Source organism: Stegodyphus dumicola, chromosome 4 (genome assembly GCF_044657685.1).
Source record: "Stegodyphus dumicola isolate Sdum_Otavi_A_Nest chromosome 4, ASM4465768v1".
Classification (NCBI taxonomy): Eukaryota; Metazoa; Arthropoda; class Arachnida; order Araneae; family Eresidae; genus Stegodyphus; species Stegodyphus dumicola.
In genome coordinates, this window is record NC_140771.1 from 44598289 (window position 1) to 44656256 (window position 57968).

General features: G+C 32.5%; 2 protein-coding genes and 1 long non-coding RNA gene across 3 annotated transcripts; 2 read left to right on the forward strand and 1 right to left on the reverse strand.

Annotated features, from left to right (window-relative positions):
- Nucleotides 1-6555: 6555 nt before the first annotated feature.
- On the reverse strand, nucleotides 6556-7622 carry LOC118179852 (uncharacterized). The gene has a single exon (XM_035349012.2). It carries the CDS (start codon nucleotides 7307-7309, stop codon nucleotides 6686-6688), a length of 624 nt encoding a protein of 207 aa, XP_035204903.2. The 5' UTR covers nucleotides 7310-7622; the 3' UTR covers nucleotides 6556-6685.
- Nucleotides 7623-22616: 14994 nt separating this feature from the next.
- Nucleotides 22617-28377, forward strand: LOC146997538 (uncharacterized). The gene is made up of 4 exons (XR_015040642.1): nucleotides 22617-23507; nucleotides 23605-23674; nucleotides 25029-25106; nucleotides 28203-28377. It is a non-coding gene; the product is annotated as an uncharacterized LOC146997538 (long non-coding RNA).
- A 714-nt stretch (nucleotides 28378-29091) lies between these two features.
- Nucleotides 29092-42036, forward strand: LOC146997539 (uncharacterized). Its single transcript, XM_085814341.1, has 4 exons — nucleotides 29092-30305; nucleotides 37609-39469; nucleotides 40758-41051; nucleotides 41962-42036. The coding sequence occupies exons 2-4, from the start codon at nucleotides 37634-37636 to the stop codon at nucleotides 42034-42036; spliced, it is 2205 nt and encodes a 734-aa protein (XP_085670467.1). The 5' UTR covers nucleotides 29092-30305; nucleotides 37609-37633.
- The last annotated feature ends 15932 nt before the right edge of the window (nucleotides 42037-57968 follow it).

Below are 57968 nucleotides of genomic sequence, written 5' to 3' on the forward strand. Positions count from 1 at the left end.
TAACAGTTTATAACATAAACATATGGCTTCACTAAAGGCCCGTCTACCCGAAGCGATTTTCTCGGCCGACTTTCTGGTAGAGCAACAATTTTAAGGATATGCGCATGCGCCAAAAATCGGTCATGTTCTCTGACACAATTTCATATTATACTGATATAAAAACAAACGAATTATTCCTTATCTATAATTCAGGAGTTATTGTTGTCATTGATGTGAATGCTCCGGTAAAATATGACCTTAATTAATTTATAAGGGTCCCTTAATTGATAAGGGTTTGGTAAGTTGAAATAATCCTATAAAAGTAGAATCGTTAGCGTCAAATGCCTTATTTCTATCGCAAACACTCGAGATTTTCGCAAATTTTTAGAAAACATCCATTCCATCCACTTCCAAATTTTGAAAGTGCATTGCGTACACTTCCAAAAACTATCCGTGACCTTCGCCGCCTTCAGTTTAGCTCTAAAACTACAGTCAGAACCACAGTTAAACGGCAGCTACACAGCTCACGGAAAAAATTCCGACGGGTTGATCTCTGTAATGATCCAGACCAAGGAGGTTAGAATATATCTTTGATCGAGACGATGACACCAGACTCGTTTTCTGTCGAGTAGATCGCAAAAAACGACCGCTTCTTTCATATCGCTTTTCATCGACTGATGGCGGCCACCTGACTTTCGTCTTTTTGTTTTACTGATGTTTATCATGTGATACAGAGTACCCCTGAAATATTGACGAAGAACTAGACTGGATTAATGAAACCAAATACCTTGGAGTCACCCTCGACCAAAAACTTACCTTCAGAACCCATTTCCGTCCGTAGTACAAAAATTTAAAATCACCACAGCTACTATGCGACCTCTTGGTAGAAAAAGCAACTTATCTACTACAAACAAATTAATTCTTTATCGCTCCATACTGCGCCCAGCTCTCCTGTATGCAACACCGATCTGGGGACATGCAGCTAAAACCAATATTAAACAATGAGATACATTCCGCAAGAGAAGAAGAGGAAAAAAGTGGTCCCGTGATCTAGTGACAACAATCTCCGCACGTGCGCTGTTTACGATGGAGTCTATAGCAGATGTACCACTAAAATTAATTGATTTTTCTAATTTAGAAATTTACAGCTATTGTGAAAAATTAAAAAGTTCTCTTGGAAGTGATTTCTCTTTTCTTGATGTCAATAAAAAGGGCCTTCTCTTTTTCAAGGAAAAGCATGTGAATAACATTTGTTTTCAAGTAATGTCCGATAGTAGGGTATTTATAGTAAGCTGTGTTCAGGCAGAAATGAAGAAAACAGTTAATTATAAAACGTCTGTGCAAATTTCTGCAGAAAATGAGGTAAGATTCATAAATTTTCTTTTATGCATAATACCTACCAATATTCATGTTTTACTTTCCTAGGAATATTAAGTGTATATCAATAGTTGAAAAATATTCTCGAGACCTTGAATAATGTTTTCCAAACTTTAAAATGCAAACATAATCATGTAAATATTTGTTAATAGTTTATGCATAGTTGTTCTAAATTATTGAAATAGTTGAATTCACGCAAGATCTGCTTATTTGCAAAAACATAAACACCAAGCTAATTTTCTCTTATTAATTGAGTGCCATAGAGAACATATTATACCACTGAATTTTTATTAATTTCGTTACGTTGTGTTTTAATAATGTAGCTGTTAGAATCTAGTTTTAATCAATACGCATAAATGTAGTATTTTTTATCGCTTTCTACTATAAAATAAAGAAATATCTATGATAAAAAAATTATTAATTTCACAGCTAGAATTACAGCGAACTCAGTTGTGCAAATCAATACAATTTTCTTTTTGACATTTTTACTGTAATATAAAAAATAAATGTTAATCTGAAGTTCATGCTATCTATAGATTTAGAATCAGTTATGAACAATTAAATTTCAAGGGGTACAAAATTATGTATTAATTTTGAACTGTGTATCATATTAGTATCACTACCGTGACGTAATTTCAGGGCAACTGTATTTATAATGTTCCAGACATTTTAGTCTAACATTTTTGAAAACCATCTTGTGCTTGTCAGGCTGATAAAATTGTGACTTAAAATTATAATAGTAATTACATTATTATTGTAGAACAACATACATGAGCATTATTTTATGTATTTCCTCTTGCAGTATACAGAATTATTATTGCAAATGATTCATAAGATTTCAAAAAAGTACTGAAAATAATTTTAAAAATTATAATTATTAAAAAAAAACTATTAAGTTAATTAATACTATTTGAAATCAAGTAGAAATATTTCATATTTTACTGATAAAACTATAAATGTTCGATGTGTGTTGTTCTGGTTTTATGATGTACATAGAAATGAGTATCCCAATCTTTCCAACATGTATTTTAACTTTTCGATACTGTTTCTTTATAAATGCTTGGCCATCTAAAGTTGTTGCCTTTACATAGGCAAGTATTATTCTTAAATACCATCTAATATTCTGGTGGCTTTTTGGAATATACAGTTGCATTGTGGTGCTTTGAAATAATTTTGCATAGTAACAAAAATATAAATGTTGTATATTTCCAAAACACAAAATACTTCAACATTTTCATAAATGGTCACTTATTGGCTGCATGAGATGAACACAAGAATGCCTCTATATGTAAACTTAAATATTTAACATATTTAAGTTTACATATATGAATGTGTGTGATTTATAACTTAAAAATTATTGGACTTTGAAACCCACTGAATAAATTGTAACAACCTTGCATAGTTGGTCCCAGAATTTCATTAATGTTCATATTTTTTATTATAGATTCAGACTGCTATTTGTGAGTGCCCTGGTGGATCTAATCCTGCAAGTTGCAAGCATGTTTTTGCATTGCTTTATGCATTGGTTGATTATAGTCAAAAAAAATTATATGAAGCCCCAACTGAACAGCTACAAAAATGGCATCAACCAAGGCCAAAACTCTTATCACCAAAAAAGAGTTCAGATATATTTAAGCCACATACTTCCAATTATTCAACCACGAATTCTGTTAACTTTTCAGCACTTTTTGGAGAAAACTGTAATTTCCCAATATTCTCTGTACTGGAATGTACAGACCATCTATTTCAAGTCGGAACAATTCCCCTACCTGCATTGGTATGTACCAGGATAAATATTGAAATGCCCGACTTCTTAAATATAGAAGAGGTGCTTTACTTTCATCAAAACATAAAATGTAGCCTAGAAGAAGCATGGGAGATAGAGCTTAAAACCACAGAACAGAGTGAGAGCAATTTGTGGAAGAACCACCGTCAGATAAGACTAACAGCTTCTGCCTTTCATAGTATTGCTCACAGGATGGCGGACTTTGATACACTGGCAGCAAATATATACAGAAATCATGAAAAAGACCTCAGCAAATTGCCAGCAGTCTCATTTGGTTCCAGACATGAAAGTGTTATTAGAAATTTTATCAGGAGCCAAAATGAATCTTATATTTTGAGAAAAGTTGGGGTTGTTACCAACCCACGTATTCCATTTTTGTGTGCATCACCTGATGGCTTACTTTTCAACAAAGAAAATGTTCGGCTTGTCGAAATAAAATGCTGTTACAATCCTGAAAATGTTGAGCTGAATCAGCTTGCCAAAAGACCAAATTTTTGTTTATACAATGTAGATGGAATTTGGAAGCTTAAAACAATTCATGCATACTTTTATCAGATTCAAGGGCAATTAGCGATAAGTAATTTAACAGAATGCCAGTTTACTTTTTATTACAAATATCCAAATTATATTCATACACAGATTATACATTTTGATCCTGTATTTTGGAATAATTTGAAACAACAACTTAAAAATTTTTATTTTAATCATTACATTAAATTCTGTTTAAGATGTTAAATTTTATCTTGGCAGTATATCTGAAATCTCATATATACATTGTGAGCAATATACTATTATTGACATGTTCTAGCTGTAAAAAGAATTATATAAATATGTAACTTGCCTTTATGTATAAAAGCAGGCAACAATGAGCTGTTGGTAACAGTGATACCCCCACAGTATAGTGGATAATAGAGAATTTGTTCTCGGGGACCTGCATACCATTTTACGTTAAGGCTGTAATTGCTTTAAATAATCATCGATAATTGATCATTCTTTCATCAAGCCTTTGGTGGACTTAACTCATTTAAGGTATAATTATGTATTGGGATCAGTATGAAATCAATATTTCCTTAGCATGTTTGATGTGACTGAAAACTAGCTAAATTTCTTACAACTTTAGCTCTTTGATTTAAATCATTGGAAAAAGGAATTCGACCATTTCTTAAAATCTGATGTGATACTTAACAAATCTTACTAATAAAATAATTCAGTTAAAATGGATCTATAAGGTGCACAGACTGATATTGTTTTCTATATGAAAGAGTTTAAAATAAATCAAATTACAAGCTGTAACACAATGGCCAATACAGTACAAAGTCCGAAATCTGGACTCGTCGGGACCTTGGCGATTCTGGATTTGGGATTTTTCCGGATATCAGATCATCAATTTAAATCTGGCGAGATGGCATGCAGAAATTATACAATTAAAAATATGAATTCGTAATTTATGAAATAAAGAACAATTATACGAGGGCCATCCAGGAAGTAGATTACGTTTCCGTCTGTGTCCGCTAGGGGCGGGGCTAGCGCGGCCATCTTGGGGTCAGAGCGTTGCGCAGCTCAGTCTGCATCTAGCCGTGCTAGTGAGAGGTTCGTGCTGTGCTCCGTTCAGATACTGTGACGGTTTGAAATGTCTGCGTTAATTGAAAATCCTGCGAGGTGCGCTCAGTAATAAGGTTTCTGACTGCAAAAAACTGTAAACCGATAGAAATCTATCGGCAGCTTCGTGAAGTGTATGGGGACAACATTATCACTGAAGGTAGAGTGCGTCAGTGGGCATAAGATTTCAAAATGGCCGAAACAATGTTCACGACGAAGATCGAAGTGGGAGACCCAGCATAGTGACCGCCGAACTTCTCGAAAAAGTCGATGCTAAAGTCCGTGAAAATCGAAATTTCACAATAACGGAACTTTCTTTGAGTTTTCCACAAATTTCGCGAAGTTTGTTGCACGAAATCATCAGCGAAAAGCTTGGTTACCACAAGTTTTGTGCAAGATGGATTCCAAAAATCTTGACAGAGGACCACAAAAATCAGCGAATGGCTGCAGCGTTGAACTTTTTGGACGCTTACCATAAGGATGGTGACTCTTTACTCGATCGCATCGTTACTGGTGACGAAACATGGGTGAAACATGTGAACTGTGAAATGAAATTGCAATCAATGCAGTGAGGGCACACAAGTTCTCCCCAAAAACCCAAGAAATGCATGCAAACAATGTCGGCAAGGAAGATGATGGCGACTGTTTTTTGGGACAGAAAAGGTGTAATTTTGGTGGACTTCCTGGAAAGAGGCACTACAATAAACTCTCAAAGGTATTGCCAAACTCTCCAAAAACTCAGAAGAGCAATTCAAAACAAGCGCAGAGGAATGTTGAGCTCTAAGATCTTGTTGATTCACGACAACGCCCGGCCCCACACGGCAAATGTCACTCGTAAAGTTCTTGAATCTTTTAAGTGGGAGTTGTTTCCTCATCCGCGGTACAGTCCCGACCTGGCACCGAGCGACTTCCACCTATTCCCAGCAATGAAGAAGTGGCTGGCTATGCAGCGTTTTGATGACGACGCACAGCTGCAAGAAGAGGTAACGAAGTGGTTGAAGGCGCAGGCGGCCGAATTTTTCGACGAAGGAATTTCCAAGCTCGTACATCGCTACGATAAATGCCTTAATTTGTATGGTGACTATGTAGAAAAGTAGTATTTGAGTGTGGCTTTCATCTGTATATAATAAAATTTGTTTCCTATACTTTGTTTATTTTTTTATTCCAAAACGTAATCTACTTTCTGGATAGCCCTCGTAGTTAAACAAAAGGGTATCAAAATTTACAAAAAAAAAAGATTAATATTTATTTGTTTACTCTATTAGGGCTTTATCTAGGGGCGACGCTAGATACCGCCTGGTGCAGTCTGTTCCGTCTTTGATATGATTTAAAACAAGTTCCTCGTCATTATAATTCGCTTCCGATAGCGAAGAAAAGTGACAGAGGTTATTGAAAATGAAAAAATTTCGATTGACAAATTAGTCGGTGTTCTGGACACAGCAATTATAGGACTTGAACAGCGGAACTTTGTAACTGAACAAGAAATTATGTCTGTTTAATAGAATTAAAGAGAAAGTATTATCACATGAAATGAAGCAAAACTTAAATAACTTACATTGAAAGAAATGTTTAATAAAGTACACAAATAAATATTAAGCTTTTTCTTTTTGCAAATTTTAATACCCTTTAGATCATAATTGTTCTTTATTTCATAAATTACGGTTTCATATTTTTAATTTTAGAATTTCTGCATGCCATCTAACGAGATTTAAACTGATGATTTATAATCCGGAAAAATCGATAATCCGGAATCGCCGAAGTCCCGACGAGTCCAGATTAACGACTTTTGACTGTATAACAAAAGAATATGAAACTACTTTTTAAAATTAATCATTTTATATAAGATTTTAAAAAGTACACAGATTTATAAAACAAAAAAAATTTCCATTAACAAATGGTATGAAGTAAAATATATGTACACATATTTGGGAATACATTAACCATCTAACTATTTTTTTTTTCAGAATTTAATGGTAAAACATTTATCAGAGGTTTATTAAAATTCGTTAAAAATGCAACAATAAAAAACACCTCATTTAAATTATGTAGGCTATTATATGGAATAGCTCCCTCAAAATAGCGGAATATTTTTATTCTTCCTATTGCCCGTTCAATATGCACTCTTTTAATGGAAATAGCTTTATTTTCACTTCTTTGTTCAAGAGTGAACTGAATGTTTCCTTTCAAAAAGTGCGGTATTTTTAAATGACACCCTTTCTTAGATAATTCTGAATTAATTGTAAATCCTTTATCAGCTAATACTAAATCTCCTTCCTCGAGCAAATCAAGTAACTGACTTTTTAAAAAGAGAGCTTTATCTGATATTGCACCACACCAGAAATCTGAAATAAAGGTGACTGCTCCAGAAGGAGAGATGCCAACTAGTGCTTTCAGCGTATTGGCATTTTTGTAGTAGCTGAAAGTTAGTTGCTGTTCTGTAGGATTGCATGGCCTCTGTATTTCGAGCTCTGTGCAATCAATGATTACTCGGCAATTTGGATATTGATGTAAGAATTGCAGAGGCATGAACTCTTTAACTTGGGCCTTTTTTGGTATATATTCACACATTTAAGCTTAGTAGAAACAATTCTCGTTACACAATTGAAAATCTTTGAAACTGTAGAAGAAGCTATCTTAAAAATTATTCCTAGGAATTCATTTGTGGTTCCAGTTCGAATTTTCACTAGAAACATGAAAAATTGATCAATAGGTGGCATTCTGTCTTTCTTTAACAAATCTTCCGATAAATTAAAAAAGTTGAATATTGTCATAAACGTCTCATGAGAGAAACCTGTTACGCATTTCATGTTTACTTTTATCCTCTCATTAGCTGAAGAAAACACATTCAATAAAACATTATTTTGTGCAGCATCAAATTGGTCTCTCATTTGACAAAATTCGTTTAAAATTAACAAAAAAGACTCGTCAGTTTGTGATGATACTGTCTTCCTTATGCAAACAGGAATATTTGCTCTGAAAAGAAAAGAAAATATGTACTGTAATAAATAGTTTGACAGTATAAATAAAACAAAAGTTCTAATATTAAAATAAATACTTTTCTTCAATAGTAATGTCCAAAATTTAAAGCATGAATTGCAGCTCCTACACCACAGAATAGTTATGGTTGATTTCCACCATAACTATTCTGTGGTTATGGAATTGGTGAATAGGAATTTTCCTAATCAGCAATTAGTCAAGCAATATGCTTTTTTTTTTTTTTTCATTTTCTTTTTTTAATGTTGTGATAGACAGGCAAACAACATCCATAGTCATATTATTGCTATTTTTTTAATATATTTACAATTTCTAGATATTATACATGAAAATTTCAAGACGGTATATATGTAACTAAGGATGGGTTATATTCAATATTATAAAAAAATATATTGTAGACGACAAGCTCCAAGACCAAAATAAATGCATAAGTGTCCTTTTAATAATTTGAAAAATAAAGATAATAATGAAAAAAAGAAATAATAAAAGCAAACAGTGCTTTTAATAATTTGGGAATAAATATATGTATAAAATACAGGTACTCAACTGGGTATAAAGTATATATGTTATGAATAACAATCCCCTTCCCCCATTTTGGTGACACTACACCATGCTACACGTTGCAAACATCTAATTTATCACTTGCATCTAGCTAAAGTACCAAAATAACTGATAAATTTAAAATATCTGACTACAAGTATAAATAACATTTTATTATGAAAAGACATATCTAAAATATCTATTCTGATTACAGTACAACAACTTAATAAAAAAATGCATTCTCTTAGCTAGAAAGGTATCAATGTAACTGATTTAGGTACTTTTCCATTATGCACTTGCCATGCATTTTGATGTGTATGTGTGAATAACAGAAAAATGAGGTATGTGTGTACACATATACCATTTCGCACACACACATACCAAAATTTGCATGGCAGATATATAAAGGAAAAGTTCTCTCATTTATTTGGCATTCTTTTGTTGAACTATTTAAATACTTTTGTAATATATAGAATTCTTTATTAAAGCGGTTCCCAAGACTGAATCACTAATCAACTGAAACATCTCATTGAAATCTTTCCACATATTTCTCCTACCTCATTACATGTTACATCTTGGTTGATTAGTAATTAAATTTGGGGGACATTTTACTAAATTTTCAATTTTTTTGTGAAACTTTTACATACAAATAAACATAAGGCATACAAAATAGAGGACGAACTAACAATAAAAATTATTTTTAAATCAGCAATACTGAAGCATTTAGAAGCTTAAAATTTCTATGTAGTAAGCTATTTGGAAGGATAAACTTAAGGCTAGCGTCTAATATAATACCTTACAATGTGATGCTAGTAATCAGAATCTGGTGAAGTAAATAATAACAACCCAGAAATCAAATTCAATGAATTTATTAATAAGTATTATCAGCAGTGGTAAAAAATGAAGTAAGAAACACCAAAGAAATAAGCATAGAAAGTGTCATATTATAGAAATAAGTATTAAAATTAGGTGGAAACCTCACTAACTGCTTCATCAGTGAAGTGTCTACCAAAGTTGTTAGAATTGAAGTAAGAAACATGATAAAAGAATAAAACAACAAGTCCTTAACATATAAGCAATAAAAACCCTGTCGAATACAAAATAATATGTATCAGCAATTAAGTTGCGATCAAGGCAATTTTCATTTCGAAAACTATCAGCTGCAAAAAACATTGAAACAGGAAGAAAGTAATTAAATTTCATAGCACACCAATTATGATTTTATCTTTTTCTAAAACCAAAAGTGTAGAAAATTAAAAAAAAAAAAAAAATACAATCTTTAGTTTTCATATACAAATGCTCTATGTATTTCTGATAAAACTAGTAGATAAATACCTCTTTTCTCTTGAACTTTCCTGTGATGGTTCACAAATACATAACTAGTTCGCTTACGAGTGGTTCCTTTAGTCGAAATAAAAATAAATTTCGTTGGCATAGCATCTGCCTTTAATGACCTCCTGTTCGTGAATGGCTGGTATGTGAAACATTCTTCTTCAAAATGTTCAGAGCAAATTCTGGTAGGGGGGGTTGGATTGAAGTTTTCTCTTTTTATTCTTACTATCCACTCTTTACGCAGATTTTCATCCTTAGGAAACAGATGGAAGGAAATCTTATTTTCTTTACATCTGTCTTTCATATTGTTATTTGAACAACCGTATGCACAACATGTAGTAGGCATTGTCAACCCTCAAAAACTGGAAATGTAAACAGGAATTTAGAAATCAAACAAAAGATTAAAACTATAATGGGAAAATGATAAATGAATTATCATATCAAGGAAAGAATTCATAAATAAATATTAACAATCAGAACATGGTAAAGCAGCGAACAAGAGAGTATCATGAAGATAACAATAACATATAAGAGTGGCAAAAATTATACTAACCAAATGAATGAACAGTTAATTAACGTTTGAAATAATACTTAAAACTGAAATGCAAATTTCATAACTAATTAAAAATAAACAAAGTTTCCGATTTTTCAACACAGCTACAACAGCACAAGCTTGTTTGTTTACATTAGCAGTCCTTACATCACGTGACCTCCGACGTCACCGGAATGTATCTCATTACAAATTCTACAAAATAAAATTCTACGAGAAATTATCAATGCTCCTTGGTATATTCCCAACATCTATATTCACAGAGACCTTCGAATCAAACTTATTCAAGAGTATATTAAACGATTAGCGGTCAACTTCTTTTATTCAGTACAAACCCACAGTAATAGCCTTATTAGCACTCCCAGACACTCCCCGCGTCCCAGAGAAAAACATCGTTACCCTTGTGATATCCTTCCCACATAAGAATCACAACCTTAATTGACTCATTCACGCTAAACTGACTCTGCGGTTTTACCACCCGCGGCTACATCTTATAACGACACTGAACTTGACACCCCCCTTTTTTCGCCGCCGCTAGTGCGGACCACACTCTCTTTCATCCGCCTCCAACACTCCTTTCACCCTTCTCTTTCTCCCCCCACCCGATCTTTATCAGAAGCCGAGTAAAAAGATGTTTCTACATCTTGACATTCGAGAATAAAATACGATCTGTGTGTGTGTGATACAGAGTATAAGGAGGAGCTGCTTTCTGAAACTCCAATGACTTTTAGTAGTTCTTAGGTCTTACATATCGACGGTGTCCAGACTAGTGTCTTAATACATGTACCAACTGTGTTCTCGCTTACTACCTGATTTTCTGGTATTATTAATTCTAAAATTAATAGCTGCTGCATATGTTAGCTTAAAATTATTTTAGGTGTTATAATAAAATTTACATATAATAAATTTATGATTTTTAGATATTTATTATTTTCTTAAAACTGGAATGGTAAAGGTCTTTTAGATATTAGACTATAATATAAATTTTTGAGATTGCAATTTAAAAGAAAATATTATTAGTTATTTTCCAGCTTGTTTGCCCTTCTGTACGTTTTCAAAATAAACTAAGGTAAAACGTTAATTTTTTCTCAATTAACTTTAACCGTGACCTCGGGTGTATTCATAGCAATTCTGCGATTTCTATTAATTTGTTTGATATCTGTGTTTGAATCATACAAAATGCTTCCTGTTAAAGCACTTCTTGGAGCTACGAGAAAATTTACAACATCTGCTCTTCGGCGTAGTGGTGACCATGGCCATCATAGAAGTTACATTGGGTCCAATCTGCCCTTCGACATAACCAATAGATACAAATTGACCCTGTACTTCATGTTATTCTTTGGTAGCGGCTTCAGCGTGCCCTTTCTTCTTGTTCGTCACCATCTAACCAAGTAAACTGTATCTTATTTCCTGCAAGCTTCTGTAGTTTAGCTGAAAATATGCAGTTTCATCAGCTGTGTGTATGTAATCTGTCTACAAGTTTGATTAGTAATTTTTGGATTACTATAAAAATTACGAATATTAAAAAATTTTTCCTCCTCTGAAATATTGTCATTTGTCATTTTACTGTTAGTGGCGCTTGGTACAGTATCAATTTTTAAGTTTGTTTTCATTTAGATAAGCTTTAATAAAACTTAATTTAAAAGAATGGTAAATGTTTTGATAGGCTTCTGACAAGTAAATAATTTGTGTGAGTATTTTTTGTTTTTATATTTCGCAATAGTTATCTGGTCATATTATGTATGTTATAAATTGTGTAGATATCGTTTTTCTACAAATTATGCAAGAAAGTTTTTAGTACATAATAGTAAAACAATTTAAAAAATCAGAAGTCCTTATTCAGAATTAAATAGCGAATTGAATACTATGATTTATTAAGATATTACATACGTTACAGAAATGTTGATACTTCTTGTTAACATTCATAAATATCTGTATATCCCTGCATTTTTTTGGGAAAAGTGCAGAATCGTCCACTGCTTGGCACGTTTTTAAGAATTGTACATACTCTGTATCCATGTACACGTCGACCTATTTTCATTTAAAAAAACATCCCAGAATTGCACAAGAATGGCATTGTGCACATGCTTGACTTTATCCATGTACACATTGACCTATTTTCACTTAAAAAGTCAAAGAAAATTGACAAAAATCCAATTCTTCTTACTTTTGTAAAAAGTGCCAAACAAATAAGTGGGCGATTCTGCACTTTAGCCCATTTTTGTATAGCATTCACAAATAGTGCTGAATGACATAATTAATTGTAACTGATTTATATAATTTAAACTTCTTTCGCTTGTATCTAAACTGATTTTCATATGTTTCTCTATGATGATGAATTAATGTAATTTTATAACAAGTATATTTCACATCAGTGAGTTTTCAAAAGAAATAATATAAATTTTTCTAGAAGATTAATTCGTTAATAATCTACTTAAAATTCAATTTCACTAAGATTTATTAAGTTTTATCTACTTACATAGATTAATCTATGATTGTATATGTATGTATGTACGATTATGATATATATCTATGATTGTATGATATGTATGTACGATTATGATATATATCTATGATTGTATGATACATATCTATGATTAATCTATAGAAAAAATATATACAGTCAAAAGTCGTTAATTCGGACACCCATAATCTGGACCTCAAAGCTAAAAACTTTCTGCGCATGCGTTGGGTTGACGCACGCGCTTAAGCGTTTACGTGTGCACGTAAGACCTTTACGGCTGCGAATATGCGCATGCGCAAAATACGTTTACGCATGTGCGTTTAATGTATAACGGACGGTATAAGCTAAGCTAAAATTATCTAATTCAGTTAATGTTGCAGATTGCGTTCTTCCTTAATCTTTGAATTGGATCTGCCTTATTATTTTTTGCAGACTGTTGGAGCAATTTTATAAAAGTAAGCTTGAACTTTTGATTATGTTAAAATAGAATTTACGATATATATTTACTAATATGTAAAGGATCTACAAAGCGAAAGTATGTTACAAAATCCGAAATCTGTTAATCAATTTCCCGCTGCTCTGCAGCGGGGGTGGGGGAACGCCTCGGTGCGCAATGAATTGGAAGTTTATCTGTCAGCACTATCCTTATTTTCAGGGAAGATGTTTGTTTTTTATTTGGCTTATAATTCCTTAGTAAATGTAGTATTTCATCTCGATGTACTCCATCTTTGATATGATTTAAATCAAGTTCCTTGTCATTATAATTCGCTTCCGATAGTGAAGAAAATGACACAGAGGTTATTGAAAACAAAAAAGTTTTGATTGACAAGTTAGTCCGTATTCTCGGCACAGCAATTACAGGACTTCAACAGCGGAACTTTGTAACTCAACAAGAAATTATGTCTGTTTAATAGAATTAAAGAGAAAGTATTATCACATGAAACGAAGCAACTTAAACAACTTACACTGAAAGAAATGTTTAATAAAGTAAACAAATAAATATTAAGCTTTTTCTTTTTGTAAATTTTGATACCCTTTAGATCATAATTGTTCTTTATTTCATAAATTACAGTGTCATATTTTGGCTCTAGTGTAGAATTGGGTGCCCCTTCGATTAGCAACAATTTTTTGTAAAATTTTGGCGATGAAATCTCATTTCTCATTACCATGATAGTTTAACTTTGCTTTAGCCTCCTGATTTTTTAAAAATAAAAATAGATTGATGTGTACATGGTCAAATTTAAAGCAGTGCGCAATGCCTAGTTTGTGCAATTCTGGGATGTTTTTTTAAGTGAAAACAGATTGATGTGTACATGGACATAGAGTTTATGCAATTCTTTGACTTCTTATTTTGGTTTTGTGTAGCGGCCATCTTGAAATTGTGTCTTCCTGGCGCGGATCTTGGCGTCAAAAAAGAATCGCCAAAATACAAGGTGCACCCAATTGTAAACTTTTACCCATATTTTTAATTTTGTAATTTCTGCATGCCATCTTACCATATTTAAACTGATGATCTATAATCCGGAAAAATCGATAACCTGGAATCGCCGAAGTCCCAACGAGTCCGGATTAACGACTTTTGACTGTACATATATTGTGCATATTTGTGAAGAAAGAATTGCTTAATCTTGAACCTTCTAAATCCGGGTCGAAATTCTCATAATATAGCCTTCTGACCGGCGCGATCAGAAACAGTTTTCCCCCCTCTTTGACATTTTCCTAATGAGAAAAGTCGTTAATCCCCCTCCATGAATCCAGTAAAATTTACATGTTTGTCAGACGCTGTCCTATAGTAGATGGGTTGCTAGATTTGCGATTTTTTCGATAATTATTTTGCTTTCATTTAAATGCAGTTATGCATATCCAGTGCACTATTGATTTAGAACAAAATGTATGCAATGTTTATATTTCACTCACTATTTCTAATCAATGTCGGCAATAATTTGTGAATTTGATAACTTTTCACACTTCATTTATAGTCGCGTATTTTCGTATTAGAAATTAGAAAACGGAAACAAAATTTTACAAAATATAATAAATACGAGCTAGCTTTGTAAGTCTGGAGGTTGGAATGCGAATTTTAATAACATATTTTCATTAACAAAATAATGGTAATGACTAATTTAATGAAATAATAATAATAATATTTATTACCATTAGATGATTAGAATGAGATTGAATACAATTAGATTTTATTGAATACAATTAGATTTTGAGATGAACTGCTTTTTTCGATAATTTTGTTATTATAATATAAAAAAGAAAATCTGAGATACATTGGTTGCGTTTCATCATTTAACTTTAACAAATATTACATTGGACTATCAGGAAAAGGAGGTATATCTTTAACGAAAATTTTTCTTTGTAAAATTGGCTTTTGTTTATGTTAGCAGAGGAAAAAAATCTGTGACCTAGACATGCAATCATCAAAAGTATTTTTCAGAACAGTTTTAAATGTTCATGAAGAATTAATTATACGTCAATTTCTTTTCATAGGCAGAAATTTCGTCTAAAACCATCATTATATCCAAAGGTTGAAGCCTATTTCATTTTCAACGAATTTTCTATTTGCACATAATATATTTTCTAATTTATTTTAGAAAGAGTAACATGTTTTCAAAAGAATGAGGACATACTGGATGTTGACACTTACAATGTAATAAATCTGTTTTTCATATTTCTTACAGTGATGAAAACGATAACCCTGGAATATTTTCAAAGCAAAATTAAGAAAACTCTTGAAATGCAATAATTTCATCGTAATATGAAATAATGGAGAAAAGTGCAATACAGTTTATTTATTCGCAAATAATCCCCTCATATGCGTAATTTATGTACTGACGACTCAGAAATAAAGGTTAGTAAATTAAACCGATTATTTCAATACTCTATCAATTTTTTTATGTGCTCTTAAGTAGAGCGGTAAAGGCGACTGAACACTTGTAGCTCGCTCAGGTTTGAATCCTGGCTAAAGGGTTGGATTCATGGTTTTTGTGTAACGTAAATACAAGCCAGCTTCCCTTAGAAAGTCCTCCGCGAAGGCATCCCTCCCCTTATACAGGTAATTGTTGTGTGCTTTGATGTGATTCAGTAAGCGAACAAAATTAATCCAATCAAACCCGGAGAACAAGTTGATTACATGTGGAGTTTTCCACCAGGAACGTAAATGCGAGCAATTTTCTCTTAAAAAGGTTTACACAAAAGCATCCATCCTCTTAAGAATATAACGTTTGCGAGCTTTTCCGTAATCCAATGCTAATTCTCATACATTTAATATTAAGTTGACATACACCTTATTACAGACAAAATAACAACCTTTTTTAAAGATATTTTTTTATTAACTTGTCTGAATTCCCTTTATCTCTTGAGGAGTATAAGAATTTCAGCATATAAAACTGGCCGAAAATTTTATACAATGTAACTGATGTTTTGATTCAATTTAGAAGTAACATGAGCTTTACTGATATTTAAATATTTTTTGGCAGACCTCATCCTAAAAGAGGGTCTAAAGATAAATTGATTTTATTTAATTTACAATTGATGAAAATCATTGAAAGCAATCATTGAATGAATGAAAATCACAAAAACTATTATGCATTCAATTGTCTCTTATTTATCTCCTGATAAATCAGACAAAATTGCTTACATAATAGAAGCACTTTGAAAGAGTTAACAGTTCTTAAGGGTTTCATGCACTCCCAAAAAAAAAAAAAAAAAAGTCAAAATAAAATCTTATTATTCATAAGTATAAAAAGGAAGTAAACGATTAAAGCGGTTTTAGCTATTTTCTAGAAGGGCATTAAATCTAAAATATTAATCTATTTTTATTTTCTATGATTAAAAAACATTAAATCTGGTAAAAGAGTGTGCAAAATCGATGACGTTTTAATCATAGCAAAAGTCAGTACGAAAAAAATTAGCATTAAAATTATGAGACAGTTTGAGAGAGAGATGGCCTCTATTTGATTTTCAAGTATATTGGCACGAGACAAAACCTGCGGTTTTTGCCAAAATGTAGCCAAACTGATAAGAAGAGGGGAATAATGCGTAGCCAGTGGCTATTCTGAGCAGCGACAATGGACCACCCTGAGATCTACAGATAGGCGATTCTCTAAAATAGGGAGGGCATGGTTGGTACTACAGTTGTACCACAGCCGACGTCAAAGGAAGTCATTTTACTGGTACATACACTGTCTTGCATGTGATAAATCATTTTGCTTCTGAAAATAAAATCACAAGTTTAACACGTTAAATTGAAAGTACAAGAATATGTTTTCCTTTGAAATATATGTTTACATAATTTTCTTAATATACTAAATATTTTTTCAAAAAAAAAAGTATTGAATTAAAAAAGTAAAATCTACTGTTTAGGAAGGAAAAGTCATACCACAAAAGAGTATCTTGAATTTTAGGAAAGGCATGCCAAAACCAAGTTTTTGCAAAATTACTTCTTGCATTCCAGTTACACATCGCAGTGGGTGAATATGAATACAGCTCTCTTTCCTAATTTATGACTAATGGATATTGTGCATATTTATGAAGAAATAATTGCTTAATCTTGCAAAAATTGTTAATATAAATGCATTTTAAATTTGATGTACTGTTTGCTTATTAATATTGCAGAATATTACATAGCATATCGAATGATGAAATGCACACACTTAAAATCTAAAATCTACTCAATTTTTGATGTGTGAGATAGAAATCTTTATGAAGTTGTACAGTTGGTTTAGTTAAATTGACTAAAATTACATAGTTTCTATATCATGGTCACAGTTCAGTCTTTCTTGGTGAAAGTATAATGTATGTCAAGATATAATGAGTTAAACAGTTTTATTAATTAATTAGATACTTGCACATAAATGCAACCATCTTGATGCGATTTGTTACTGATGAAATAGTAAAAGTTGCGCATTGAGTACACAATGGCAATTTTCGCAACTTTTTAAAAAGGTTACCAAACTATTGATATTTATCAAAAGTCGGTAAACTTTATCAACATATCAGAAGAAAAACCATGTTTGCAATTTATGCAAATTTAATTATTAAATACTGCTGATACAAATTTTAATTATGGTAAAAGTATAGTTTAGGGTACCCCTTGGCGAAACTTGGCGATTTTTGACAGTACATGGATATGGATTTTGTGCAATTCTTTGACTCGTTATTTTGGCTTGCACAAAAATCGCCTCTACACAAAGCCAAAAATAACAAGACAAACAATTGCACAAACTCTGTATCCACGTACACTTCGACCTATTTTCACTTAAAAAAATATCCCCGAATTGCACAAAAATGGCATTGTGCACTCTTCTAACTTTATCCATGTACAGGTCGACCTATTTTCACTAAAAAAATCTCAGAATTGCACAAACTTGCATTGCGCACTCCTTTTACTTTGTCCATGTATACAATATATTTTCACTTAAAAAGTCAAAGGAGCACCAAATTCTACAATATAGGCAAACAAAAAATACATAATCTCAATAAAATGCATTTTAAACCAAACAATAAAATAACATAAAAAAAGGAAAAACATGTTATACATTTAATCACTACCAAAAACAAATATTCAGTTACCACGATTTTCGAGTTCGCTTTGTATACCCAGAGCCACGTAAAAATCAAAATATCAATCATACTCAAATGACTTTTTTCAAACCAGGTACCTCCTTCTAATCGAATGCTTCACATAGTGACCATCTGAACCTTTCTTCCTACAAATCCATCTAAACAGTTTTTACATTCGACTAGACGCATATCCTTCCTGCATACAGGACACTTATAATGGCTACTAAGGAAACCTTCATTTACACACCAGTCAATTAAAGCTCTTTTCACAGAAACTTCAAATTAATCTTACTACATTCGGCCATTCTACCGTCTAAAGAATCAAACCAACACACACCACAAAAACGCTTACAAAACATCCCATGATTCAAAATTTCCCAGAATCATGCACCTGAATACGTCACAATAGGGTTTCCATAATATTCAACTACTCAGACTACCATAAATGAAACAACAACTTGGCAATAAATCAGGCAACAACTTTGCCATAATACAAGGGGTACCTTAAAGTCTACTCTACCCTTAATTATTAAATACAGATTGATAAATTATACTATACATTAAAAAGTAAAACACATTTTTCACAAAATCTTTCTGCAATTTTTTCACGCTGTTCTTTTTCCTATTTAGACATTGAACTGTGTTCGCTCAAAAATACATCAGAGAATTGCACAAACCCGGCATCTTGTACAACACTGGGATTTCACATCAACTGTCTAACAAACCTATCTCATCATTATTACCTTAGTCTCTTGTGCTGTTAACAAATTCCATAAGCACATATTTTAAAATTGAGTTTTAAGGGAGAAAATATCATAACTTGTCTATAGAAAAATGTTGGAATAGAAGGGAAAAAAAAGGGGGGGGCAGGGCCATACAAAAATGATGAAATTTCTTGACTGAAGGATTGTTATGAGCATGGTTTCCTGAATAATGATTATGTGTGCATAGTTGCCAGAGTTTGCCACAATCCAAGGAAGAATTTGGTGACTTCTACTGAGATAGCTACGAAAATATGCAAGTACCATTAATTATTGCTTCATATTAGTCCTGAAAATGTCTTTTCACTAGTGCAGTTGGATCAGAATTGGTGAATCTGTTTAACACATGATGTTTTTATTCCTGCTAGTGTTTATACATTGTATTACTTCAGGTATAGTTTTTATTTTTATTTTTCAGAAGAAAATGAGAACAATCATGTTTGTAAAGTGGCAGAGGCGGGGCAAGGGGGGCATCTGTCCCCGAGCACAGCATCCAGGTAGCGCCAAATTCATGCTATGAAATTTTTTAATGAAATGTTTTCCATTCTTAGCACACAGAAAGGGGCGCAAATTCTTCAGTTGGCCCTATGCACTGGAATCATAGCTACACTACTGTAAAATGGATAAGTGCTAAATTTAAGCCCAGTTTTCTTGAAATTTTAATTTTATTAAATAAAGTTTCCAGAAAATTAAGGTTCAAAGAAAAATGTTCCTTTGTCGGGGAATAAGACCTTTCGTATATCTCCTTGAATTTACACCGGAGAGCCAAAACATTACGACTACCTACTCATTGCGTGAAATTTGGTCTGTAAAACAGCTGCAGCTTGCCTTGGCATGGATGCCGCAAGTTCTTGAGATGGGTTGTATGAAATGTGTCAATGCAGTAATCGTGCAAAGTCGAGATATTCTGACATGGTGGCGTTTGAGGTCTGAGTTCCTGCTCCATGACATCCCAAATTTGCTCTATCAGGTTAAGATCTAGTCACTTAGATGGCCAGAACATTAATTGAAATTCATCCTTATGCTTCTTGAACCAATCCAACATAATTCGAGTGCCATGCAAGGGTGCAACTGATCCGCACTTATGTTCAGATAGTCCGTGGCTTTCATAGTCTTTTGTATCACAACCAAGAGTCCCAGAGCCACTCATGAAAATGTCTGCCAAAGCATAATATCACCACCACCAACCTGTGTATGATCTGCTGTATACGGAGGAGCAACTGTTCGCCTGTAGGATGGTATATCTTGACATGAACATTGACTTGATGAATGTGAAATCACGATTCATCTGACTAGGCAACTGTCTTCCTATCCATTGTCCAATCTCGATGTTCCTGGGCCCACTGTAGGCGTAGTTGACAATGACACTTGATCAACAGAGGCACATGAGGTGGGACATCTGCTGTGCAGTCTCATATCCAACAGTGTCTGCTGAACTGTGTGTTCTGAAACACTTGCACTTGGACCAGTTTTACATTGGGCTGTCAGCTAAGACACTGTCTGGCACCAATTTTGCTGTATCGAGCAGGACAGTATCTGATGACCTTTTCCTTCGATGGCATGTGGACGTCCAACACGTTGGTGTCTACTGCTAGTTTCACCATCATTTGTCCATTTTGCATAAATACTAACAACGGCAGATCATGAACAACCTACTAGTCATGCAGTTTTGGAGATATTTGTTTCAAGTTTTCGGGCCATAACAATCTGCCCTCGATCAAATTCACTTAGATCAGATCACAAAAAATTTTGCGTTTCAAATTTCAGTGGAATTATCCATTTTTGAATTTTTGCTGAATCCATTTTATTTTTTTGTGTGATGTCTGTATGCGTAGATAAAATAAAGGACTCTATTCTAAAATGAATGTTTTTTGTGACACCTATATGTATTTATGAATGTATGTCACATAACTCAAAAATGATTAGCTGTAGAACGTTGAAATTTTGTGTATGGGACTGCTATAACATCTAGTTGAGCACCTAAGAAAATGAAAGAAATTTATCAAGGTAATAATGCGATGAATAGCTGTTACTGGTTTCTAGTTAGAGAAAGTGACATCCACTACAAAAGAAACAAACTAACTGCAAGTATTAGAAATGTTTCTACATGTTTTAATTATTAGCATCAATACATTAATTCTGCAATTTTTTTTTTATGATACAGGTCAACATTCCCATTTGTGTTTTGGAACATTAAATGAAATTTAAATACTTAAATAAAAATAATTGGCAAATCAGATACCTCTTAAATGAAAGTTTAAATTTATTGATTTATATTATGAGTTGGATGGATTATAAATTAAATTGGAAATAATACTGAGGTCAAAAGGTGAACTTTTGAATAGATATGTTAGTATGCAATGTTGTGTGCTAAAAGCATTGCTTTACATATTTTCAAAGCTACATTTGTGTATTACTGACATAAGTAGATTATAGGTTAACAGATTTCTTATTCCAGAATTCTTCTCTTCCCTGTCATATAAATATTAACCACTTTTTCCAATTTTATTTTCTTTTTCATTTAAGAGGGTCAAAATAACTTATTTTTCGTTCATATGGTAAGGAGAAAAAGTTTAAATTTGTTGACTAATGGATACATTGTAAGTGAAACTGCACTATTGTATTTTAAACTATATCAATTAAATATACCAAATAAACTCTATGACACTGATAGTAAGACCATAAGTTACCAGTGTGAAACGGCATAGCAAATTATTAAACTGTGTGTTGATTACATTTTATTAGTTGAATCTGTTAAGAAAATATTTTAATCTGAAAGGTAAATTTTAGATACTTTACAATGAATGGCAATATTCTGGAAACTAGCCATTAAGTGTAACCGCATGGAAAGTAAATTAAATATTTAAGCATTGCATAACACTTTCAAAATTATAATAGTAAACTGTATGCAAAGCAAACATTCAGAAATTTGAAAAGACTTATAAAGATGCTTCTGATATAAATATATGAATTAATGATATTAAAAATTAATGATATTAATTAATGATTAAAAATGGTCTTAAAGATTTTTACAAGTATATTTTTCATCGCCTCCAACAAAATAATATTTGAAAGAAATTATAAAATTTACTAACTCATCACTAAATGCGTGGCTAACTAACTGGTCAGAGAACATAGAATCTTTTAAGTATTACCAGATAAATTTTTCTAACTTGCTACCATAAGTTAAATGAGAAGGTTCGATATTCAATTTATTGATGGCATTAGTATGAAATAGCAAAATTCCACAGAACCTCACTCATATTATTCTTCTTATAATTTCAGTCACAAACACATTTGCATTCCCAAAAGTCAGAATCCTGCTTGTCTGAAATACACATAATACTCCATTATGCTATATGTTATTAAAAATATTCAAAAGATTAAAGCTAAGAACTTTCAAATAGTTATACAATATATCATCAAAATAATAAAATGCCAGATTTAAATAACAATCATTTTATAAATGGCTGAGTTATGCAAAAGCATATAAGTTTATAGTTAAGAAAATTTAATACCAAACTTGTGTACATCTCATTACTAGAATGATATTACTAATAGTACTTAGAAATGTATGAACAACTGCCCTTCTGGTAAAAGGTAGAGAAATGAGCTGGGTTCAAATCCCAGAGAAGGCATGGATGTGAGGGCTTTTCTAACATTTGAAATACTGCCATGTCAAAAATTGTCTCGAGGGCTTGGTGGAAGGAAAGATGGGCGAAAGGCCATCAGACTCGTTTCCATGGGGATTCTCCTTCAAAACTGGCTCGGAGATAAGCAAATCAAACTATCACCTATAAAAATGCCAATAACAAAGATAACATTCAACCCTTGCCCTTAAAAAACTGTAAATTTGATTTGATAACACTATTAGACCAGTGAGATATTCCACATAAACTTTTATTCTCATTTACAACTTTCTGTGTGAATATTTTTACTTTAAGGTGGTCTACTACAGCAGCATTACAATACTAAAAATTTGTTTACACGCAGAATCGCTAATTAAGAAACTATGTTGCGTGAAATTTGGCAGAAATATAAAGCAATAGGTCAGTTTTCGAATCACAATGTTAGAATCAGGTTTGAAATGAAATTTACTTAAATATTATATTTTTAAAAAATTAGTTTGAAATACGTAATTTTAATGTGTAGTTTGGAAAGCCATCAATAGATGGCGCTACGAGTTAAAATTTAGCTTTGTAATCTTATTTCTGCAAAAATTCACGAAGTAATTGATTTTGATATCAGTTATAAATCATATTTTTTTCTAAATAATATTTAGAAGCGTTTCATATATTCCTTTATACACAGTTTTCACTAAACAGTGTCAGCTGTCAGCGGAATGACGTTTACGGCAACCCTATTGTATTGCTGTTCCGCACTCGTTTTGTTTACATTTATTTGCACTGTGGTCAGTTAGCAAAAAAATATGCGAAAATATCAAGGACGACAGAAAAAATCCAGAATTCAGCGAAAACGTCGAGCTCAAGAAAAAAATATGAAATTAAATTCCCGAGATGTGGAAGATTCCGAACAAGCGGATGTTTTCGAAAGGTGAGAAATAATTTATTCTTTATATCGACTAGCCCGCGTTTATGATTTCGTAGTAAGTTAATTCCGAAGTAAAATATGCGTATTTTTTTTATTGAAGGTCAGAAATTATTGATACAACTGCATCTGTGTCAAAGGAGAATCATTGCCCGGATGATTTTTTTTACAAAGTAAGGTTTTTTTTTCTTTTTTGTATGTGTTTGTGTGTGTGTATGAGGGGATGCTAATAATTGTTCAATTCTTTTATAACAATTTATTCCTCCATTCACACTAAATTGATGGGAAATATTGAAAGGTTAAATTCCAATTCACAAGGAATTGCTGAAATAATTGAATCTTTTCAAAAGTATGAGCATGTTCTTGCGATCTAAATTGAATTCACCATCATTACATGGTATTATTGGAAATTTTATAGTCATATGTTTGCTACGAAATGCTTTGTCAGTTACCTATGGTATATTTTTACAGGTGTATGCACGTTTCATTCATGTGCTCGCTGTTCAACTTGCTTTTTTTTATTATGTCATTTACTTGGATGTTAAAACTTTCTTTTAGCGTTGAAACATTTTATAATCATTTAGTAAAATTTATATATAAATATATATTATTGCTTGTTTATTTATGGTTCTGTGTATTTGTCATGTATGCATGTTGTGAAGTGTAGTTTTTGAAAAATATGTCACAAATGGTAAATTCCACCAAAAGCTGAATTGAATTGATATTGGGATGCAGGTAATTAGAAAATATCTGCTGTGTATTTTGAGCGTAAACCATACTAGTGCAAAGAATGGGACCAATACGCTCAGGCTTGCTTAGCCTTTTTGCCATTGTCCAAATTGAATTATCTCTAGTAGAAAAGGAGTGAATGCTTTCTCTGTATAACAATAAAATATCTGTCTGATAAAAAATCTACCAATAAGAAACTTTTCATATGTTATGTGACAGACTTTCTGCAAACAGAAGTCCTTAGCTCTGTTCTTGTACATGTTTTTTAATTGTGGTTCAGATGTGTACTTCTCAAAGGAATTTTTCTCATAGGAAGATTGTCTGAACATTTAAAAACTATATTCTGCTTTTAGGGGCCTAATATTTTAGGCCCCTAAAATTAATATTGAACTTTCTAAAATGTTGAAAAATATGTCATCAGGATTCCGTGCAAAAAATATAATCCCTTTTTCATTTCTGCATTTGCAATTCCTGCATTTTCTTTATTCCTACATTTTTTAATTGGAATGAATTTCATTCGCAGAGCCCTCTAATTTATTCTTACAAATCATGTAGTAATGTACCATTTTAGATAGATATAAATAACACATTTTGTAATTTTTCTAAACTGCGGTTATACAGCATGATATAATAGCTACACAAGGTATGGCGAAACAGTATACAGCAATATCTGTCGCACTGTCTGAGATAGGTGGTAGTCATACATAGCTTAATGCTTAAATTTGTTATGTGTTATTTATTTATTCATGTTTTTTTTTTTTAAATTATGTTATAGCAGTTTATTTCTTTCATTCTTAGGTCTGGAAGTGAAAAATTTGCCTTTTCTACGCCAGAAGTTACAGCTAATGTTCCTAAGACAAACCAGGCTTTCTTGAGGTAAGTTGGTTTATTTCAAAAATAGATATTAGCTGTGCATGATATTGAAACTCTTACAGTTACTTAATTATGGTTAACTAATTATGTATTTATTTAGAAGTCAAGCAACCAAAATCAGCGTTATATTTTCAAATAGTGAATATTTCGAAATATGATGCTGATTTTTGTTACTTGACTTCTAAATTAATACTTGGTCGGCATGTTATTGTACCTTAATTAAACTAATTATGGTTATTTTCTTCTCAGTTCTGATCTGGACATTTCAGTTATTGACTCTGACGTAGAAGGTAGAAATACAAGCACTCTTTTGGGTTAAATATGTATTTCTCTATGCCAAAATTAAAATGTCATCATTTATGTTTTTCTTTTATGGTGTTACATTATGTTGTTTACATACTGATAGCTATTAAAACTGTTAAATATAATATTGTAGCTATCAAAAAGAGGGGGATGAATTTGATTTGTACCAAATTTGGACGTTTTGCATGAAAGAACTTGAAAATAAAAGACTTTTTTAAAAATATATTCATTGAAATCAGTGAAATTTTCAGACGGGACACTGAAGCAAATGAAAATATTTTGGGGTTCGATTCTTTTGATGGGAGCCTCATCAATAAGCTTACTATCTTTTTTAAATATTGCTTCTTTTTCATTGTTTTCATGATGTTTTATGTTCCCTTCATGAAAGAGATTTTTAATAATTTAAATTTTGTTAATAAAATATAACAAAATGAAATCTGTGATTATGTGGCTATTATTTTTTCCATATATATTTATTTGAGGAAAGCCAAAAATTTTATTATTTTACAGAATTTTTAAGAAAAATATAAGGATAAAATTTTTTAAATAATTCTGATTACTACCTTTGCTTTCCTCTCGTAATGTGCCTCAAGTTAGAGCAATTAGACAACAAATTTAAGTCATGTAATCTTTTTTTCCCCAAGTTTTTTTTTAGGCTTAGGAGTATAAATTGCTTATCCCCACAAGAAATTGCATCTTCTTAGTATGCCATCCTAAGGCTCTGTTCAGATGATGGTATAAATGTCATAGACGCATAATCATAAGGCATAAAATGTGGGAGTTCCATTCACACCTGCGAGAGAGGGTCTAAGCCATAGCCAATTAAAGAAGCTAAATTTGTGCATGCATGTATGTGTCTACAGCTTTCTCTCTCAATAGGTTTCATGTATATGCTCTGATTGGCCGACTCTTATATCAAGTCGGCACAAAGTTGAAAACTTCAAGCTTAATGGCCAAACTAGTTTTTGTGACATAGCAAGGTCTGACTACGAAGCGTTGTTAGTTGGGAATTATGACATTTATACAACGGCACAGACGCATATGCGCAGTCGTAAAGGTCTGGAGCGCACACGTGAACGCCTATGTGCATGCGTCAACGCGGCGCATGCGCAGAAAGATTTTAGCTTTGAGGTCCGGATTATAGATCATTTCGGATTATGGGTGTCCAAATTAACGACTTTTAACTGTATTTATCTTTTATAAGTCTCTTGTTTATTTTTTTGTTTACTGCATTTCTTCTGAATAACAATTGTATATTTGAGTTTTCTGGGTGTGAATAAGTATTTTTGTTTAGCTTTATTGTATCAGTACAAACATTGTATTTTGAAATCTCTGTATTTGAATTTGTAGAATTTTTGTTATAAACTACATATATTTTGTAAATATTGTTTAATAATAAAGAGTTTGGTGAGGTGAATAAACATATGAAGGCAGAATTATTCCAAATTAATCTGGCCAACATTAATTATTAAAAATTCTAACTTGAATTTGCCGTTTAGCCATTTGGCTTCTCAGTGACATCTCTGAAGACCTTTCCTTCCATTTATTGCTGTAAATTGCGCTTGCAGTGAAGTATTGTGGTTTTACTCCTATGTAACATGAATGCCAGCCATTTCTGTGAGGAAGATCTCAAAATCACTACTTCTGTTGAAAGACTGGAGTATAAAGGGTCTAACTTATTCTTATGTTGTGGTACTATGGTATAAATGAAGTGTGATGTGTATATTAGTTTTCTCTTAGTATATCCTCTGCGAAGATACTGCTTCTGCAAAAAAGGTAATTCTACTAACCTTTTCAATTATCCATCTGCTGTTTCAGATTGAAACCAATTTCCTGCATCTGATTGATGTTTTTTGATTTATTTCTCATGCAATTCTGATCTGACATCATCTTCTAAATATTAGTAGATATATATCTGCATTAGTGATAATCAGCTGTGAGCACATAGTGCACCATCTGCGACTCATTTGGGTATAAATTATGCTAGTGATTATAATGTCCTTGCTTTTTCCCATATGCCATATGTTGCATGAAATTTTGTTATATGAATCTAGCTCTTCCTGAGGAATTTCTGTGATCTTTCTAGTATGTATGGTCAAGAATTAGGCTTGTGATATACTGTCATGATATTGCCCACATGTTCCCTGAATATACTGCCATTTCCTTAGGAAGACTTTCAAGAAGAATACTGTTGTGGGTTCTAAGCCTAACTACGTTTTGGAACTGTGTTTATAATGAATTATTGGGATTCTGCACATGTAATGTGGATGCAATTCTATTTCCATTTAGAAGATTTTCTGCAAAGGCAATGCTTTAGCTGTGAGATAATTCTGTTTCGGAAATAAAACTGATATTTATTTAGATCTGTGGTATTTATAAGGCAGTTTATCAATAGCAGGTAGCATCTTGCCTCTTTGCTTTGATCAGGGCCTGTGCAACCAGTGGTAGTCAAAATTTTTAGAATTTAGATAATAGTGCATAGCAAAATTTTTATAATTTAGCAGAGGGCACTGAGCAGCAGAATTTAGAGACAAAAAAATGTTCAGAACTTACGAAGACATCAGCCAGCAGAATTTAGGATATGCAGAGATTGCACTGAGTGGCAATAGTGCCATATGTTACATTTGCTATCTGCATTATTAATTTGTGAAACAATTTCAGCTGTTTGAAAATGCATTTTTCTGTTAGAAATTTGTATTTCTTGTAATTTCTTTTTTTTTGGGGGGGGGGTATGTGATGTACTCTGTTGTCGAGAATATGGTGTTAAAAATATTTTATCATATTTTTTTTTTTCAGGTGTAAATTTTGTGCATGATTTGGCTTTCATTGAGACGTCTCTGGGTAAGGAGTTACTAAGAAAGAGAAACTTACATGCAGGTTGAAGCATGCTGTGTCAAATGTATAAGGAATATAAAAGATGCTGTATATTAGTATAAGTTTGAATAACCATAATAAAAAAATTTCTGGAAAATTGTGTTTTTTCTGCGAGTTATTAAAATTGGAAATAATTAATTACAATATTTATGAAAATTTTTGAAAATAAAAATACAAGTAGTATTTAAAAAGTACTGCAAAACTCATTTTTAAGTAGAAAAATTATTCTCAGATGAAATCCTTTCGATTATGCAAAGGGACTATTTTAATATTTGAAAGGTTCATTTGAACTCAACAACTGAAACTAACGTATCCCCAGTTCATTGATACCAACCATTTTGTTGGTATCAATGAACTCACTACTTTCTAAAAGCATTTCTGTCAATTACTAAGGGCTAATGAACAGGTGTTGAATTCTCAAGATGAATGTTGCCGAAACAGAAAAAAGTTTACTTCAGAACATTTTGCAGTAGCTCAAACAAAGTCACGGACCTAATCTATACTGTAGTCAAAGAGGGAGAAATTATTCCCCTTCCTTTTCTTTCAAAAGCTGAGTTTCCACAACGCCGTTGCTAAAAGCTGTGGAACCAGTTTTATAGCTATTTTTAGCAGTGCCTCCTAGATTATAAAGCCAATGGACAGGTTGTAGAAACAAGTGTGACGTCAAGGTTAGTAGGCCCACGTGATGTTCTCGAGGTTTGGATTCTCAATTGGGAAGCCATTGCTTTGCGGTGTACATAGACTGGAATGTTAGCACGTGCTGTCGGGGAGAAGAAATACTTGGTAAGTTCGTATTTATTGAAATGTAACTTTATATTTTGTTCATTGAAATAAATGCTTGCTATTACTAATGTTGAATTAAATTAAGTATTAATTGCTTAATTATTAGTAACACATGTATACTTATTATGTTTATCTCCATATTGATTAGCCATTATTATTATTATTAATCTTATTTCTGAATTTACTTAATATATTTTGTTTAAGTGCATCACCGAAGTTTTAATTTTATGTGTGCAGTATCTAATGTTACGTATTTTCTTTTATAAAAGTTTTTTTTATTATTTCATTATTGTTTTACGAATTTTTAACCTAATCATTTATACAAAGCTTAACAGTTTTTAAAAATGTAATTGAAAGTAAACCTATACAATAAATTTAGTTAAATTAATAATTACGTATATCAGTTAACAAACGTATGTACGCTAATGTGTGAGTGTAGAATAAATATAATAGCTAATATGTGAGTGCATTGTATAATGAGTGTAAGTATAAGTGAGAATGGCAAACTTTTAAAGTTATGTGATCAAAGCGTTCAGTATTTGAAGAACAGTCTAGTAAAAACGTTTGTTTTATTGTGAGTTTAATTATGTATTAACTTATCACTATTGAAAGATGTATTTTATGTGGTTTCTAAATTTATACTGTGTATTTGCATACAATGTATTTAAATATTAAAGCAGTAAATTCATCTTAACATTCCATAAATAGTGTTTAGTTTACCAAACAAAGTCTTTCTTCAGATTTCACGTATATATTTTACTGTTCAATATTCTAAATATCCTAAACATGATTCGCCTGAAGTTTGATATTATTTTCATTTGACTGTTTCAGCATGTTTTAAATATCAAAATTATCATCATTGATGCAAGTAATAATTTCAGTATAATAATAGATATCTTAATAGAAGCTTAGGTGTTCTTCAGATACGAATTTCTTGAAGTCTCATTTATTCAAATGTTTGAATGACATTTGAAATTCTCCACCGTTGGTTTATGGTGTATCGAATTTCAATGTATAATTATGCAAATTTAAATTGTTATAACATTTAGTATTTATATAACTGATTTTTGTACTGTTTTTACAGAAAATATGCCATTTAAATGCTGTGTAACTGGTTGTCGGGAAAATTATAAAGGTACTGAAAAGGTGCATACATTTTCCTTTCCCAAAAATGATGCTCTTAGAGAGAGGTGGCTAAGAAATATACCTAGGAAGGACTTCTCAGCAACTCCATATTCTCGGGTAGGTGTAATCCTAATTAATTTATTAAGATTCAATAAATTGTTGGTAGAATATTCTTAGTCTGCTATGGAAACTTTCTGCAAGCTATAATTTTTACCTCCCGCCAACATGTATAAATAGGTTTCAGTGTATAGTTTTCTATTTGATGAATCAACAAATTACATTTAATTTACAAACAATCAAGGGCTAATGATACTTCGAAGCTCGTTGCTGTATAAGCCATAGAATAGGCAGGAGGTCGAATGCTGTCATGATCAGATTTTTTATATGTAGTGTTAACTGATCCTTTGTAGGGTTTATATTTATTTTAACTAACATTTATTTTAAGTTTAAACTATCTTTCCTGTCAAGCCTTACTTTCCCCTGGAACTGCCAATGCCAGAATATGTAAATTTGAGTAGAACACGCAAGCATTCAAATTATCAGCGGAAGTATTATGATTTAAATAGAAGGAAATGAGTTCGGTGTGATATTCTTACTGCACGAGCGCGGAGGTAGTTAGCGAGAATTGAAGAACCCCGCGTTGCGGCCTATGTGCTTGGCGGGAAGTAGTGGTAATCGTTCCAGTGAGCTTCAAGTCTGCTGAATTAGCAGCGGTATTGTAAAACGCGGTGAGTTAGTTATTTTAGAGGGCCTCGTAGTTAGAATCTTGTCTTTACTTTCTTTTCAGCTTATTATTTTTATTTGACTGCCAAGTTGGCACAGTCTGTGAGCGTCAAGACCACGCAATTGTAATTTTATTACGTTGAATAAAAAGGGACTTAAACCCTTCACAAGGCTCTATCTTTTATACAAGTTTTCACAGTCACCTCTTGGTTGCGTGCAAGTTGGAGGCGCGCAACGTTATATTGGCGCCCGAACACTTATCGAACTGAAATGGCCGAAAACTGGATGGAAGCCGCTGGACAACACCAAGAAATGACAACTCAGTTAGAAGGATTTGGATACCTGGTCCAGACTTTGAGAGCGTCAATCAAGCCAAACGTCCATTTCGACGGAAAAAATTCGGTGGCGGTATTTCTCGAAGGTCTAGAAAACCACTTTCAGCTCTACCCTGTGCCTGAAAGACAAAAAGTTGCCATCGCCACATCAGCACTAAGAGGACAGGCCGCGCTATGGTGGAAAAATATAGGTAAATTTTTATTAGGGGAATTTGCAAGCCAGACATATACATTTGAAAATTTCAAAAAATCGTTAGTAAAGGCCGTCCCCATAGTGAAAGATCGCGCACGGCTGGAAGCCGAGCTATATAGTTTCTATCAACGGGATACAGCACAATTGACGGACTTTATTTTACGAAAAATCAAGCTAACGGATATGCTGTATGGAAAGAAACCCGATGCGGAGATTATTGAAATAATATTACCAAGATTGTTACCCGCTGTCCAAGACTACTTTGAAATTAAAAACCCAAGCACATTGCAGGAACTTTTCAAATTGGCGGTGAAGTTTCAAAATCGCAGAATAGCGGAAAAAGCGAGAGGGGAAACATATTCTCAAAGTAACCGAAGGAAGGAGGAAACCAGAAATGGAAATCGCTCTTATGGGGGAAAGAACTATCAAGCTAACGCATCGAAACTCGAAGGTCAAGGCCCAAAAAGAAAATTTGAAAATAAACATCCGCGTACCCAGAAGACACAGATTGAAAGGAAAGCTTTAAACGAGTAGAGGGGCCTGTGAAAGGGAGGGTCCAGACCCCGGAAGTTTTAAAAAAATCCTCAAATAGACATTTAAACATGGTCATCGTAAAAAACTCACAGCTACCAATTATACAAGTCCTGGTTGGCGATGTACCAGTAGAAGCCCTCATCGATACAGGAGCAGAAGGAAATTTTATGAGTGAAAATTTCTTCAAAAAGAATTTTTATAGGATACGATTGTTTAAACCCAAAAATACGGAAATTATAGCAGCGCAAGGAAAAACATGTCACTGCATCGGGAAATTATCATTAAACTTACAGGTAAAAGAGGAAAATCTCAAGGTATTAATTTTTGTGGTGAAAGACCTGCAACACTCTCTTATTTTAGGTATGGACTTTTTAAGGGCCGCGAGGGCCAAATTAAATTTTCAAGATAGTTCCGTGGTGTTGGAGATGGACCAGAGGGTGGTGGAACCTGTGGAGACACCTGAATTGGACCTTAGCCATCTGAATGACCATGAAAGTAAAGCAATACAGCAAGTGGTAAGTAATTTTTCTCATTTGTTTTCAGAAAAACCAGGAAACTGCCAAATCGTGACTCACAAGATTCAATTAAATGCCGAAAAACCTTGTAGGACTAAACCGTATCGTTATGATAAACAAAAAGACCTAATCATCGAAGAACATATTCAGGAGATGTTAAAGAATAAAATAATAACGCCCATAAATAGTGAGTACGCGAGTCCAGTCGTACTATGTAGGAAAAAGAACGAGTTTCCTCCTTCGGATAAAAGGGCTTGGAGGTTTGCTATTGATTACAGAAAACTAAATAGTATTACCAAATTTCCAGTTTACCCTTTGCCGGTTATAGACCAGATCATTAGACAGATCAAATCGACAAGATATATGTCTACTTTGGACTTAACGTCTGGCTACTATCAAATAGCTATGAGACCCGAAGGCATACATAAAACCGCGTTTATAACAAAATCGGGCACTTATGCATTTTTACGCATGCCTTTTGGGTTGTGTGGGGCCCCATCAACATTCCAGAGAGCTATGGACATTGTTCTAAAGCCTGTCCTAGGAAAATCAACTTTAATTTACTTAGATGATATAATTATAACGAGTAGTACGTTGGAACAACACATTAATGACCTCGAACAAGTTTTTAAATTATTAAATTAAAAGAGGCCGGTCTTACAATTAACGCCTCAAAATGCAAGTTCGCAACTAAAGAACTTAAATATCTCGGTTATAATATTTCGCAAAAGGGTATAGAAACGCAAGATTCAAAAATAAAAGCTATTAAGAATTTCCCACCGCCCAACACCGCCAAGAAACTTTCATCTTGTCTTGGATTATGTTCTTACTATCGATCTTTCATAAAAGATTTCGCTAATATTGTTGAACCACTCTTAGTAATCAAAAGAAAAAGGGCTAAGTTTACGTGGACAGCGGAAGCTAACACAGCTTTTGAAAGATTAAAAGAAGTGCTTATTAATGCCCCTGTTTTAAAATTCCCTGAGGGGGACGAAAACCTGGAAATTGCAGCAGATGCGTCAGACTATGCGGTGGGTGCGGTTCTTATGCAAAATAACCATCCGCTGGCATTTTTTAGTAAAACATTGAATCAGACACAAAGGAATTATACAGCTACAGAAAGAGAAACATTAGCCGTATTAATGGCTGTACACAAATTTCGAGTTTATTTCGGCAAATCGCCAGTAACAGTCTTTTCGGATCATGCGGCTGTTGGTAGACTTTACTCGGGAAAAAACCTAACCCCCAGGTTAATAAGATGGGCTTTAAAACTCCAAGAATATAATATCACAATAAAATATAAACCGGGTAAGGAAAACAATGTAGCTGACGCACTTTCTCGTATAAAACTGGACGATGAAGGAAATGAACTTAAATGCGCTGTGTTGACTTCAAAAATTTTAGATTCTAGAGATACGGTTATTACTGAACTGAAAGCTGATCCTGAATTTGGAAATATCTATGCTTATTTGAAAGACCCCGAAAGCTTTGAGCACACAGATATCGATGCGATAAGAAATAGAGCAAAAAACTATGAAATAATAGATAATTTATTATTCTATACGAAAACAACAAACGAAAATCTTGAGTATAAGCCAGTCATCCCAGCCTCGCTTCGATTAAGCATTTTGAAGGAGTTGCACGAAGAAAAAACAGCGGGCCACCTCGGGGTCAGAAAGACTATAAAAAGGGTACGCGAGGCGGTATATTTCCCGCAATTATACAAAATAGTAACGGCGTATGTCAGGTCCTGCAATCAATGTCAGTTAATAAATGATATTAATTACAGCCCGGCCGGGTACTTAAATAGCATTCGCGCTACATTTCCGAATGAAATTTTAGGCATAGATCTTCTTGGTCCCTTCCCCCAGAGCGAGTTAAATAAAAATCGTTTTCTTTTAGTAATAGTAGATCATTTTTCAAAATGGATAGAAATTGTTCCTCTTAAACGCGCGTCAGCCAAAACAGTCGCAGATGCATTCTTACACAGATACATTTTAAAATACGGTGCACCGATAAAAGTCATTAGCGATAACGGAAAACAATTCATTAGTCAAATATTTGAAAACATATGCAATGGACTTGGCATAAGCCATATCAAAATGGTTCCGTATAGACCACAGGCTAACATAGCAGAAAGAGTTAATAAAAACATAGTAAAAATAATTCGCAGTTACGTGAGCACACATCACAAGCGCTGGGATGGCTACATAAATGAATTAGCTTATGCTTTAAGAACGGCACATCATGATACTACGGGAAAAACTCCAGCAGAATTATTTTTAGGCAGAAAGTTAATTACGCCTTTAGATAAATTATTCTTTGTGCAACAAAGAGAGCAGGAGTTTAAACAAAAAGATGTGCAAAAGTTGATTGATCAGGCGCTTAAAACCTCGGATACGGCAAGAAATAGGCAGAAACTATATTACGATAGAAAACGCCGTGAAGCAGATTTTAAAGTTGGGGATAAAGTATTGAAGCGGAAATTTTCTTTATCAAGTGCCCCAGACAATTTTATGGCAAAGCTAGCTCCAAAGTTTGAAGGCCCCTATGTAATTCAGGAAATCAAAGGAGTAGTCTTATATCTTAAGAACGAGAGAGGGGAAATCTGTAAAGCAAGTCCCGACCAGGTGAAAAAATACTATAATCCAAATGATTTTGAAATCCTTAAAAGTTTCTTGCAGGACTCAAGTCTAAACGAAGTAGAAGAATCAGAGACTACAACAACTATTCCACCACCCAAGAAACAGAGAACTGAAGAGAGACCTAGCACTTCTACAACCCGGACGTCGGTATCAAAAAGAAAAAATAATTTTCAAACTCCAGCGTTTAAGAAAAACAAAAATACAGATGCACCGGGTAAAGAAACCATGGTAAAGAGAAAAACACCACCTACAAAGGATAGCAGGAGAAATTACACATAAAGGAGAACGCGCACACGGCCACAGAGTCAGGTGCCAGCAAGGCCGCCGTTCCGGAAACTGAAACGCCAACAGGAGGCACAAAAATACGAGGAACAGAAGAAATTCCAAGAAGGACTCCAGACCGGAGGACGTCAAGACCAGCCGTCCCAGGGAGAAACGGAAAGGCCAACAACCAGACGATTACTCCGCCAAGAGGCCAGCATGTAGAGGATGCAAAAGATAAAGCAACGTGGACGACACTCGGAGGGCAGTAAGGAGAAGATTAACATCCATGAAACCTCTAACTTGGGACCAATTCTGCCAAAAACGAATGACGGAGTTTCAAGCATCGAAAACTCAAAGATAAGTTAAAATCTTCTATAATTTTTTTTTCTCTTTTGTTCCGAAAGGTTATGCATAAGTACGAAGTTCTATGTTTTGACGAAAGTCAATATGTCTCGGTTGAGACTTAGTTTTGTTTTACTTTATTTAGCTAAGGCAAAAGTATTATTTTCTTTAAGTGTAAAAGCTAAAAACAAGCATTTTCTGTTGGTCGAAAGACTAATTCTGTTATGTTAAAGCCAAAATTTGGCCGAAGATAAAAATAACTTCGTATTCTTGTATTAATAAGAATTTTACTTTCAGTGCCGCCAGCTTGGCGAAGAATGAGTAACGTAAAAATTTATTCTCTCTTATTCATTTTATGGTAAATTGTAAAAAGCATATGTATTAAAATTTTGTAAACGCACGTAAATCCTTGAAGGTTATGTAAAAGTAGAATTTAGTCTAGAAGCATAAAATTGTAGATGCTAAAAGTGAATGCTTAAAAGCAATGAAGTCAAAATTTAAGTATTAAACTGTAAAGTCATGCTTTAGAGCGAAAGCCTGCATGTTTAAAGATGAATGAGGGGGAAGTTAGAATGAATGTGTTTTGTAGGGTTCTCCACCTACATTTGAATTTTTAAGAATATTAAAGTAGCTCATTGAGTTGTAGAATGTCGAGTAAGGTGTGTCTATTTGGTTGTTGATTTCTAACAAATCATGGTGGTTAGGGGAAGTGTTGTAAGACTAAAACACGAATATTCCCGTTTGACACCACACACGGTGGAGAGCCAGAGTAAAGTTAAATTAATGCTTGAAAAATTGAATGAATGTGAAGTAAGCAATAACTAAGAAAAACGAATCGTTAAAAACAAAAATTTATTGTGTCAAGAAAGTGTAAATTATAATGTATGTAGAAAGATACTGATACTTATTCCTTCCAGATGCTGGAAGGAAAGACCAAGATTGATCGATGAAGTCCAGGAAAAGTTGCTGTAAGAAGAGGAGTTAAAACGAGCAACAGAATTGTAGTATACAAATTGTTACATAAGATTTTTTTTTGTGTAAACGAGGTTCTCGCCAGTTAGTTCAGAATTAGAGAAACTTACAACAGGTCGTTTGTAGGACCTGCTTCCAAGTTTTCCAAATTCTGGCAGCGGCAAATGTAGGGTTTATATTTATTTTAACTAACATTTATTTTAAGTTTAAACTATCTTTCCTGTCAAGCCTTACTTTCCCTGGAATTGTCAATGCCAGAATATGTAAATTTGAGTAGAACGCGCAAGCATTCAAATTATCAGCGGAAGTATTATGATTTAAATAGAAGGAAATGAGTTCGGTGTGATATTCTTACTGCACGAGCGCGGAGATAGTTAGCGAGAATTGAAGAACCCCGCGTTGCGGCCTATGTGCTTGGCGGGAAGTAGTGGTAATCGTTCCAGTGAGCTTCAAGTCTGCTGAATTAGCAGCGGTATTGTAAAATGCGGTGAGTTAGTTATTTTAGAGATCCTCGTAGTTAGAATCTTGTCTTTACTTTCTTTTCAGGTTATTATTTTTATTTGACTGCCAAGTTGGCACAGTCTGTGAGCGTCAAGAGCACGCAATTGTAATTTTATTACGTTGAATAAAAAGGGACTTAAACCCTTCACAAGGCTCTATCTTTTATACAAGTTTTCACAGTCACCTCTTGGTTGCGTGCAAGTTGGAGGCGCGCAACATTATACCTTAAATATTTGAAAAAAAATTTTAATTTGCATATATGCATTTAAAATTTAACCTGCCCAAAGCATTGCCAAAGCTTGAATGTTTTTATTTATAAAGAAAGTGATTCAATCTTGCTTTACAGTTGGTTGTTTTAAGAAGTTAGTTACATGATGTCTTCCTTTTACTTAATAGGTGTGCCATAAACATTTTCAACCTGATGACCTCATCTGGGGAACATCAGCTTTCGATGAAAAAAAATGGGAAAATCATTAAAGCTTCACTGCAGAGACCAAAACTAAAAGAAGGCGCTTTTCCTAGCATATTTGATGGCTGTCCATCGTATTTATCTTCACAAGCTGGTAGTTCGAGAAAAAGTCCGAATGAGAAAAAAATGGAACGAGAAGCAAACCTCATGATGAAAGCTATTGCTCATAGTAAATTATCAGCTGCTGAGTATTATAAATCGAGGACATTTTCAGACTTTAATGAACTTTTAACCTGTTGTATGCAATATAAATTTTCTACATTTTGGAACGTTGTGCACAAAGACAATATCTTGATGTTTTTGAATTTAAAATGCACTGATGGATGTGTAAAATTGCTTTATGCAGTCCACATTACTGCAGATCTTTTATTATCTGTATCGTTTCAAAATAAGTTATTGACTCATATCAGTAGTAAGTATAATGAGTTACCTATAAAAGTAAGTAATATTAATGAAATTCATGAAATACTTGATCATATTGAAATGTTAGAAACTAAAGACTTAATGAATTCGATTGAAATTATAATCAACCTGATGAAATCTTTAAGTTTCACAAATGAAGGTGATAAAATTTTATTTGAGTTCATGATTGAACAACTTTCTCTTGTAAAATGTAAGCCCCAAAATCGTCAATATTCATCCAATACCTTAATTTTAGCTTTTATGTTTTATTTGTTATCACCCCAAGCATATAAATTTGTCCGACAATCTGGTAATTTAATTTTGCCTCATCCAAGTACTATACATAAAATAAGTTCTAAATTAAATGAAAATCCCCAAAAGGAAACAGATGATATGTTGTTTTTGGCATATGCTAAGCAAAAAGCTTGCTATCTGAAAGAGCATGAATTATATGTTTCATTAATGATGGATGAAATTCACATCAGACCTTTTCTTGACTACAAAAGTGGAGATATTGTTGGAATTGGCCAGGAAGTTGATAACTTAGCTTCTAGTGCACATGTATTTATGATACAGAGTATTTTGTGCTGCTTTAAAGATGTTGTCCATATATTACCATCGAAGAAAATGACAGCTGAAGTTTTGTTCACTGTTTTGAAAAAAATAATTGTTGGTCTTGAAGCAATAGATTTCAAAGTAATTGTTGTTGTTAGTGACAATAATTCCATTAATAGAAGATGTATATCTCTGTTTAATAATCCATTATCAAATTTTGTATTTCCTCATCCTGTTGATGCAACTCGTCCATTGTTTTATGCAGTTGATTCTGTTCATATTATTAAAAGTGTTCGTAACAACTGGTTAAACCAGAAAAACCCTGAACAAGCTATGTATTTTCCAAATTTTGACTTGTCTTCAAATAATGTATGTACCTCTTCATTTCTTACTTTAAAAAATATGTATGAAGCTGAAAGTGGTAATTTGTTAAAATATGGATATACAATATCTCGTAAAGCTCTGTGGCCTACAAATTTAGAACGTCAAAGTGTGAAACTGGCTTTACAAATTTTCAACGATCAAACATCACAAGGCCTGAAAGAATTAGGAGTAAAGCATAATTTGTTAAATTTTCACGAAACATCTGCATATATTAAAATATTTTCGTCGTGGTTTTCAATAATGAATGTTAAAACACCAAACAAGGGGGTACATTCTTGTGATGACTTCTGTAAACCATTAGTATGGAATGAATCAGACAAGAAGTTTGTATTTTTAAATAATTTTCTTGATTGGTTGATGAAATGGAAAGAAATGAAGAGGGTTACAGCCAAAAACATCGCGGCAAAAATATCGCGGACGAAAACGTCGCGGAGAAAACAACGCAAGGCGAAAACGTCGTGCTACAAAACATCGTGGGAGAAAACATCGCAAAGAGAAAACATCGCAGTTTTAAAACATCGTGGTACAAAACATCGTCGTCGAAAATAAAGCGGTTCAAAAACTTCGTAGTTTAAAAACATCGCCGTCGAAAATATCGTGGTAAAAAATAAAGTATCTACAAATCATCGCATGACGATAACATCGCAGACATCCTTTTTTTTCAGGCTTTAATAACTGTAAATGGATATTCCCATAATGATTTGTGAGCGCAAGTGATGTAAGGAAGGATAATTTTTATTTTCACGTTTTTTTATTAACTCATAAATTTTTTCTGAAAAAATAAGAAGGAAACTTAAGCATAGAAAATTAAATGCAACTTAATAGATTATACTTTTTATGAAAATTTACCAGTAAAAACTTTATAAAAAGGATTTATTAATGGTCTTTGTTAGTTAACTATGTAGGATTAAAATTCTATTAAGTGCTATAAGTTGCATTAATTTCTATGCTTAAGTTTCCTTCTTATTTTCTCAGCAAAAATTTAATATTTAATAAAAAATATGAAAGTAAATATTATCCTTCTTTACATCTTGTGCTCACAAATCATTATGGGAATATCCATTTACAGTTATTAAAGCCTGAAAAAAGCATGTCTGCGATGTTATCGTCATGCGATGATTTGTAGATACTTTATTTTTTACCACGATATTTTCGACGGCGATGTTTTTAAACTGCGAAGTTTTTGAACCGCTTTATTTTCGACGACGATGTTTTGTACCACGATGTTTTAGAACTGCGATGTTTTTTCTTTGCGATGTTTTCTCCCACGATGTTTTGTAGCACGACGTTTTCGCCTTGCGTTGTTTTCTCCGCGACGTTTTCGTCCGCGATGTTTTTGCCGCGATGTTATCGGCGGACACCAATGAAGAGTGATACGGGTAGGTTGACAAAAGAGACACTTTCTGCTCTTATATTAACAACAACGTGTATGATAGAAATGTGTAGGTATAGTCTAGGTGAACTCAACATGTCGTATTTTTTGCCCGGTAAAATTCAGACAGATGAATTGGAACATCGTTTTAGTTTATATCGCAGGATGGCTGGAACAAATTATCATATATCACTTCGACAGGTTTTTGAAGTAGAAAACAAACTACGTGCATGTTCTGTATTAAATTTAACTATGATATCGAAAAGTAAAGGGACAATTGTTATCGATGACTTTTCTAACTCTTTTGATTTGATTAATGATAGTTCCCATGAATCTATTGTAAAATATTTTCATAATTTCAAGCATATTAATGTCACAGATAATGATCTTGAAACTATGGTTGATAAATTACCTTTAATTGCATACTTGGCTGGATATTGTTGCCACTCAGTTATGAATAGGCTAAAATGTGATGACTGTGGAGGTAATTTAGTTATTGAAAAACCACTAATAATTCCTCCCAATTTCAAACATATTCATAATTGTGATAGAGGTGGGTTAAAGTACCCATCTGCTGATGTCATTAATGTAATACTGCATAATTTTATTGTCATACAGAAGCTCATAAGCCCTGAATATGAAAATAGTTTCCTCCAAGTATGTAACCAACGTAATTTAATATCCACTATGACATTAGAAATTCTTATGTGTAAGGAAATTAAAATTATTTCCTGTAAAAACCATTTGTCACGTAAAATTATGCAACTGCTTATATACTCATGCACAAATACTCTTTTAAACAATTATTGTAAATTCAAAAATGATAGCTTTTCTAAATATTCAGATAAAAGAAAACTAAAAACACTTACTATGTAAGCATAACAAACAAAGAATATATTAGAAATGTACCAATATAATTTTTTGGCCTGAAAATAATTTTAGTGCATTTCACTTTTTTAATTTTAATTGCTCTCTAAATATGCATTAGTAAATATATGTGTAATTTTATTATTTTTGTAATTTAATTTCTTGTTTCTGTATTAAAATATTAAAAATCATGGAATTGTATTTAAATATGTTATATAAATAAATAATTTTAAAGACTTCATTTGTTGTACTGTATTATTTTATATAGGTAACAGCAATAGTTGTCCATTACATACCAGCAATTAATTTAGATGTATGTTAATGTTTTTCACATCAAAATATTTTTTCATTTAAAATATAAACTGTATGCTTGGATGTTACTTTTAAGTAATCTTTGTATATTATTATATATATGTGATATATTAGAAGTTTGTACGATGAGAAAACTTAGTAGGTACTATGTGTATATATTTACATGCATGATATTTTAATCACAGGGTTAGAAATATGGATGCGTAAACCCAGAAATTCGGAAATATAATTGAATAATTTGGAAAGATCTTGAATTTGGGAGAACAGATGAACTTGGGGAGGGGGGAGAAAATAAAATTTAGGATAGTCAATTTTAAGGTCGCCAATTATTTCTTAACATAGCCATCATATTTTATTATATCTTACATATGTAATTATGTGTTTGTAGATGCATCTGAAGAAGCTGTTAAAAGCACCAGGATGGGAACCTACATTCAAATTGGTTTTCATTCTAGAAAATTAAGGTCTTATGAGCAAAATTATGCAATTACTGAATTAGAATGTTTTGTATTGGTGATGCAGATAAATTTTATTAATACTTACTCAGTAATTATTTTACTGTACACACTGATCACGCTGCTTTAGTTTGGCTTAAGAACATTAAAGATCTTACAGGTAGGTTATTTAGATGGTCTTTAAAATTATCTATGCATGATTTTGATATAAAATATGAAAATAGTTCTACTAATATTGAAGCTGATATGTTAACTAGAAATCCTATTTGTCAACATTTAAGTTTGGAAGTTAATTTATTCTCATTAGAAGAAATTAAAGAGCATCAAAATTTAGATAATGTATATAATCCTAAGTATAAAGAAATTAATGATGTGTTATCTATTAAAAAGCAAGGATTATACAAAATCATAATAGTAATCTCTCTTTGTACTAAATTACTTTAAAAGGCTCATATTAATCTTGTCAATATTATTGGTCAGGAATTGTCTGTCCAAGATGCTAAAATTTTTTTGTAAACATTGCGAAGTATGTCAGTTTAATAAGAAAAGTAAACAAAAGAGATTTGGTTTAATGTGAACCTTTTGAATTATTATCTATTGATACTGTTGGTGGTTTAAACTATTATAATTATATTAAAATGTATATTCACTTAATTATTGATCATGCTACTCATTAAATATGGATTTTTTGCTTCTAAAAGTGTAACTACAGATAGTTACATAAATAGTTTAAGACAAATTTTTCAAATTCAAGTACCAAAGAAAATTTTAAGTGATAGAAATGCTGCTTCTTCCAAATTTAAGCACTTTTTAAGAAATCATAATGTAAAACAATTATTAACTACTAACGGGCCTCAAACTAATGGTAAAGTTGAACGAGTTACTCAAACAAATATAATTAAACTGTAAATTAAATTCTTATCAGGCTAATATTGCATGGACAAAATTGTTACCTCAAGTTACTGAATAATGTAATAATACACCTCATTGTGTTGCCAAATTCCCGCAATCTTATTTAATGTATGGAAAATTGCCTTATGATCCTCTACTTGAAAATCAAGAAGTCTGTCCACCAATCCTTTCTTAACATAGCCAGAGTATTTAATTATATCATATATATATATATATATATATATATGATATAATTTCCACACATTTGAGAGTATATTTAAGACTAATAAATGTAAATTTTCCTTGATGAAATTTTAAATTCTGATTTTCAAGGAATATGATTTTATGAAAACATGATATTATGTCTATAGATGAGATAAAAACAACATATCAGAAATTTTTAAGATATTGAGGAGTTTTGGTTTTCAGAACTAATTTTTAATTGAATGATTTGAAAATTCAGCATCTACTAATCGTTTTATAAAGCCAAATTCGATATTCAAGATCAAGTTTTGCTGGACTAAGTATCAAATCTTATTACATTACATATGAAATTTTAATGCATCTTTAATGAGTTTTATTGCTCTTGCATTGTAATGTTCAAAGATATTCCGATAGTAAAATAAATTTTTTATTGCGGAAATATAGTTTCTGGATTATTCTGAGAGTTCATTATTTAACGCAAATTCATACTCGTATGCACGGAGAAATCGCTATCGGAAGTTCCGCCGTTTCATATTATACGGCCTAGTGCTCGTGACGTCACAGACCACAGACGGCTTAGCAACTTGAGAGCTGTTTTTCAGATAATACAGTAAATCTCGGGGAGGGGGGATTTGAAATCATGATCACTGCCGGTACGGCAGAATTTAGGTACAGCAAAATTGTAAAATTCAGCGAAGCATCAAGCAATAAAATTTTAGAATTTTGGGGGAAGGGCACTTGACAACAGAATTTATTGCATACAAAGTGCATAGCGCCGTACCTGATTTATGATACAGCAGTATTCATTACCAATAGCAAACTTGTTTGAGGATAAGTTCGAAAAAATGTTTTCTAGTTGTTACCTAAAATCGGTAAACAATAATCTTTGAAAGATTATTCGATTATATCGCTACTAATACGAAAAATTTGAATAGCAATCAGAAGCCGTATCTCTAGGGTCTTCACGTCACGATTTATTTTTATTTGTTCGAATATAATAGTTAGATCTCTTTTCCTACAAGTATGTATCTTCGTACGTATAAAGTATCAAAAATAATAAAAGTAATTAATAAATTTTCTCTAGTTGCCCTGAAAACTACATCTGAATATAAAGATAAGAAAGACATCAGTAAATTGCTGTTATTTGCTGATCATAATGGTAATCAACCGAACGTGATCACATATACCGTCTTCAAAACTTTGATTTTTATCAAGCTTCATATAAATACTAGGTTTTTGTTAGTCACGTAACTAGGCATCTTAAATTTAAGATGACAGATGAAATAACACTAGTTCTGAATTAGCTCACTCAGGAAGTAAAATTTTCTCCTTCCCGTCAATATAGCGTATTTATAGCTCCCAATTATGGCGATCACTAACTAAATATGTTATGGATTAGAAGCCTATTGCACTCCATAAGTTTTTCTTTATTTGCTTTATGTGCATGCATGCTTGGTTGAGGAAGAAATTAAAAAGCCCCCCCCCTTTTTTTTTTACTTAGATTATTCGAATGTATACGCCAGACATTTATTTGTTGAGCTGTAATTATAATTTGGAACGTGGTGCTAGAGCTGTTGGAGCCGAACCGAACGCCAGTTTGTTTAGAATTATAGAGTTTGATTACGCCAAAGCAGGTGAATTTGGAAAACACCAAAATCGGTCATGCATCCAACTCGTTCATCGAGGCTTGAACTCCGGATGAACTACCAGTGTTCGGCGGCTCGCTTGCTAGAATTTAGGGAGAAACTGATTGTTAGAATTGCGTTAGGCTCTTTGAATGTAGCAAAGCCACAAGGGTTACCTTCTTAAGATGGCAGGCTTTCGTGGAGGAATTTTCTGAAGGCTTAGGTTAGGTTATTATGGCAAAGCACAGTAGGATGCCTTCATGTTGAACTTTCTTAGAGAAATTGGCTTCCCATACACGTTACACATGGAGAAAATTATGAAAACGTCTATGCAGCCGGCCCGTTAACCTTGATTCGAATCCAGGTCGGAACTACCAGTGTTCAGCGATTTAATTCCTCTACCGCGGGAAGGCCTAATTGTTGAAGGGAACTGGCTTGTATTCATGTTACACACGGTGAAAACAAACAATGCAACCAGCTGATTCGTCAAAGTCAAATGCGACACTCAGATAAACATGGTATATGTAGAGATGGAAAAATTTATTATTTAAAATACTTGTATTTATTAGTAAACATTTTATAAAATTTATTCTTAATTTAGCGTTTAAGAATTCTAAGAGAGTTATCTGAGTATTTTTTCTTTCTCTGGTAATCCAATAAAATTGAGTAAATTTATGTTCTGTAATATCTTTGCGTGTTATATACATAGTTTTTTTTTCGTTCAAAGTTAGACAAAATTACACAAACAATACAGGTCGAAAAGGGAGCTGGTCTGCGCCCGGTGAGCCTGTCGGCAGCGTCGCAAAGCGTAATTTGACTAACGAAAAGATCATGCTTTGGATCTGGTGAGATTGCCGTGGTATTATCCATAAAAATGGTTGGTGTATTTAATTATGGCAAAGCACACTAGGGCTATCTGCCTAAGGGGAGGGATGCCTTCGTGGAGGACTTTCTAAGGGAAACTGGCTCGTATACACGTTACTCAAGGGGAAAACCACGAAAACGCCCATGCAGCCAGCCCGTTCGCGGGATTCGAACCTCGGACCGAACTACCAGTGTTCAGCGACTTTACCGCTCGGCCGCTGGTGGGCCCCATAAAAATGAATCTCTCCATTAGTCGCACTATGCATCACATAAACGTCAGCTGTGCGCCGCATGAGCTGACTCAAGCAGATAAGGTCAGACGTGTTTGAGCCTGTACTATTCTTCTCGAATATCAACGCAGAATTAAAGTTCTGGACCAGATAGTCACTTGTGTTGAAAAATAAATTTATTTTAACAACATAAGCCAAAAATTTAGTTGATCTGCGCCCGTGAGTCCGTCGGCAGCATCGTAAGGCGTAATTTGACTAACAAAAAGATCATTCTTTTGTATTTGGTGGGATTGCCGTGGTATTAATCACAAATAGTATATGGAAAAAGGTAAAACCCTTGACAGTAAAGGATACAACGAGATGCTAGTGCATGTTGACGCTGCTATCAAGGAAAAGAGTCGAATTGAGTTCTGGCGCAAAAAGGTAACGTTCCATCAAGATAATACCATACGTGTCTGCATTCACTGGCTGGCATCTGTACGGACTCGAAAGGGATCTTTCACCACACCCACCATATAACCCCGACATCGCACGTTCGGACTTCTACCTTTTTTCATACTTGCACACTTGCAGCTACATCTTGCTGGTCCTATCTTCACTTCTGCACAAGATGTCGAAAGGAGGTTGACCTGTGTTTGGACTCGGGCCACCAAGTTTCCGGGCCGAAGGTTTTGAAAAACTATCAAAACATTGGCAGAAAAGCATAGATTTTTGGTAGTGATTACTACCCGCACTAAAGATACTGACTGGTTTTTTTTTTTTTTCCCTAACTTTATGAAGAACGTTCGTGTTTAAAAATTTTCGTCACAACCATTAAATTCTGTAATTTATGAATTCCTTCCCACTTATGTATTTATCAGCTGTACTTTATGAACCTGATATTCCTACAATTATCAGCTGTACTTTATAAATCTGATATGTAGAAACGCAATTTGATTTTATGCATTTCAGTATCAAGTGAAATCTTTAAACTAATCGTTCATTATAACACTTTATGTTGTTTTCATTCAAAGCTGAACTCAGATAATGTGCCGAGGTTGAACTACCAGTAATAGGCGACTTTAGCGCTCGCCCGCTAGAATTTAGAGAGGAACTGAGTGCTAGAATTGGGTTAGGCTCTTTGAATATAGCAAAGCCACGAGGTGGCAGATAGCAGATGCCTTCGTGGAGGAAGTTTCTGAAGGCTTAATTTAGTTTATAGCAAAGCTCCCCATACACGTTACACACAGGCAAGATTATGAAAACGCCCATATAGCCAGCCCGTTCGCCTTGATTCGAACCCAGGTCGGAACTACCAGTGTTCAACGATTTAACCGCTTGGGCGCGGGTGAGCCTAATTGCTGAAGGAAACTGGCTCGTATTCATGTTGCATAACAGGAAAACAAACCACGCAGCCAGCTGGTTCGCCTGGGATCGAACCGAAACCAGGTCTAACTTCCAGTAATCAATATTCTTAACCACTCAGCCACTGGCGGCGCGTGGCAGAAGTAAGAGCCACAGATATTGTAGTGAGCAGCAAAAACCTCTAATACTGGCCCTGGTTACTAGTAGGATTATATATTGGTAATCATCCAATCTACAGCAATGAAATTTCGGAGCATAATTGTGAAGTTAAATACGACACTCTGATAAACGTGATAAAGATGGAAAAATTTAAAAAAAAGGAAACTTACTATGCAAATACATGTATTCATTAGCAAACATTTTATAAAATTTATTCTTAATTTAGCGTTTATGAATTCTCAGAGAATTATCTCATCGGATTATTTTTTTCCTCCTCTGGTAATCCAATATAATTGAGTAAATTTATGTGCTGGTTAATATCTTTGCCTGTTATGTACATAGTTTTTTTTTTTTTTTTTTCGTTCAAAGTTAGATAAAACTGAACGTACGTTACACTGAAATTACTTTGTCTAGAAAGTAAGCCGCTTGGATAGAAACAGATGTGGGGTTTCATTTTTAGAAGACATGAGATCACTTTCTGTAAAGTAATGTTATAAAATTGTGAATTTGAAATAATCGTACTTCGTTTTTAGTAGCGCAGAATGATAAAGATTTAATGAGAATATAGCAAAGCATCTTTTTAGAAACGCTGTTATAATTTTGCTATTTTATTTTTTTATGGTAGGTCAAGGAAAAAGGCAGGCTGCTAAATACGGTAACAGCACATTGCTCTGTTTCATATATAGCGAATCCGCTCTGAAATAAGGCACGAAGCAGTAAAGTAGCTGAACACCAGTAGCTCGATCCGACTGGCTGCGCTTTCGTGGTTTTACCCTGTGTAACGTGTGTAGGAGTCAATTCCCCTTAGAGAATCTTCCACGAAGGCATCCTTTCCCTTAGGCAGATAGATCGTACCGGTGTTTATGTTATCAACAGTACTGGTTATTTTCAAAAATGATCATCCTAGAAAGGTGATTGCCAAAAAGTATTCACTTCGCTTATTTATACGTTATGCATGAATATACTCTTTTTAGTCAATCTAACATATATAAATTACTAATGCTCAAAACAAATTCAATTTTCAATATTCTGTTTCCTATTTGTTCCTGTTCAATGAAACAAATTCATACACAGCAAATCCAAATGCATCGCTACAGGAAGATGATAAACCAGCTCAGTACGTAGTTACAGTTGCATCCGGAAAAGAGTACATATACATATAAATATATAATATATATATATATATACGATATACAATATATATATATAAATATTATCGTTTTTTACGATGTATCTATAATTTGTATCATTTTACTTTACTAAAATATAATATTCAATTTTGTAATTTAGGAATTTCTTCCCCCTTATCATGTATTATGAACTTGTACATTACCCCTTCAATTATCAGCTGTATTTTATAAACCTGAAACATAGAAACGCAATTTGATTTTATGCATTTCAATATCAAGTGAAATCTTGAAACTGATTGTTCATTATAAAACTTTATGTAGTTTTTATTCAAAGCGGATCTCAGATAATGTACCGCAAATTATTTCCACACTAAGTTTTTTGTGCAAATAATACGTCCTGCTAGTGTTTTTGTAATAAAATGCATGTTATTAATTGATTTCGAATTTTTGTTGCATCTTGATATTGCTGCCAAAGATATTCAATCAAGAATAGTATCTTTTACTACGTTTATGTGTATGGATACATAGACCATTTCTCCGTGTACTAGAAAAATTTCATAATGATTTATCCACTTTTGAAGTAAAAAAATAATAGTTAGGAGTGTTATACGATTTTATAATACAAGTAAAAAATATATATAAAGCTCTGGAAAGTGCTAACACGTATTTATGGAATATTATGGATGGTAATTTATGAAATATTATGGATGGATGAGTAAATGGAATATTATGTGCATGCTATATATGTATACACATATCATCAAGTATAAAATCATTTATATATAATTTTTATGTCGCGATGAAATTACCGAAATGCTTAAAAATCTAGTATTTTTAAAAACTGTTTTCTTCCGCAGAATAACGGAAAATTATGAAACATTACGCAACACTGAAAAGCGTGATGAACAAATTTTGCGAAAAGAAATAGCGACTGCTGCACGTATCTCATAGATATCTTTCATTCAACACAAAAGTGAAAAAGTTCTATTCCTGTTCAAAACATACCCTGCAGTCTGAGTCACAGACGGAAGAAATGACAGCAGGTCCTTTTGTTCAACTGAGGGGATGTGTTTAAGTGTTTTATGGCTTACTCACTTTCCCGCCAAACGAGTACAGAGAAAGGCAAGCGTCGTTGCCATAGTAACCGGGCTGTAGGTAGTCTTACAGATTTGAGTCTTTAGCGCTCAACGTTCGTAGCGCCATCTGTTATTAAAAATCGACATGAGAAAGGGGTATTAAACGCTCTTAAGCAATGGAGATTTGTTTGCAAGCCCTTTTTTAAATGAAACCTATTTTAACATTCCACTTAACCATTTGACGTGCGCAATATTATTTTTATAATTTTTTAAACTAAAAACTCTAGAAATTGAATATTATGATCCTAGAGACAAATAATATATGAATTTAAAAAAATCTACTTTTGCCCATTGTTTTGTGGGTGGTGGTCGCACTGTGAAACCACCATGCATCTAGGACTTTGAAACTTACTGAGGTAAAAAAAAAAAAAAAAAAAAAAAAAAAAAAAAAAAAAAAAAACTTGCCTTTCTCCAAGCACGTTTCTAATAAATGGCAAAATTTACGAATTTGAAGAAAAAAAAAAAAAAAATATATGTAAGAATTGCATTATATATAATTTTTTTACATTATTTTACAAAGTAAATTGTCAGAAAAAAATTAAAAAATAAACATTTATATGATTTTTCTATAGCAGTGAAGATGTAAGTACCTACAGAATAAGGATGTTTTGCTAAATAGATTCAAAAACTCAGTAAAATAAGGTTAAGAAAAAGACTAAATGTTTTTTTTTTTTTTTTTTTTTTTTTTTTTTTTTAATTTCAAAAAACAAAATTTTTTGTGACGCTGTTCAAAGCATGTTTCGTCTTTCTGATGCATGCGTAGACCCAATTGCACGTTTTGCACATGTATCTTCTATGAGGTTTCTTCCTTGTGCTACAAAATGTATACTGCCTGGATCTAAATTTCACTGGTATACGTCCAGCATTATTTAGTTTCTTTGATCTGGCACATGAAATTTGTGGTTTTTTTAATGTTAATGGGGGGGGGGCACTTGATTTGTTTTGGCTTTGGTACGGATCGTTCATTTCCCATTCATACTTATTTTATTTGTATTTTGTCCCAAAACATTCAGAAAATATTTTTAATTTAAATAAAACTTTAACCGATTTTTATTTTTAATTATAGCAAATACATTAAATTTAAACCACAGAAAATAATTTATAAAATCACAATACTAGCTTGAGGAGCAAGTGTGTTGAGGTCAGAGAGAAGTCTCTGGAAAAGAAAGACCTTTTTACTGAGCAAGTGCATGTATTGTTTAGTAATAAAGTAACTCTTGTGATTTCAAAACCCCTTACCTATATCCGGGTAAAAATACACATTCCTCTTTGAGAAGCAAGCAAACGCCATTGTAAACAGCAGTGGTTTCAAGGCGCGACCACCGAGCCTGTACAGCAATGAGAGCATTAGACACAATGCTCTAGTGGCGCAGTGGTTACGCCCTGAAACCACAAAGCAAATGCCATACATAGACAGGTTTTTTTTTATATATGCAGTTTAATTACTGCTATTTTTTATTGTTTATGATAGAAATCATGATGTACGATGATAACTATTGAATTTTAAAGTTGTTTATACAGTCAAAAGTCGTTAATTCGGACACCCATAATCCGGAATGATCTATAATCCCGACCTCAAAGCTACAAACTTTCTGCGCATGCGTCGCGTTCACGCATGCGCACAGGCGTTTACGAGAGCGCGTAAGACCCTTACGGCTGCGAATATGTTTGTGCGCATGCGCGTTTAATGTGTAACGGAGTTAGTTATACGCTAAGCTAAAGTTATCTAATTCAGTTAATGTTGCAGATTGCGTTGTTCCTTAATCTTCGAATTGGATCCGGCTTATTATTTTTTGCAGACTGTTAGAGCAATTTTATAAAAGTAAGCTTGAACTTTCGATTATGTCAAATAGAATTTCCGATATATATTTACTACAACGCGAAAGTATGTTTTGAAATCCGAAATCTGTTTATCAATTTCACGCTGCTCTGCGGCAGAGGGGGGGGGGCAGAAACGTCATTATTAGATTATGATAGATTAGAAAGATTATGTCAAATAGAATTTCCAATATATATTTACTAATATGTAATTTGTATCTACAAAGCGAAAGTATGTTTTGAAATCCGAAATCTGTTTATCAATTTCACGCCGCGGATTAGAAGTTGATCTGTCAACACTATCCTTATCTTCAGAGCAGATGTTTTTATTTTATTTGGATTATAATTCCGTACTAAGTTTAGTATTTCATCTCGATGTACTCCGTCTTTGATATGATTTAAATCAAGTTCCTCGTCATTATAATTCGCTTCCGATAGTGAAGAAAGTGACCCAGAGGTTATTGAAAACGAAAACATTTCGATTGACAAATTAGTCGGTATTCTCAACACAGCAATTATAGGACTTGAACAGCGGAACTTTGTAACTAAACAAGAAATTATGTCTGTTTAATAGAATTAAAGAGAAAGTATTATCACATGAAACGAAGCAACTTACATTGAAGGAAATGTTTAATAAAGTAAACAAATAAATATTAAGTTTTTTCTTTTTGTAAATTTTGATACCCTTTAGATCATAATTGTTCTTTATTTCATAAATTACGGTTTCATATTTTTAATTTTGTAGTTTTTGCATGCCATCTTACCAGATTTAAACTGATGATCTATAATCCGGAATCGCCGAAGTCCCGACGAGTCCGGATTAACGACTTTTGACTGTATTAATAAAAGGAAGTTATTTTGTCTCATTGAAAAGGAAATTTTAAAAGACATCCGATTTGAAGTACTAAGACCTAAAGCATGTATGAATCTGCAGTCATTTTGTATTATTTAGAGGTAAACGATCAATTTTTAGTTGATTTTCACTCAAAAATTTTGGAAAGAAAAGGAGAAAAAAAATCAAAAATTGGCGGTTTCAGGGCATGACCACTGCACGTCAAAGGATGAACCTTTTTTTCTATTAGCTATATAATTTTCTAAATAAATGCATAATAATAAACTGGCCAAAACAAGTTTGAGATATCATGTTCATGTACTTGCTCTGCAAAAAGATAATTATATATTTCACATTTTTATGTATAATTAAAACACTAACACTATTAGTCAATTAGTTGCTAAAATCGGGTTGTGAAGTACAGTCAAAAGTCGTTAATTCGGACACCCATAATCCGGACCTCAAACTTTCTGCGCAAGCGTCGCTTTCACGCATGCGCACAGGCGTTTACGAGAGCGCATAAGACCCTTACAGCTGCGAATATGTTTGTGCGCATGCGCGTTTAATGTGTAACGGAGTCATACGCTAAGCTAAAGTTATCTAATTCAGTTAACGTTGCAGATTGCGTTGTTCCTTAATCTTCGAATTGGATCCGGCTTATTATTTTTTGCAGACTGTTAGAGCAATTTTATAAAAGTAAGCTTGAACTTTCGATTATGTCAAATAGAATTTCCGATATATATTTACTACAAAGCGAAAGTATGTTTCGAAATCCGAAATCTGTTTATCAATTTCACGCTGCTCTGCGGCAGAGGGGGGGGGGCAGAAACGTTATTATTAGATTATGATAGATTAGAAAGATTATGTCAAATAGAATTTCCGATATATATTTACTAATATGTAATTTGTATCTACAAAGCGAAAGTATGTTTTGAAATCCGAAATCTGTTTATCAATTTCACGCTGCGGATTGGAAGTTGATCTGTCAGCACTATCCTTATCTTCAGAGCAGATGTTTTTATTTTATTTGGATTATAATTCCGTACTAAGTGTAGTATTTCATCTCGATGTACTCCGTCTTTGATATGATTTAAATCAAGTTCCTCGTCATTATAATTCGCTTCCGATAGTGAAGAAAGTGACCCAGAGGTTATTGAAAACGAAAACATTTAGCTTGACAAATTAGTCGGTATTCTCAACACAGCAATTATAGGACTTGAACAGCGGAACTTTGTAACTAAACAAGAAATTATGTCTGTTTAATAGAATTAAAGAGAAAGTATTATCACATGAAACGAAGCAACTTACATTGAAGGAAATGTTTAATAAAGTAAACAAATAAATATTAAGCTTTTTCTTTTTGTAAATTTTGATACCCTTTAGATCATAATTGTTCTTTATTTCATAAATTACGGTTTCATATTTTTAATTTTGTAATTTCTGCATGCCATCTTACCAGATTTAAACTGATGATCTATAATCCGGAATCGCCGAAGTCCCGACGAGTCCGGATTAACGACTTTTGACTGTACTAAGTATGCAATCATGTTTCTTTTGTTGGATAAATATACACGTGACTACTTTTCTTTATTTAATTTAAGGCTGCTGTGCAAATTACAGAAGTAAAAATTTCAATTCAGTGAAACATTTTGTCCCTTCTGAGATGCTACCATAAAATCATAATACCATCAAATGGACTCATGTGCTGCATTTAATACATTGGAGACGTGAGTAGTGAGATCATTCAGCATGAAAATAAAATAGGTAAGAAACACATTATTTAATATTTTTTAAGCCTCCATGCACAGTACATTGACAAAAATTTTGTTTTGTAATGTTATTAATAAAAGACTACAATAAAAAAGAGACAATGAGTTTAATCATCTACATTATCAATAGGTCCAACAATCCAAAAAACATCCGATACAGTGAAAAAAAATGTACAACTCATGGCATTCATTTTTTAAAACACGAATTTCTGAACTGTATCACACCATCAGATGAAACAAAACAATTTAAAATAACCTAAAATACAACAAAAACACATGGCAATGACACAAACACCACTGAGGTGCTTATGTAATGACACAAAGGGGGAACAGCGATAGACTTTAGTATTAAAATACATTTGTCACTCAGGTAATATCTGTACATATTTGGAAACATACAGGAACAGTAAAAAGGCATTTATTAAAACAAAACATTTCTCGACTTTTTTACTTCACACTGTACAACTTTGTATGAATAAAGTTACAATTTTACAAGAAAAATAGGACCCTTTTATATATGTACAAGAGAAATTTACAAATACATTACAAGGTTCATACGTTTATATTAACATCATCATATAAACATTAAATGGACTTCATTACACTACCAAAAGCAAAAGTGATCTAAAATGATGAGATAAAGTACATGTAGGTACAAGTACAGTACATAATAAAAATGCCTTCATGCATTAAAGGCAGCAAATGCACATACAAAAATATTTGTACAGAGATACAAGATCTTGTGAGCATGATCCAGTTATTAAACACATTTTATGAAGGAAATAAAGTACAATAAATGCACCTTTATGATTTTCATATGCAAGAAGATAACATCCATTATACACAGTTCAAAGATGCCAAATAATATGCCACCAATATTTTCTAGGGATTATAATCCTGATTACACTTTTAAATTATTAAACAAATATTAACAATTTGAACATGAAACATTTTCATTTTAATGAAAAACCAGAGAAAATGCTATGAAGCCTTATTTTCCTGCACTTGTAAATTTTTTATTTCATATATATGATAAATACTTTTAACTTCTGCTATAATTAGTAACTAAAAACTGTTTTTTAAAATTTAAAAAACTGTAAATTGAAAGATTTAACATAAGGTATACAATGAATATTTACTGTATTATTGCCAACTTCAAACTTTTCAATTCAATACAATTTTCTCTTCTAAAATTAAGCATTTTGAAAAAAAATTTGATTGTCATAAAACACAGAAAAGCATAATGAATAACATGTATATATATTGAGCAATGCATTTGATTATCATTTTTAGAAAGAACAAAAATCAGAGGGATCCCATTGTAACTATATTCCATATAATCAAACCTTGACATTTAGTTACATTTTTTGGTCAATGAATAATAATATAAATATAAAAAATGATTCTAGGTTGTATGAAGGCTAAGATGTTTATCTAATTATGAAAATGTACAAAAATAGCCCTACTAAAGTCATGAAAAGGTAAATACAAAAGAATTACCGAAAGGTGAAAGGAAACCGACTTGTATATGCTAAAATAAAACTAAATGTATATGCTAAAATATAGCTTTTTCTAATCAATACTAATTATTTCCTCTCCATAATACTTTAAATAACAAGACTGATTATTAAAAAAGAAGAAAAAATTTTGAGTTACAGCAAAATCTTCCCCATCAACATTATTGAATGAGAACATGATACTTAATATAACATGGCATTTTATGTTCAACAAGCTAAAATGTTAAAAAAATTATACTTTTAATTTTTAGTCAAAATGGTTTTATGGTATTATAGATGACAGAATCCGTTATAAAATAAATATTCATACAATTTATTTTGATGACACGTGTTTAATTCTCAAGCTTGTATGTTAAATTTATGATTCACCCATCTTAGATTTATTTCTATGTGCAACTGGTAATAATGCACAAATCTCTTCTCAATAAGTTTAAACTGATTACTAATTAGTTAATCTCTTGTTGCAATTTACTATTTCAAGTAATTAATCATTTAAAAGAAAAGTTAATAGATCTAATAAATTTGATACTTAAAATCAGTTTAATAATTTTCTTAGTTGTTTTCAAACCTCAGTTTGGTATGACATAAAAGACTAATGAATACTATAATTATTGACTAACGAATACTATAAAATTAACAACATATCTAATAACATTTTTTTTTTACCACATATATGAGTTCGTTGTTCTGTAATGTAGTACACTGTTTATATTTTAATATTTGAAGTGGATAATATTAATTGAAGAATAACATACCTGGACTAGATATTGAAAACACGATACTTGAGATCTTAATTTTAAATTACAGGCTTGTTATTTTTTATTATGTCTGAAGAGGTCTTTAATTATATCAAATGTAAAAGTTTTTCAATAATCAAAAATATCTTTACACCGATGAAGTTATGATGACTTGCATGCAAAACAACAGGACACTAATTCTCTTTCAACTCTCATTTTTTTGTATGGTATGTATCCTCTTTAAAATGCAAGTTAGGCAGTTTTTTTTTAATTGCATAGATAATTCATGCATAAAAGCATATTTTGCAATGAGGAAGATATGATTATAACAAGCAAATAATAAACAAAATATGAAAATAAATTAAAAATTTTCCTAAAATTCTGCTGAAGAGATACAAAGGCATCATTGTATATATAAGAAATATAATAATTAGATTTTAGGTTATGCAGCACCATATGCAGATAGATTACAAAAGAATTAACATTTAAATGTGGCAAAAATTAAGTTATTTCCTTTTGTAACTAGTACCCAAACTTGCTAGACTATAAATAAGCTTTTATTTTTATTTCTTAAAACCATTATAGGTATTTATTCCAAGAATGCTTTTATGAAATGTAAACACACTACTATAATCTGCTGCAATAAATACAAGCTACTTAATAGTAGCAAAATGCTTTAACAGACCTTTCCTTTGAAAACTCTAGCACTATCCAAGAAACAGTACAAAAAATATATATAGGAAAATAAAATTTCATGACCAATAAAATAAACAGGATGGGGAGTGGTGGAAGTAAACTAGAATGAACTAAAATTCTTCTTATTTTAAAATATTAATTTTTACAAAGTATTCCCGAGTGATTTCTATGACCTCTTCTGATCAAAGTACTGATTTTACCATATGAATGCTGGCAATATAATAAATATGACCATTCATATTTACAGATCACACAGCAACATATTTTTGTGTTTTTATTGAAAAGCTTTTGTTTCATTTTTTAAAGGTTGTATCAGTTATTAAAATGAAGGATTACAAAGATAACGAAGATTAACTCCTACATGAGTGCAGGCACAAATGTATGCATTTATTGGTTTGAAAGTTTACATTATAGATTTAAGAGCATTCTAATTTGGAACTATTTTTAATTTGCATAGCATTGAATTTTTAGAATTCAGAATACTGCTGAACTAATATTTTCCTCATTAAATTATTTATGTATGTTACAAGAATGATATTATGAACAAACATTTAACTTATCACACATTAAAATCGAAAGAATATGAGAAATTTATATGGCATCGATAATTAGAAAGCTCTATTTATCACAATATATGGCACATATAATAACTAGTTCAAAAGGGAAAAAAAAAAAAGAGAGAAAACTAAAAAAAACTGTAATATAAAATAAGTGCAATTTAAAAACAAGCTAATGATTAAAAGTAACAATCCTAGAGGTTTCTCATAATAAAATAAATAACAGTATATTACAGAAATTTTGATGGAATTAAAAACTGTATAGCACAATAAATAGAATAAAGGAAATTTTTAATCTCCATTTAATTTTTTGAACACTGTTTCTAACATCTTTCTAAATTGGATGACTTTTTTTGATTTCCTCAAATTTTACTTGAAGTTATTTTATTAAAGTTCACTTAATTTTTACTCTAAAATGTAAAATTAATAAT

Excerpts from the sequence above, each read along its gene's own strand:
- LOC146997539 (XM_085814341.1), top strand. The coding sequence starts at position 37,634 with ATGACCTCATCTGGGGAACATCAGCTTTCGATGAAAAAAAATGGGAAA. Across the intron at positions 39,470-40,757 it reads CGCGGAGAAAACAACGCAAG|CATATTAATGTCACAGATAA; the intron begins GCGAAAACGTCG and ends CATAATTTCAAG. Across the intron at positions 41,052-41,961 it reads ATGAAAATAGTTTCCTCCAA|ATGCATCTGAAGAAGCTGTT; the intron begins GTATGTAACCAA and ends ATGTGTTTGTAG.
- LOC118179852 (XM_035349012.2), bottom strand. The coding sequence starts at position 7,309 with ATGTGTGAATATATACCAAAAAAGGCCCAAGTTAAAGAGTTCATGCCT.